The 60,948-nt window shown below is 47.5% G+C and overlaps 1 protein-coding gene across 5 annotated transcripts; it reads right to left on the bottom strand.

The window, feature by feature from the left end:
- Nucleotides 1-585: 585 nt before the first annotated feature.
- PPP2R2D (protein phosphatase 2 regulatory subunit Bdelta) lies at nt 586-27,587 on the bottom strand. Of its 5 annotated transcripts, none has more exons than XM_030487197.2 (10): nt 27,401-27,587; nt 26,991-27,083; nt 15,352-15,449; nt 11,591-11,756; nt 10,310-10,422; nt 6,668-6,845; nt 5,680-5,844; nt 4,085-4,254; nt 3,906-3,997; nt 586-2,610 (listed from the first exon to the last, which is right to left on the bottom strand). In XM_030487197.2, the coding sequence occupies exons 1-10, from the start codon at nt 27,405-27,407 to the stop codon at nt 2,331-2,333; spliced, it is 1,362 nt and encodes a 453-aa protein (XP_030343057.1). In that variant the 5' UTR covers nt 27,408-27,587; the 3' UTR covers nt 586-2,330. The 5 variants fall into 5 exon arrangements, with proteins under 5 accessions (XP_030343057.1, XP_030343054.1, XP_030343058.1 ...); XM_030487195.2 differs by having other exon boundaries at nt 2,596-2,678; XM_030487194.1 differs by lacking the exon at nt 15,352-15,449 and having other exon boundaries at nt 27,401-27,544.
- Nucleotides 27,588-60,948: the final 33,361 nt, after the last annotated feature.

Raw genomic sequence — 60,948 nt, 5'->3', positions numbered from 1 at the left:
AATAATGTTATCAATTAGCACTAAAATCTGGGTTTAGATCAAATGGAATGAGATGAAAGTGTCATGAATTGACAAAAACTGTTTAATTGGAAGTGGCACAAGGAAATCATTTTATATAATAGAAGATGTCATCATTTCCTTTTTCTTCATACTCATATTCCACTTAATTTGCTGAACAAATAAAATGAAAATAGACAGCACTAATAGAACTGCTGCATACGGACACGCAGGTCTCCACGACAGAGACCACTCAAAGCCCCTTTGCATCAGCACAACAACCAACCCTCTGGTGGCTCTTCCCACCAATCCACTCACAAACAGCAGGAAAAGTTGTCCAAATAGACTCACAGCCTGGTTTGGGTTGGAAGGGACCTTAAGATCATCCAGTTCCAACCCCCTGCCACGGGCAGGGACACCTTCCACTGGAGCAGGTTGCTCCAAGCCCCTGTGTCCAACCTGGCCTTGAACACTGCCAGGGATGGGGCAGCCACAGCTTCTCTGGGCACCCCGTGCCAGCGCCTCAGCTCCCCCACAGGGAAGAGCCTGTGCCTCAGCTCTCAACCCCGTCTGAACACACAGAGCGAGTCCAGGTAAACATTTAAAATTTATTAAACTTTTTGGTCAAAAGAACTGAACAGTTTGTACAGCCCCAGCGCGGCTCCGGCAGCACGGCAGGAACAGGGTCAGTTCGAACGCGCTCGTCACCCCCAGGAGCCTCCAGCAGTGTCACAACCCATGTACAGAGCAAGGTGTATTTGATTGAGGCTATTTGAGACCCTCGGCTCCCCGCCTCAGCTCGCAGCGGGGGGATCAGCCCTCCATGGCAGCAGTGGGAGGACAGACACGGTGGTGTGTGTGTATCCCACCAGCACCACAACAGCCCTGTTTTAAGGAAGCGGAGCACAAACCACGCTGGAGCTGTTGCCTCCAGGGAGCTGGGGTCCCACATCCATTCCCAATGTGCAGGCACATTCCCAGTGTAATCTCTACCTACTCGATGCTACTAACGCGTGCTGCAAGGGCGTCAGGAGCCCTCACCCAGCCTGCCCGAGGGCGAGGAGAAGGTTGATGCATTTTAGGCCTCTTTGGAGAAAACAAAAGTACCTAAGGCTTAAAAACAGGAGGGGAGAGCAGGATCCCTGCAGCCACAGCAACACCCGCCCGTGGCCTCGGTGCCTCCTGCCATGGGGGTGTCACAGCCCCAGTGTGCCCCAGAGCTGGGCACAGCCACCAGAGGGGTCGGGCTCTGGGCCTGGAACTGCAACAGGAATACAATAGGTTATGCCAAATATTGAAAATAAACTCTAATCTTCCTGACAAAGACTAAAAAGGTTAAAAACCGTAATGCACATGAGGTTTGGCTCTAGCTAACATTGAGATGCATCCAATGAACTCAATTTATCTTCAAAGAAGAAATAGTGTTCCACATTTGGCTTTCCCTCCTGGTCACTTTCTGTTAAGGCTGTGGACATCTTCATACCGACCTCTGAGTCTCCTACTCGGTACAGAGAGCACTTGACAAGGAAACCAGTGCAACTTGAACTGAACAACAGCTTCGTGGGAACTCTGACCTTGGAATCTGAGATACTACACAAAAAAGTCTGTATTAGTCTGCCAAAAATCACTGGTTTGGGGGCAAACCCTGTCAAATCTGCCCCTCAGAGTTATTCTGCACAATCTCAGGACATGCAATAAAATAAAAATAAGAGGACTGGATACATACCTTCAGATTTAAAAACACTTTTTATAGCTTGTTATTTTATTAAGTGGTTGACACCAGAAGGTGTGGTTAGAGATACAGGTGCTGAGTAAATAGTCATGGAAACCTGTCTACGAACCCAACTCAAGACCTACCTAAGTGCTCCAAGGTAAAACCACCTAAGCCTCGACAAGGCCAGAGGAGGAATGTTCACAGGCGTTAAGCACAATATATGTTCTGAAAGGCCCAAATATTACAGCAGAGAGAGCGCGAGAGAGAGAAATTACATTGTCATGACAAGTTTTCTTCTTGGGTGTTAGATTTTTGGTCTATCAACTGGAAAGGAAGGCTCAGACTTCAATAAATACACTGGGTTTGAGCGCTGGCCTTCATGAGCACTGTCCATCCGTTCTGCCTCTGAGGGTTCCTCGCGGAAAGCTGCGGCTGACGCTGCCTACCCCGACAGCAGAACATCCACGACTCCAAACCCGGCCAGATCCTCTCCTGGAGCTAAAGGGAAGTAAGTGCATCAATGTTCTTCACTGGTAGGACAACAAGGCCTTCTCTTTTACAGATAAACAACTGAGCGTAACTATGCGAGACGACGGCTCCGTCCTCGGGGAAGTCATCTCTAGTTAATTTTGTCCTGGAATATATACAAGTTATTGGTGGCAGCTACAGCGATGATGTTCTCCATGGGATGCCACGCTGTGTGAAGGATCTTCTTGTTGAAGTCCAGACTGTCAACGCTTATCTCATCCTTCTTCCTCTTGCCCCCCGTGCAGACCTTGCGCGGCTTCAGCACGGCGCGGGGCTTGCTGCTCTCGCGGGAGGCCTCCAGCGTGACGTCCCGGCGCGTGCTGCGGTCGAACATCCTGAAGAAGTTGTTGTAGGAGCCAGTCATGATGGCGCTGTTCGGAGGCAGAGGGAAGGCACATCTTAGTGGTTTCCAGGCACAGCATCAACCCCTGTCTTCTCCCTCACACACAAGGTGTCTGTCAGCCCCGGTTCACAGCCAGGATGGGGCACCACACTCTTCCCCTCCCTGATGTACGCCACTGCTCTGTTCCACCTGGATTTCAGCACTGCTCCCACTCCACTGCTTTCTCTTCTGGGTGTTCCCCTGGTCATCCCCCCCTCCCCATCCAACCTGGCCTTGAACACTGCCAGGGATGGGGCAGCCACAGCTTCTCTGGGCACCCTGTGCCAGCGCCTCAGCACCCTCACAGGGAAGAGCTTCTGCCTCAGAGCTCATCTCAATCCCCCCTCTGGCAGGTTAAAGCCATTCCCCTTGGCCTGTCCCTACAGGCCCTTGTCCAAAGCTCCTCTCCAGGTTTCTCTTTCATGCTCCTCACTTAGGGCATCAGCACCTAAGCAGCACACAGCAGCACATGCAATCCCAGCTACCTCTGCAGTAGCAATGTAGGAGGAAGGTGTCACTTTCTTTGCTCACCCCTGTGCACAGCTTTGAGATTTGATTTCCTCAATCCCTGTCCCCATCTAACCTATGTGGTGGATCTTCTGTTCTCCAATAGTGGACAGACTTAGGACAAAGCTTGTTTCACAGCCTGATCCTGTTACCACGAGATCAAACCTGATACCTTTCTGCTGAAGAGCCTGCAAGCTTTGGCTGCAGACAGGTCCCTGCTTTAGGTGTTTCAGATTTACTCAATGTTCAACAACAAAGTAAGAATGGCCAACGGGAGCCAACACAAAGCATCCAGATACAAGATCCAGACCTGCCATGCTCTCATCTATGTCTTCTGACAGCATTTTAACAGGCAGCTCATATTGCCATAGCTGCTGACAGGAGGTGTACACCGCTGGTGCCAATGTGGTGGCTTTACTACCTGATCATAGTGCTTCCACAGCTTGCAGGCAAGACAAACACTTGCACTGTTTGCAGCAGATGTGAGAAACTAGCTAAAGTAGTTTTATCTTCTTTAGCCTACAGAAAACATGGAAAGAAGGTTCAGTGTGCAAGCCACTGAATGCATGTTCTTGTACACGCTCTAGGAATGAAACCAAGTCACACTCTCATGGCTTGAAACGGCCACTCTTGACTAACAAAACTCAACCACAAACCTCAAATGATTGGAATGTAACTTATTACAACCTGAAAGTCCTGCTTGGGCTTTCCAGACTGGAAACCAAATCCCTAATGCCAAGGGAAAACAAAGCCCCAAAACCAAAGCCCTGAACTTACCTATCAGAACCGTTCCAGCAGCACTCAAACTTGTCAAAGATGCAGTCATTTTCATAGAGGGAACACAGCTTGCTCCGAAGGTACTCATGAACCTTTGGGAACATTGAAGTTGGTGTTAGCTATAGAGAAAGAGCAGGAAAGGGGAAAGAGGGCTATTGAAGAAAAGGTGACCACCATACTTGGTACGTCTCTACAGGCCTGTTCTCCATGTTGAGGTCCCACACTTTGACTGACAGGTAGTCTCTTGTCATCATGTATCGGCCGCTGTGACTGAATTTTACATCAGAGATCGAGGATATTATTTCTGAAAAAAATGATCTGCTGCTAGGATCCTCGGGCTCTTCAAAAACTGCAGACAGAAGACACAGCGACAATGAAACCAACACCAAGCTCCACAGCTGCCGGCGCTTGCGCTGCTTGGCAAACTTCAAATCAACATTCTGGCTGCTTGTTAAAGAAAGCTGCTGTTCAACACTGCTTAGGAAGGACCTTGTCTTGAATAATGTTATGCTTTTGGTCATCAGGTGCTAGATGCCCATCTCAACATCCCCAGCTGGAGCACAGCATCAGCAAACTACAACTCCTGGGATCCACCGGAGGAAGGAGTTAAGCACCCACACATGGGTGCAGTGAGCATGACACCTGAGCTACAAACCATGGTGAACACGAGCTGGTGAAAGCCTCAGCACCCCAAACACAGCACCTTAATGCATGACCCATGCACCAAGACTCCTGCTCAACCCACTTCAGATCTGAACGACAGTTGTACAACACAACCTACTCAGGTATTAGTATCTACACTTGAAATGCAGTTTGTATGCTTTTAAAAGCAGATAAAGAATGCATTATTTAAACTGAGGAGTCAGCCTCTGAGGGCAGTGCTTCAGGACACAAGAACTATTTAATTTTGGAATGGATCCCTTTTAGCAGGATGTTATTCAGTCACAGGCAGTTCAAAAATAAAGTGCTTCTAAGTAATTTAATGTAACAGTAACCCAAACAGATGGAGTGGCCTCGCACTCTGCATTTCCCAATGCACAAACATGTCCTTCCACCAGCAGGAAAACCTCATCTGCACTGGAGAGCGCTTACCTGCAAGCGTCAGTGGGGGAGGTCACCCCACGGGACTAGTGATACTGCTAAACCACAACTACTACAGTTGTGAGCAAGCAGCTGTGTGCAAGGCATAGGCAGTTATCCTTACGCTGCAGTACAAAAGCTTTCCTTCCCTCTGGAAGTTTAAGTGGCTCAGCAGGCTAAAGAGCATTCATCTTTCACCCCTGGAAAGTTGCTTCAAGCGCAGCATGTGGTTCTAAGAACTAAACTCTATGCTAGGAGCTGCAAATGTCACAAAGTAAATGGATTCTGGCAGCATCAGCCCAGTTTCTAATGCACAAAGGTGAATAAACTGCCCTGAACTGGCATTTGATAAGCAGATACCTTTGAGAAGCACCAAGACTGAGTCTGGACAGAAGACAGGTCTCACTGGTGCCAAAAGCACTTGTTCCCATCACTTTATGATGCATAAATGGGTAAACAGGAGCAGAGTCAGATGGTCAATTGTCTCATGCTACACTTCTGCTTGGTGATGGCCTAGAACAAGACAATTAAAATGTTCCATTCTACAAAACTACCACCCCTTACCTCTTTGGTAAGTATGCTCTTTCCCAAAAGCAGAACTTGGCGTGGTCATTTACAAGCAGAACACCTACACGCTCTATCTTACATGAAACCAAAGCAGGAAGCCCGGGAGCTAAGGCTCATCCCAACTTACACTTGGAGTGCCTGTCGCAGAGCGCTGAGGAGCGCATGTCACAGAGGCGGATGGTTCCTTTGCTGCTGCTGTACACGAACACGTTACAGTGGTGAGGGTGGAACTCTGCAGCAGTGATCACCTCTGTCAGCTCCTCCATGTTAGCAGGCTTAATATCTACAATATCTGGAGGGCGCTTGTAAAGGCAAGTTCACATTCAAACAGCTTCTGGCAGGTGACCACTGAAAAACGTTCAAGTACCATGGAGAAAACCAAGGCAAGATCCTAGTTTCCACCATGTGCAATCTACACACACATGGTGACTTGGGTAGATAAAGTCTAGATTTTACAGATCAACTTCTAGAGATGCTGGAGATAATTGCAGACTCCTCCCAAGCCTCCTTCTTAATGCTCCCTCCTGAACACACTCCATCTCTTTACCTGAAGCTTTGGAAAACTTGCATATGACCCATTGAACACTCAGTATTTCTGCAACTTCTGCCTCACCGCAGCCTTGTCAGAGGAGAACATCCTGAGTTGTGCATGCACAGCCTTGCTAAGAGGTCTGAAGTTACTTCTGCAGGTAGTGGTACCACCCGCATGGAAACCCCCTGAAATTTGTTTTTAGAGAAGTGCCAGTTAAAGAGACATTAAACTTTGGAAAGGAATATCTAAAGTAACAAAGGAGCTGCTTTTCAAACCATTCCACTCTTAAATCACCTGAATTCCACAGATGAGGGATGCTCCCCAAATTCCTCTACTTCTCTTTAGAAATCACTCTATCAATGCCAATTGTACTGGCGGTTTTCCACTGTGAGGATGCTTGCACTCAGAACGAATGAGATCATCCTAAGGGCTGCTTTTACTGTATTAAACTCCAGACTCCTAAATCCTCTATTTTAATTCCTACATTCAAACACCTACTCTAATGAGTAAAATTAAAGCGATTCTCTTAAACATACACAATTTAGAATTGCCCCAGTGTTCATAGAGAACAAAAAAAGGATACTAAAACTTCTATCTGTGATTTCTAAATGCCATAGGTTAATTCTTAGGTCATCTGCAGAAAGGTACGTTTCATGATCACTATTTACTGAAATAGAGTTTATGTGATAAGTATGTGCATTTGCAAATATCCTTCTGGGACTTGCTTCTACCATTAGGTCCATGGGTTTCAAGATTGGCACCTGAAACATGAAAAAGAACAGTCAGTTTTGGCAGAAACCTGATTTCTGAGTCAGAAGATCTTAATTACAATCATAAATTGTTTGGGTTTGAAAAGACCATCAAGATCATCAGGTCCAACCGTTCCCAGCACTGCCAAGGCCACCACTAACCCATGTCCGTAAGTGTCACATCTACATGGCTTTAAAATACCTCCAAGGTTTGGTGCCTCCAGCCCTGCCCTGGGCAGCCTGTTCCAATGCCTGAGCACCCTTTGGGGAAGGAATTGTTCCTCAGCTCCATCTAAACCTCCACTGGGGCAGCTTGAGGCCATTTCCTCTTGTCCCATCCCTTGTTCCTTGGGAGCAGAGACCAGCCCCCTCCTGGCTCCATCCTCCTGTCAGGCAGTTGCAGAGAGCAAGAAGGTCCCCCCTGAGCCTTCTCTTCTCCAGACTAAACCCCCCCAGGTCCCTCAGCCGTTCCTCATCACACTTGTGCTCCAGGCCCTGCACCAGCTCCGGTGCCCTTCTCTGGCCCCGCTCCAGCCCCTCAATGTCTCTCTTGCAGTGAGGGGCCCAGAACTGACACAGGATTCGAGGTGCTGCCTCACCAGTGCCCAGCACAGGGGGACAGTCACTGCCCTGGCCCTGCTGCCACACTGGTGCTGAGCCAGGCCAGGATGCTGGTGGCTTCTTAGCTGCCTGGGCACAAGCTGCTCATGTTCAGCTCCGTCAAATCAGCACCTCCAGGTCCTTTCCCATAAGCCACTCTTCCCCAGGCCCGTAGGGTTGTTGTGGGCCTGGGTAGAGAACCCAGCAGTGAACCCTGCTCAACTTCATACAACTGGCCTTGCCCCATGGATCCAGCCTGTCCCTATCCCTCTGCAGAGCCTCAACACCCACAAGCAGACCAACACTCCCACCCAACCTGGCTGTCCCCTGCAAGCTGACTGAGGGTGCACTCAATCCCCACATCCAGATAGCTGACAAAGGTACTAACAGAGCCAGGCTCGAGACTGAGCACTGGGAACACCACAGGCGTGTTGATTAATTAAATATTGATGGCAATTAATTAATTGCATACCACTGATTTCTATTTTGATTTAGTGACTATAAACACTTCTGAAACCCACTGAGCAAGAAAGCAATAAACCAGCCCACCAATGATGACTTTGCTGCTGCCAACACACCACCTCAGACACTGACTGCAGTAGGAGTTATCTGTCAAATACAGCAGCTTCGTACCTCGTCCCACAGGGCAGTGGTGGATGTTTATTATGACATTTGAGATCATGTTCATTTGAAACAAGCACTTAAAACGCCCCCCACATCTCAGAGGGGTGTGAAATTGGGAAGAAGAGTTTGCAAACAAAACCCCACTGTGCTCACTGAACAGCTTTAGGAACACCCGGATGCCCTGTCGCAAGCACCTGAGCTGGCAGGGTCAAGTGGACTAAGCTTCCCTCTAGCTCCTTCTCACCGACCAGCACGTGAAGAGTTGAAGGTTGCCCAAGGACATCCTAAGCTGTTCCAGGACATGCAATTCCACAGGACACCAAATGACATCATCCAACCAAGAGAAACCAGTTACGACAGTGTCCAAGGCTATCTGTATTCCCAGAACAAGAAACAAACGAACCCAAGAGCTCTCCAATCGCTTTCACCATGTTTGTATCTCAGTCTGTTTACATCAAACTGGAACAGTTAAAATTAATCCATTACTTTTATGAGGCAATTTTCCTGCCTCGTCACATGAGTGTTCCTGGCCTGGTTATGAAACTGAGAATGGCTTCATGTGAATTACCAGGAACGGTGCTTAGAAATGCCATGGTCTCTATGCAAGGGATGCACGATGGAGGTGCTGCTTCTCCTCCATGTCTACTCTTCTTTCTAAAAAGAAGCGAGGATCTATTTCTGGAACAAAATATGCCAAAGCAGCCCATAGAAGCCCATATACTCTAGCTCTCTAAACGCTATCATTTTAACATGAGGTTAACTCCAGGCAAGGGTTTTTCCCTTCTGCCAGCTGTTGCTCAGACCTGGTTCATTCCATCACCTCTTCTTGTGGGATGCAGTGCCTGGAGGGGTCTGCAGCTCAGCCCAACCCTCCCTTCCCTGAAAAGCAGCAATTTAGAGGACTGACTTGTGAATACTCAATCAGATCTTGGCTCCCACACTCAGAGCAGGAAGACTCTTCCCAGAGGAAGCTGATATTTTTCCCCAACGCAACTATGCATTAGGGTCATGTATACCTAAAGCTTCAGTTCAATATCCAACTGAAGCAAAAGCAAGGCCAAGAAAACCCACCAAAACCTCTACAACTGCACTGTCCCTACGAGCATCAGCAATGGCATTGGCTTGGGGAATAGTGAGAGCCTCAGTTCAATTCCTATTTATAACAACAACATAAAACCTCCAGAAAAACCCTGAACCCCACACAACTTCACTTCTTGAGCTCCTGCTTTGAATGATCCTAAGTCTGGAGCACAAACCCTACCTCTACATCACTGTGCAAGTGGAAAAACATCAAGACTTTTCAAGTACGCATTAGCTTTTCCAAATGCCCAGAACTTGCCCCTAACACAACCACCTTCTACCTCACCACAGGATACCCAGCACCCTGTGTACGTTTCTGAGTCTTGTTCTTAGAGGAAAAAAAGACCAAACAAGTTAAATCTCAGCAATATTGAGAGGGAAGAGAAAAAACTATCAATACAACCAGAGCCAAATTCTTGCCCAGTTCACGATCCAAGAGAAGGGCCCTACCTGCCAGCTTCAGAGAAGCCCTTGGGAAAGATGTACAGATTAACCTGGGCACTGGCTTCTCCTTACCAGTGACCAGCACAGGCAGTGCAGCACTCTCCTCTGCTGACTAGTCATGGCCAGGAGGACAAGTCAGAGTCTGAAATCACTGTGCTCCCTGCACTTTCCTTTGTGTTGCACTGAGACATCAGCCTATTTTAAGAGCACAGCAGTATGAGCCCATGCTGGCTATGAACTGAGCACACAGTAGTGCAGCCCCAGTCAGAGACACCCCAAAATGCTGTGTTCTCAGGCTTAAATACCAACATTTCGTTATATTTCATTGCTGTCAACAAATCAGCATGGCTTTTTCTACAATTCTAACATACTGAGGTGGACAAAGGCTTCTCTAACAAAATATTTTTCATTTTAAAAACAGCTTAAATTTCAAATCCATTTTCAATAAGGCTAAAATGTTCCAAGAAAAGAAAAGAAACAAAACCCAACAAACAAACTACTGGGAAGCCAATAATACAGTGTTATAATGATGAAAGTTTGCCTCAAGTTTTCCAGAGGAACCTTATTTAATCATTACATATATAGTGAAGTGTCTTCATTTTTAATGTCTTTCCAATGACCCCAACCAATCTATCACCTTTAATCTCCACATTCCAGCTGAGCACTTTGGTAGTACAAAGTGGAGAAGTACATGCAAAGACATGCAAAGGCAGTGAGCAGACACGTACCCGCAGTGCTGTGATTCTGAAGGGATCCCGCAGTCTTCCATCTTCATCTTTTAAGTTATACCCTTCGGCTCGTTTATCCCTTTCACTTATTTTCCATAATTTAATAGTTTTATCTAAAATCAGAAATTCACGTGCTTGAGAACGAATTCAAGTCAAAGTAACATCACTAAACAGCAGAGGCAGCAGAGTGGCTGTCAGTTGTCTGTCTTAGTTTCCCCTGCTTGCAACAGGAAGGACCCTGATGGGCTCCTTTAAACAAGAAGGTAACACGGAGTAGAGCCCTCCCCAGGCACATTTGGGACTGTGCCTTCAGCTGTATTGTTCAGCAAAGCCGACACATGGAAATCAATATCAAAGTTAAGGCTATTTTAATTTCAAAGTGCAGTAGGCAGCAGCCATTCCTGCTTTTATAGTTTCATATAGCGGGTAGGACATCAGCACTTACTCATTTAAGTACAAGGCAAAAAGTGATCCAAACTTAGGAACAAGTGTATTCCTCTGACAGTAACAGCAATTTTTTCCATAGAATCATTTAGGTTGGAAGAGATCCTTTAAGATCATCAAGTGCAACCATTAACCTGGCATTGCCAAGGCCACCACTAAACCATGTCCCTAGTTCTCCATTTACATTTACAGCTTGCTCCATGGTGCATCAAAATGAAACCAAGCCAATGCCTAATAACCACTGCTAAAATACCTGGGAAAAACCAGAAACAGCCCATAAGTGCATAAAAGCTTGCCATTTCCAATTTAGAATACATAGAAGCTGTGCGGAAACTCCAAGTACACAGTGAACACAGTATAAACCTCCTCCTTGAGTGCCCCTTGTCTTTCAAACAGTCACTCTCCAAAGCACCCGTGATGTTTTGGTATTGGAAAAGCAAAAAGATTGTAACCACGGTGCTTCCAGTTCAAATGTAACTGTTACAAATTCACCAAATCACATTTCAAAATGAGGATGATCAAGTCCAATCCAGACTTCTGCTACAGCTCAGCACACTGGGAACCCATTTATATAAGACCTATAAAGCAGGGTAACAGGGTATGTAAAGTGACAGCATGGTCTGTCTGGCCCCAGAAGGCAGCTCTGGAACTCTGTCTGTTGCTGCTTCCTCATTTCTACATTCATACATCAGTACTTAGACTATTACAAACAAAACATACTTTGCATACAGAGAAGACATTAAACCAGCCCCAAACCCTGCAGAACCCCACAATGGGTCACAGGTGACAGAATATCCAAATGACCAAGTCCTGTGTGCAGAACTGAAGTGTCCTTACCATTTGTAGACAGCAGGAAGTGAGCAGCATTCTGTTGTGGTAACCACCTAATTTTATTGATTTTTTCCTCAATTTCTAGACTTTTCAAGTAGTCGAACTCAGGTTCATGACTCTGGAAGGTGCTGTAAACATTGTACTCCCCCCTGGAATGAGGACGGCTTTTACTCTGCAAGGAAACATGACACTGCTTGAGGCTGGTGTTAGGAATTGTACATACAAACTAATGACTACAAATTATCAAGTAGAAACTTTTACAACAGATCTTGAACAATTGACATTTTTACTCTGCGATCTTGTACCCAGTTTCGCACCAATATAGGTGTACACAGACTTAAAAGCATCTCTTTATATATTAATACATTTGCAGTCATACAACACGGCCCATCAGAGCACTTCCAAGGCATGCTGGCCGCAAAGGAGTCCCTGTGCCTGCCGGGAAGGCTTTGAGGCTATTCCACCTCTCCCAAGCAGTTTCCGCAGAGCTGGAGCAGACAAGCAGCGCCCTAAGTCCCACACCACCAATTCCATGTCATTAGTTTCTGCTCGTCACTTAATGTCTATTCCCATCCTCTTCTCTTTACTCATTCCTGTAATCACCACAATACGGACATAAAGCGGGTTGCCAGAACAGGAAATCAATGTAAAAGGACACAAGACATGGAGTAATTGAATGTGGTTTTTACAAAAGTCATTGTGCTGAAGGCACAGCAAGATCAATGAGAGCACTGCATCTACCTCCTCTCCTACTCCTTTTAGAACATGCTGTGTCCAGAAGTGGTAGCAAGGTTTATATAATTGAGCTTTAACAAACTTTTTTGTTTGTCAAAAACATGAAGGCTGGAATTAGTACACGTTCGTCTAAGCCATTCTATAGTGCTCATCATGGTGTCCCAAAGATGGTGACAAACACACTGACAACTTCTCCTCTCACAGAACTAGAAGACCACTTTGTATGATCCTAGACCTCATAGCAGCCTTCCAGTATCTGAAGGGGGTCTACAAGGATGCTGGGGAGGGACGCTTCCTTAGGGACTGTAGTGGTAGGACAAGGAGTAATGGGTTCAAACTTAAACAGGGGAAGTTTAGGTTAGATATAAGGAAGAAGTTCTTTACAGTGAGGGTGGTGAAGCACTGGAATGGGTTGCCCAGGGAGGTTGTGGATGCTCCATCCCTGACGGTGTTCAAGGCCAGGTTGGACAGAGCCTCGGGCGACATGGTTTAGGGCAAGGTGTCCCTGCCCATGGCAGGTGGGTTGGAACTCGATGATCTCAAGGTCCTTTCCAACCCTTACTATTCTATGATTCTATGATCCTCATTCGGTGGCAAGGAACAGAGATCAAAGTCACCAGTACCCACAGATGTGCAGTATCAGAGTTGGGACAGTCAGTTATCAGGCTTCCAACTGGGTTAATGGCAGCCAGCAGAAAGCACACCCTGCACCCTGCCTGGTGGTAGAAAACAGTGGGACTCACAGCCCTAGAGCCCAGCAGGCCAGCATGCGGCTGCAAAGGCAACCTGTGCTCTGACCCTGCCTCACACAGGGGCTTGGGGAAGGTCACTTCAGTGAGGGTTTTCCTGCCCTGTCTCACGAGCATGGACTTTTAGCTAATGCTGGGACTTCACGTTATTATGTATTATACTTGTCACTCTTCCAAATGTTGGACAGGATGCTCCCAGCTAACCCTGCTCAGTATCACTCTCTGCATCACTTACAGCCACCCAAGCTTTGAGCAAGCTGGGGCACTAGGCAATGGCCTCACTCTTTCCTCACACATTTGGTTGGAATCATCAGCTGCTTGGAACTGAAATGATGTCTGTGAGTTCAGGGCATGAGGTACCACAGTTCAGCCCACCTTCTCAAATCGTACTGCATGGGGAACTCAACAACCTAAGTTGTTGGTAACCCAGTTAGCCTAGTTAAAATCCACACTGTTTAAAACTGTGGATCTATTCCTTTACTCCATGACTTCTGTAGTTTTCCACATGCCAAGAGAAATAACCCTTATGCCCAACTCTTCCCTACAGTCTGCATGGGCTCCCAAGAACACTTGAATATTCCTGGGTGAACAGTCTGACTGTTGGGGGTTTTGACTTACAGAACCAGTAATGGCTCCACTCCCAACAAGCACCAAGACAGCCAGAGATCCTGAGCAGGAGGACACTTCTGAGCTTGATCTCTCTGAGCCTTGGTTAAGTCTCTAGAGCAGACTAACTGACCCATGAGCTACGAGCTGTGCAGGTGCAGCAGGGCAGTATTCCAGCAGCTTTTTCATGTCACTGCCTCTCAAATCCTCACAGCAAAACAATAAGTCACCTTCAGTAAAAGGTGGTATGAACAGTATCACGGTGAGGATGAAATGCAATATACTGGAAGCTGTTTGTTCACTCACTGAGCATCATCTGAGCCACACCACAAAAGAAGTGGGATTCTGCTGGAAAAAAATGGGAGCATCTAGAAATCAGTATAATTCATCACAAATGAGCCGAATTAAAATTCCATGATCAGTTTTGGTAGTTCTGACCCAGAAGAAGCTCAAAACAAACCAAAGGCTCAAATTCTTATCAGCTCTTCAAAGCAAAAGATAAACAAGTTCTTTGGTGGAGGGGGCAGAAGTGAGAATCGCCATGTGGAATATTAACTGTTTAAAGAACACAATTCCCCATTTCTCCCAGACATGACAAAGCATGACAAATACTTTTCAGCATTTAGTGCACTTTTCCAATACACATTATTCCTCTGGATATGAAAAGCTCAGAGATGGCTCTGCAGGGATGAACGGGGGGGCAGCAAAGGCTACAGCGTTATCACACAAGTGAGCAGCACTGCAAGGAGCCAGCCAAGAGCTGTGCCACTGCAGGAGCACAAGGCTTCCCCTCTCTGAACTGAAAATGCCTCAGTGTTTCTGGAGAAGCTGTTCCCACTGGCTTTTATTTACAGGATCCTAGAATATATCAGATTAATTCTTCAGTTTTTGAACCATCTCACCCTGCTGTCCTCGCAGCTTAACTTGCATCCTTATTTATGAACTTTTCTTACATTATCTTCAAAGGCATTATAATTTTATAGAATAGAATGGTTTGGGCTGGAAGAGACCTTAAAGCTCATCCAGCTCCAACCCCCTGCCATGGACAGGGACACCTTCCACTAGAGCAGGTTGCTCCAAGCCCCTGTGTCCAACCTGGCCTTGAACACTGCCAGGGATGGGGCAGCCACAGCTTCTCTGGGAAAAGTCTGTGCCAGCGCCTCAGCACCCTCACAGGGAAGAGCTTCTGCCTAAGAGCTCATCTCAATCTCCCCTCTAGCACGTTAAAGCCATTCCCCTTGTCCTGTCCCTCCATCCCTTGTCCAAAGCTCCTCTCCAGGTTTCCTGGAGCCGCTCTAAGGTCTCCCCTTCAGGAGCCTTCTCTTCTCCAGGCTGCCCCAGCCCAGCTCTCTCAGCCTGGCTTAGATCAGCCTGACCAAGCATAAAGTTCAGAGGAAAGTCCAGAGGCAATTCTGCAACATGATACAGAGCACAGCATGTATAGATGTAAAGAACTCCCTTGTATTTTGGGGACTTTTTTTTGGTGAAGGGTGGTTTAACCACCACCAAACCAACCTCCCAAATTCAGCACGGGGCAGGTATTTGGAGATTTGGCTAATTTGGGGTTTTCCCAGAAAGCCATCAACCACTGAAACCTCGCAGCATGAAAAGATGAAGTGAGACAGTGCAACACAAGAACAGTGGAGTAACAGCACTTTTGTTTTTCAAGTCACTGACCTCTTGTTCCCTTTGAAATATAACCACTCTGCCACCTTTGTCTCCTGTTGCAAGAAGATCACCAGAGTAATTAAATTCAACTGTTGAAATAATATCAGCTGTAAACAGAACAGAAACAAACAGCACTGTAATGTGGGAAGCAAAGCAACATGTTTCAAGACTTGAACACAAAATTACTACTTGTATTAATGCAACAACACACCTCCTTCATTTACATCATCATATCCAGACATTAAGCCATGTTTCAAAGCCTAACAATACTTTTAGATTTAGGTTTATAATCTAAAACACTTCCTCATTTCTCAGTTTAAGCTTTTGAGGGCCTTCAATCATAGAAGAGAAGGCATGTTGGTTTAGGAACCCAGACTCTGTGTTCTACCTGGTGGCAGTAAATGCTGAAGCATGTAAGGAGACAGGCCTGCACAGACTTCCCAAGTACAAATCCTGTTGGAAGCAGCTCAGCTGTGGCAGTGGTACTGCTCTGGAGCAGCAGTGCAGATGCACTGCTCCCACTGAGGCTGAGGCATAGCTGCCTCTCCCCACGCTGAGGACTCATGAAGCTCTTAGTTCAGGAACCTGGTGTGGACATCCCCCTCTGCCGAAGGGCTGGGGGCAGGAAGGAACGAAAGGAAATGCTTCCAGCTGAGCTTCCTGAACCAAGCCTGCAGAAGCACCAGCACATACACCACAAACAAGAGGCAAGGCTGGCTGCAGCCGAAGGAAGGGAGGGTGAAGGAAAACAGAGCAGCACTCCAGCTCTAACTGACTCGGGTGCCCTTGGGCCTGAACCCTGGAAACCACCAGTGTGCTGGCTCACCACTGCTCACCACGAGAAATCTTTGGAGGTGGCAGTAAAGAAATAATTGTCCTTAAACAATCTCTAACCAAGGGGCAGAGAGATAAGGGGCTGTAAATGTCTGTCACAGGCTTCAGGACTATGGCAACAAACCCAACAGGGCACTCAGCATCAGAGGGTGAGTAAACATCCACCCCTGACACAGCAGCTGGGCTGGTGCTCATGGCCGCACAAGGGCTCCACTGCATGGTGCAGGCAGAGAAACTGCAAGATGCGAACTGTATGATACCAGTTAGTTTCACAGTTTGCAACTGGAGAGTAGATGAAAACTGGGTTCCTGTATTGGTTTTGCTGTGCTACCTCTTAAATTCCTTTCAATAACCCCCCCACTCTTTTGAGGAAGGCAATTAGGAAGCCTAAGCAGTTTTCTCAATATATAATCCATATTTCATCTTTTATTAACAGATGCCCTTGAAAACAGTTTTTCCTAATGCATAAAGATAATGATTTACCTTCTTGGATTAAAAATAAATATTAAAAATAAACAACAACCTTCTGCAGCTGTATCCCAGCCTTCCCAACCACATTACTAACCTGCTTCTGGACACATCCAATTTTATAATCGTCTTTCTTTCAAAGGTTATGAAAAGATTCCATTTGGGTAAAAACCAGGATGATCACATAATCCCAGACTGGTTTGTGTTGGAAGGGACCTTAAAGCTCATCCAGTTCCAACCCCTGCCACGGGCAGGGACACCTTCCACTAGAGCAGGTTGCTCCAAGCCCCTGTGTCCAACCTGGCCTTGAACACTGCCAGGGATGGGGCAGCCACAGCTTCTCTGGGCACCCTGTGCCAGCGCCTCAGCACCCTCACAGGGAAGAGCTTCTGCCTCAGAGCTCATCTCAATCTCCCCTCTGGCAGGTTAAAGCCATTCCCCTTGGCCTGTCCCTACAGGCCCTTGTCCAAAGCCCCTCTCCAGGTTTCCTGGAGCCCCTTTAGGCACTGGAGCTGCTCTAAGGTCCCCTAGAGCCTTCTTTATTTCAGCTTTTTCTCCATATTGACACAGTAACTCACACTGACATGTATATAAGGGTGAGAGAAGACAAACTACTGCCACACTGGCTCACATACAGCACATCACTGCACTCCTCTCATATACAAGACATGTCTGTGATTCTGACTGCCCAGAAGCAGAGAGGTTTGTCCATCTTCCCCTCTGGTTTTGCTGCACTGTGGCTAGAACTCTGTTCTGCAAGTGGCCAGGGGAACTTCCCTCCTGAAAACTATGGAGAGCAGCAAGACCTATGGCTTTAGAGCAAGATAATCACCTGGCAGTATTTCCTTCCAGACATGAAAAATGTTTAGTCTCACCTTTGGAAAGGAGTTCTACTGTAGTTACAGTGTAGCTTCAGAGCAGGAAGCTCCTAGCTGTCTTTGAAGCTGGTATATTAAAGGACAACTAAATTATGGTTCTCTAGAATCTCTAGTTTAAAAGCACTGAGCACTTCCATGGGTGGTAAACATCCTCCCAACACATGAGAAAGCTACAAACATCCATCTTTAGAATAATGTAGTGGAAGCCATCCTCAATGATTCAGGAGACTGTCCTGTAAGCCTTGACAGATGCTCCAAAATAAGTGCTCTAAACATCACCATCACCTCCCGCTATCACAAAACTCCTGTCAGAATGCTACTGAAGGTCTATAACCTCCAAAGCTTCCTGAGCTAGTTACAATGGGGAGTGAAGGGGGACAGAGACCACCACTTGTTAGGATTCTGAGTCTATACCTGCAAACTAATGTAACCCCACCAAGGATTCACACTGGGTATTTCTAACTGACACCAAGGTCAGCGCCTGGGCTCTCTCTAGGTAATGGGGAATGCCAAGAGATCCACAACATCTAAATTAGATGCCTAAAAGTAGCACCTGTGAACTCTCCCTCTCTAAGGTGGCTGCACATTGCTGCTTGGGCTGAACTCCAAACCCTGGAAAGCATCACTGCTGCACAGCTCACCCAGAAGAATGAATGTGCAGCTGCAGTTCACGCTCAGGACTGGCACTAACTACACAGAAGCAGCATCAACTTCTTTCTCATTCTCCTAAGCTATTCACAGCCTTCTGCCAAAAGCCCATTCCTCAGACAACTGATGAACAGGGAAGTCAAACAGTCCCTGTGGGAGAACACCACCTAAAGGGGGTAGGTTCAACTGCCAGGGGATTTTAACTTCTTTTTCCAAACACCTAACGGAGAACACACTGCTTCACATCCAGCACACACACTGACAGAACACCACACATCAGAAAACTGGTCCCATCCCTCCCTTTGAGAAATATTTTACAGACAGCACCTTTTCCATGATGTGTCCTAGAGATGCAGCAAAGGAACAAGGGACTATGAAACTCACTGAGGAGGTTTATGCTTTGAGGAGATGACTGGATCTGGATCAGAGCCAGGCAGCTGGCATGAACTGTAGGGGAGACTGCCAGTGGAAACTAAACTTAGAATGAACATTTCTGTGCCTGTCATCAAGATCAAAGGTGACACACCTTTCCCTCTGACACACTGTTATTCTACACAGGGTTTTATTCCACAGCTGGAAAAAGCTGTGGGAGACATTGTATAGCCTCCTACAGCTGATGGGAACGAAGCTGAGAGTACAGAAGGGGGTAAAGTGGCAATTATGTGCTCTTAAATCAGCCTGGAAATCAGAAGTTGAGATCATATAATCCCAGACTGGTTTGTGTTGGAAGGGAGCTTAAAGCTCATCCAGCTCCAACCCCCTGCCACGGGCAGGGACACCTTCCACTAGAGCAGGTTGCTCCAAGCCCCTGTGTCCAACCTGGCCTTGAACACTGCCAGGGATGGGGCAGCCACAGCTTCTCTGGGAAAAGTCTGTGCCAGCGCCTCAGCACCCTCACAGGGAAGAGCTTCTGCCTCAGAGCTCATCTCAATCTCCCCTCTGGCAGGTTCAAGCCATTCCCCTTGTCCTGTCCCTACAGGCCCTTGCCCAAAGCCCCTCTCCAGGTTTCCTGGAGCCCCTTTAGGCCCTGGAGCTGCTCTAAGGTCTCCCCTTCAGGAGCCTTCTCTTCTCCAGGCTGCTCCAGCCCAGCTCTCAGCCTGGCTCCAGAGCAGAGCTGCTCCAGCCCTCGCAGCAGCTCCATGGCCTCCTCTGGCCTCATTCCAACAGTTCCACTTCCCTCTTGTGCTGCAGGCCAAAGAACTACCTTTAAGTACCCGGCAGAGTTTAACAGAGTCCAGAATAACCCTGCTTCTTGAGCTAGTTTGAATTATTGAGCAGATCTAAGGCCAGCCAAGGGCAGGCGCAGGGCACTGAGCTGCCTGCCCGCACGGCAGCAGCAGGAGCCGGCCGCAGCCCGCGCAGGCGCTGAAGGCCCCGGCACACTGCACGCAGGAGCCCTCCTGTGGCCGGGCTGCCAGCCCCGGTGCTGGGGGCTGCCCCAGCAAAGCCACTTGGCACCTCGGCGGGGGGAGCACTCAGGCTGCTGCACCCGGGCAGGGAAGCAGCAACAGAGGGTGTCAACCCACCCCCAAGCCCTGTCCCTAAGGCTGCCCGCTGCCCTCCCCAGCAATCACCCCAAACCAAGTCCTTGTTCAGCCGACTCAACAACAGGAGCTTGCCTCTCTCAAAGGACAACTAGTTCAATTTGCATTTCCTTTTCGATGGAACCAGATCATAATTTGATGCTGGAAGTGTCCTTTGAATTATATTTTAAAAGCCCCATCCTCACGGAGTTTAACGTGCATAGTTTGATGCTAGTACAAAGAAAGGGCAAAGCAGCAGCAAGAAAAGAAAGTAGTAATGAACATTACCTTCACGCTTGCCAAAGCTTTCTGTGCCTTTTCTTGCAAGCAGTAAGTAACTGTGGAGGCTATTTTTAATATTCATGACACAGTCCCAGCATTCTGGGTGCAAATCCATTGCCTCGGTATTTTTTCCCCTCTGCAGAATAGTAATTCCAACAAGCTTTCTGCTACTGGAAGTATATTTAATGAATTCATGCGATTCTGTTTGGTTTGCTTCTAAGTGGCTCCTTGTCATGCTTTTCACTGTACTTTATTAGGAGTTACTAAGTGTCTTCACATGATGGGTAAATATCTTTTCTTCCCCTTGCAGCACTCACACCTTCCTGTGCCTTTTCTTTACTTAAGATGTTTTTGTCAGTTTTAAGCTTTTGCCCCAGATGTTAAAATACTCCACGAATGCACAGTAGTGACAGCATGTATGGGAACTGTATCAACAGGTACCACAACCTGCCAGCACTGCAGAGGCAGACAGCAGCAGCTTTCACTGCACACAGTAACACATGGCTGTAAAGACTTGCACTAACTCCTGCACTCCCAGCACTCAGTGTTGTTCTGCATTCCCACCCCACAGTTCTGCACCGCTCACTGCTGACCCAAACTGTTTATCACTCACCCAGAAGCTCCACACTCCTGCAGCTCCACATGTAAACTCTCACCCAGCTACCCTAGCAACTTGCCTTCTCCTGCAGCCCGTGCTGGCTTAGTCTTTTAAAGGATTTCCTCTCTCCTTTAATATTCCACTTGCCACCTTTCCCTGGTACTGAGAATGTTTTCCCCTTAATGCCCACAGCCCTATACCCCTGTGCTTTTCTGACCAGACTGTCCTAACTTTGTTATTCATCTAAGTCAGGAAAAAGATGCTAGATGCAAAAGCTACGGGTGAGCTTCGACTGTGCAATAAGGCATTTATGAACCACTCCTGACTGCCGGTAAGGTCTCCTCCCTCTCTGCTGTAAACTTCCTGGTTCCCTTTACAAAAGTATAGATACTCTAAACGTTTTTCTACTTGTATTCATGCTCCTCCTCCTGCCCATGCAGGTCCAGTAACTCATGGTGTGCACATGGCAGAGAAAACAGGAATCAAAACCTGATACCATGGTAAAGATTCCAGATTCAAATTCCCAGTGTGATGGCTGCAGGGCAGAGGCTCTTCTCCACAGAAACCCCAGATGACAGCACATGACCACTTTTATGAAGCCTGAAGATCACCTGGAGCTTCGTCTTTTAAAGCATAACTACTCACTTGTACATCTGGGCTTCTTCACTATGAGGAGTCTAAAGATTATGAGAGAGACAGAAGCTTCTAAAAGTCCACTAATGTTGTATTCCTCACACACAACACGTTGTCTTAGTCTCCAGAGTTACTTATGTAGAGTAAATCTATATATTATACATTAACATATTATTAACAGAATCACAAAATCATTCAGGTTGGAAAAGACCTTTAAGATCAAGCCCAGCCGTTAACCCAGCACTGCCAACTGCACCACTAACCCATGTCCCTAAGTGCCACATCTACAGAGCTTTTAGATGCCTCCAGGGATGGTGACACCATGACAGTAAACCAGTGCAATTTACTTTCAGGTGGCTAACACCCTGGTTTTCATGTTGTCTGACAGAACTGGAATTCAAAACACCACTTATTAGTAAATACTACTGGCCAAGAAGAACATTTTTAGGTAATAGCATGTTATGGAATAAAGGGTAAAGACAAATTCTTGGTCCATGGCTTGTACAAAGACTTGAGATTAAAGTGGTCTACCTGAAACATTAAGACAACTTTCTCCAACAGGAAACCAACACACAACACGTGCTCAGGTCAAACCTTTTTGCATAATATTATGACCCAGTTTCAGTGTGCGCTTGAGCCCAGAACCCCTCCATGTGCTGGGCTGCATCCCCAGAGCGTGAGCAGCAGGTCAAGTGAAGGGATCCTGCCCCTCTGCTGCGCTCTGGGGAGACCCCCCCTGCAGTCCTGATCCAGCTCTGGGGCAGCAGCACAAGAGGGACGTGGAGCTGCTGGAGCGAGGCCAGAGGAGGCCCCGGAGCTGCTGCGAGGGCTGGAGCAGCTCTGCTCTGGAGCCAGGCTGAGAGAGCTGGGCTGGGGCAGCCTGGAGAAGAGAAGGCTCCTGAAGGGGAGACCTTAGAGCAGCTCCAGTGCCTAAAGGGGCTCCAGGAAACCTGGAGAGGGGCTTTGGACAAGGGTCTGTAGGGACAGGCCAAGGGGAATGGCTTTAACCTGCCAGAGGGGAGATTGAGATGAGCTCTGAGGCAGAAGCTCTTCCCTGTGAGGGTGCTGAGGCGCTGGCACAGGGTGCCCAGAGAAGCTGTGGCTGCCCCATCCCTGGCAGTGTTCAAGGCCAGGTTGGACACAGGGGCTTGGAGCAACCTGCTCTAGTGGAAGGTGTCCCTGCCCATGGCAGGGGGTTGGAACTGGATGAGCTTTAAGCTCCCTTCCAACCTGTGATCCTATCAATAAAACACCACAAAAACCTTCCCCGGAGCCAGTATTATCCCATCAGATGAATCCTGCAGATCACCATATACAACACACACATAAAGCATGGAAGATGAAGGAAACTTTCAAAATCTTTGGTCCCTGCTAGAAACGGAGGCTCTTCAGAATGCTCACAACAGTGCTCTGGGCAGTGGGGATGTGGTGAACCGCCAGAGGACCAAGGCAAAGCGCAGTGCTACTGGGGAGCAGTGCATAACGCTTTAGGGAGGGTCAGAGCAGGTATCTCAGGTCTTGTTTGTGGCAGAACACTGCTTTTTGGGGAAAAAATCAAAACACAGCTTAAACCCCCACTTTCTGTGCAGTTCCATCTTCAACTATAGCCCATTACTTAGAACGAAAGGAGACCATACACATGGCTTAATGATGGAGCCATTATTACCATACTTTCCAGTTCTTACAGAAAACAAATCTTAAAAGCCATCACCTAGTTCTGTCATTCCTTCCACGCAGTTTTAAGCACGTGTCAGATAGCTGTGCCTCTTCTGGAATAAGTTTAAGTCTGAAATTATGCCAGAATTTGCTTTAAAAACAGCAAGAACAGGCCAGTGAAATTCCTCAACCCCACAGGAGAACAGTTTTGAACCACTGACTTGTAAAGATGATTTAATACTAAGTGTTTTTAAATCCCTTGTATCCAGACTTGAGAGCAGTTACAGGATTAGAGACCAATATTTTCTTATTAATTGTGGGTTTCTTCCCTACTTGTGCTCTGACAAACTCCTGAGCTGGACTTCCTTAGCACTGCAACAAGCTTTAAAAGAAGTAAGGAATTGTTCAGCTGATGATAACAACGTATCTTTTAGTTTATCAGTGTTGTCTACACCTATTACTGTTTGGACCTTTTAAACCCCCCTAACAGTACTTATCTTTGATATTTCAATGGAGATATGAAGTTTCTGAACATGTAGAAAATCCAAGGCAGGTTTTCTGAAAGCCAATGACAACTTACTTTGAAGAACAGAAGTTTTGCCAATGTGAAATACTTTACAAAGGTTCATGCTCAAGTTAATGGATTGGAGCTTCCAAGGAGCTCTTGCCTACTACCAAAGGGCACCATGCACAGCATCCATGGGCAGGACCAGGCTTTACACTCACCTGCTTAAAAAAAAAGGTTTCAAAACCCACACTTAAGGCAGATGAAGCTTAAGCTGATGCAGCTCCAAGAGGAAAGCAAGTACCTGTTTAGTGGAGTAACCAAACCCTTAAAGCTGCTTGTGTCTGGAACAGGAAGATACACCTAACCAGCACTTACAGACAGGAATGGTTCATCTCAGTCCCAAACCCCACACTGACTGCTCTGAAACCCCAAAGAAACCCCGCTGTCCACAATGGGAAACCCATGATCTCCACAGCGCACGGGCTCCCAGTCTGACAAAGAGCAGCCGCCCTGCCCAGCACTTCCAGCCTGTCACTGCCACAGGCCACTCAGGAAGGCTTAGAGGGCCACTCTCTCTGTATATAAATAATACATTCTGTTAATTACATCCAGAAGTGCTCCTGGATTATATGCACATCTGGCCCAAGGAAATTTGGGAATATCTGTATACTCTTTAATAAATCATTCTAGATTTTGCTTGCCCTCCCCCCCAAAAAAAAAAGCCAAACAGAACAGTTTTGAACATGCAAAACAGAACACTGAAATCTCAAATCTGATGAGGTCTCAGGCAGCATTATCAGTAAAATAAATTAATACTTTAAAAATATTCCTGCATTTAGAAAGGTACTTTCTACTAAAAACAGTAATCCAGGAAGAACAAGTTTCACAGGCAGGCAGTGGGGGTTTGTGGCACATGGTTTTACACTAACAACAAAATTACTACATAGTTTTAAATTAAATGGTCTTAATGTCGACTCTTTCATTCAGTATCTGTTTTATCCCCCATTCCTCCTCCTTGAATCCAACTTTTCTGCTTTAGATAGCTATGTATTTCAGTAACTGCTGTATTATCCCTGCTCCGTTTGAGGTGGCCGGACTGGCCACACAAACACTGCTCTATTTCTCTCCACAGAGCACTGTACAGATACAAAGATTATTCACTGCAGAAAGTGAATACACAGAAGACAAAGAGGAGACAAAGTGATTTATAGATTAACAACCTAGTTAAAAAAACCCCGGGTATGGAGATGGCAGCAGCAAACCCAACTGCAGGGATCTGGCATAGCCATGTTGGCACTTGTGTCACAGCAATACATGTGTGAAACAACTACTGAATATAGAAATACCCTAAAATTGCACTTCCAACAGAAGAGACTTTGGGTTAAGGTGCCTGACTACCAAGCTTTGTCATTTCACCTACTGACTGAATTGTCTGCAATAACAGTCTGCCAAAAGCCTGCATTTAATACATCTGACAGGTGCTTTATGATGTCTCTTTTCAGACTGCATCTACAGAGCTGCTTTTTCACAGAACAGAAAAAAGTTATTTCTAGAAATAGTAAGCATTCACCATCACAAAAACCCTACAGGAAACTCCCAGGGGTTTTATGTACTATTTGCAGCAAGGCAACAGTCACCCATCACATAGATTTAGACATGCAGTTTGGTAAAAGATGGTTTAGGGATGTTTAAAAAGATGGTAATGAGTAAATAGTTCCTTAACAGGGGACAAAACACTAGCAATGTACCTGCACTCACTGCACACTGCTCAAATTCAGGCAATTATTAGCAAATACATTGTAACTTTATTTAATTCCAACTTCAAGGCAAAAAACTAATGGGGGAAAAGCCCACAAACCAAACCAATGAGTGCAAAAGCTGCAAGTAGTTCTTGTTTGCCAGTAGGAAAACCAAACTCTATACCAATAGTGCAAAGCCAGGTGCTGAATAATTACTTAATATTAATTGCCCTGTGGAGAAAATGGTAATTCCTGATACACAGCAGCATCACGCACAATCTGAAGCCCTCACTCCAGGAAAAGTCACATTAATAATGTTTTATTAACATTGTTTTATTATTAATATTGGTTTTTATTAACAAAGTTGTATTAACCCTGGGAAAATCCAGGGTTAAAGCACTGAGTGTTGCCATCACTATTCTCCCTACCACTCCTGGTTACTCAAAGCAGAGAGCTTTCCCCTCTCTAACCAAGAGCTCTGCCCTGCTGTGCCTCATCACTACTAAAAGTTCCTCCTTGCACAGTCCTGTTACACACTTAGACAATTAACTGGGTTTAGGACATGCTGGTGTTTCAAAACTGAGCAGCTTTCTAGCTCTACACAAATCCATGGCACTGGGAAGCAAATGCCCACAGGAGTAAGGTGCTCACAGGAGTATACTTTTTGCAAAGGGAGAACTGACTTTCAGTCACATAGATGCTCAATCCTAAGAACAAAGCACCACTTGGGAAACTCATAAAAGCCACTTCAATACATTCTCATAAGAATTCTGGGAACTTCAGAACCATAGTACAAGCTACAAAATATATTTAGAGAGGAAAAAGGGAAGAGAGCAACAACACAGCCTGAGCACTTGTTTCTCAAGTAGTTTTCAAGTCCATTCCTCCCATAGCTACTATTTTGAATGGAATGCCAAACAAGTGGCATGAAAACGAAAACACTGTCAGCATAATTCCCCTGTAGTAGACAAATACAAAAAATATTTGCTGCATCCAGTAAAGCACAAACCCAAACCACACACTGGCACTGCGAGTTGCTTCACTTAATACACGCAGCTATTTCAGTCAATGCAGTAAAACCAAATAAACAGCAGAGAATTGTTCCACACACATACTTCACACCCGCTTTTCTAAATAAAGCCCAAACAGTGCTGCCAACATTAACAGTCTGAACACTGAAAATTTAGGGGGGAAAAAAAAAAAATGAACTTTCTCATCAACACTGAGCAAAACTTCACATTGTTTCTACACGCTACAGAGAAAGGCTTTTTCCCATTGAAATGTTCCTTAGTTTCTATGACTGCAAAGCATGCTGTGCTTAGAAAGTTTCAGAGACATGCAAAGGTGTGCCCATTTTCCCTACTGAAATATGACTATTTATAGCTCCCAAATGTTAACGAGTGGGACTGAAATCTCTTCACAGCTGCAGGAAACCTTTAAACTCTGCTTTTTAAATGAAGCCCAAATGACAGACCTGCACACTCTCTGCTGCTCTCTTTGCGTCAGAGGGAAACTTGACAAGCCTGACAGACTCCATTCTGTGTTCCCCCCCCCCCCCGCTGTGTTTTATCACTGTCATTACCTTTTTCTCTCTAGTGATTAGAACTAAAGAACCGGAGGAAGCCACCGTGTCTTCTCTATTATGCTCTCCTGCAAAAGCAGCGCGCTGCACAGGCACTAGCTTAGTCATTGCAACACACCCGTCCTCCGAGCCTGGGGCACGGACCGGGGAGATGCTGCCGCCGCTCAGCCCTTCCCAGCCCCGGCTCCCTCAGCGCGGGCGTGACACCGATGCTGGGAGAGGAAAACAGGGTGTTGGTGGCTGCGGCGGGCGGGAGCCACCGGCGCCCCCGGGAGCCCGCGGCCCGGCCCTCCCCTTACCTTCCGCCACGTCCTCATCGATCGCCCCCTTCACCTGGGAGAAGCACCACTGGAAGTCGTTGCTGCCGCCGCCGCCTCCACCTCCTGCCACCCCTGAAGCGGGAAGAGAGGCCGGTGAGGGACGGGTCGCCCCGCGGAGCGCCGGGCCCAGCCCCTTCCCCGGCGCGGCCCGCTCCGCCGCCGCACGGCCCGGCCCGGCCCAGCGCAGGCCACAGCGCCCCGGCCCCGCGCCGCGGCCCGCCCCGCCGCCCCGCGGGGCAGCCCCGCTCCCCGCCGTGCCTCCCCCCGCCCGCCTCCCGGGGCCGCGCGGTGCGGTGCGGCCTGCCGCGCCGGTCCCGCAGCGCCCTCCGCTCGCCGGGCGAGCCGCAGCCCGAGCCGCAGCGGGGCCGGGCGGAGCCGCGGGGCCTCACCTGCCATGTCGCGCGGTGCCGGTGCGGCGGAGGCGGGGGGGCCGCGGGGGCAGGCGCCGGCCGGGAGCGGGTCGCAGCCGCCGCACGGAGCTGCCGCCGCGGGAGGCTTCGGGGTTTCAAAATGGCGCCCATTGCCGGCCGGCCTGATCCGGTGACGTCATCGCCCCGGCTCCCCTCAGCGGCGGAGGCGGCGGGGCCCGGCCCGCTCGGCACCGGGGGGAAGCGCTGCCGGTGGGGCGGGCCGGCGCTCGCAGGGCGGGCGGAGGAGCGAGAGGAGGGCGAGCAGGAGAGGGAGGAGGTCCGCGCTCCCCGGGCGGCGGCGGGGAGGCAGGAAGGAAGCGAGCGCGGCGCTCCGAACTCACCGTTACGAACGCACCTTGACGTGAGGGAGCGCGGCGGGCCGGGGCTGCCATGGCCGCGGGGGCTGCCCCGTTCGTGCGCCTGCTGGTTTAGTTTTACTTCCCCCGCTCTCCCCTCCGGAGGTTTAATTGCGGCGCTGCCTAAAAAGATGGACGTGGTTCTTATTTGCGCTCCCACCGCGCGCCGGAGCCCGCAAGGCACGGCCTGGGCTCCCTGGGGGCTGCGGAGGGTCAGGGGGAGCAGAGGCTGCGAGGCCCGGCCCCGTTAAAACAGGCAGCGCCGGGGGCTGGCCCCTGACGGGTTTTTGAAGCCCCTGTGCTCAGGGGGCTGTGATGGTGTCAGAGGAGCAGCTGGTGTCTCCTAATGGTGTAACTGTGAGCACCTGAGCCCCGTGCTCAGGTAACATCCACCCCTGTGCCTGTCTGTGGAGATCACAGGCTCACAGCCTGGTTTGGGTTGGAAGGAACCTTCAAGTTCCAACCCCCTGCCACGGGCAGGGACACCTTCCACTAGAGCAGGTTGCTCCAAGCCCCTGTGTCCAACCTGGCCTTGAACACTGCCAGGGATGGGGCAGCCACAGCTTCTCTGGGCACCCTGTGCCAGCGCCTCAGCACCCTCACAGGGAAGAACACACTCCTGTGAAGTTGTGTGCTTCTGATCCTCTGTTCAGTTTTGGTCTCTTATAATTTTTTTCTTAGTTTTTTTCAAAGTAGGTGTAGATACTGAAGGCTGTAAAGATGCAGCTTTTGCCCCTAAGTCCCAAAGAGCAAAAAGAAAGTAAGATTAGTTTTGTTTAGTTTGGTTTTTCCCCCAAACCCTCTGTGTTGTTTTATTTTTGACCTCTAAGTCCCTTAGAAGATGGTATAATGGGAACTTTTAACTTCTAGGGAAGTGCTATGTGCTTAGGAATGTAACAGGTCTATATTGTTGTGTCTTAAACTGTAGGTATGTTTCCTAAATCAAGTTGGTTGTAGGAGCTACAAGCCAAGTGGTTGATGAACAGACTTGGTTAGTTGTGATATTGAGGGCAATTGAGAAAAGCATATCTTATTCCTTGTGGAGTAAGAGTCTTGTTAGTGATAAATAGCACTCAATAACGTGTTCTTCAGTGAGTCTTCCTCTCTTACCGAGCTGAAGTTCACCTGTAGGTGCTTCAGGATCTCTGCAGGAGGGGTCAGGTCTGGCATAGCCCCAGTTCAGTAGGGTTCCTCTCAGAGCATTTCTGCTCTGGCTGGCAGCCTCTTCCCATCACCTTTGATACAGAAATGCATTGCTCGGTATGGTGTCTGTGCCCATTTATGAATTCACTACTTGATTGGTGGTGCTTATTCCTTACACAGTGTAATATGTATTTAAGAATCTAAACGAGAGTATTTTCAGCTTAGTCTTTTGGCTGTGTCTTCTCTGTAGGTATAGGACAGTACTCTTTTAAGGCAAGTGGGTATTAGTTTCATTTTATTCAGTATCTAGTCTCTGTTCTTCAAAGAGAACTTACAGAGCAAGTTCTGTGCTTAGAAAAACTTCCAATTCTCTGTTGAAAGCTGTTCATTTTCTTTTTTGATGCACTTGCACATTCATCCCATAGTGCGTAGCCAGCTATATCCACATCTAACATTAATGTTATACATGTGTCCTGATTGTAGGGATACCCGTGACTTTTGTATTAAATAATGAAGAGTATTTTACTAATGGAAATCCAACCAGTATTAATACGATTTTTAAAGGAATTCAGTCTGGAAGTTTTTATTTTTGAAGGTGTTTTTATTGCTTTGTATTAGAAACATTGAAATAAAACCATTAAATTTAGGCGTGCTGTGAGCAGAATAGCTGTAGCTCAGCTGCAGACCAGGACTTGTGCCTTGAAATCTTACGATGAACCAAACCCTGGCTTCATTCCGCTGCGGAACCCAGGGGAAGGTTTATGTCACCCTCTTGGCCAGAGCCTGCCCAAGTCTTGATGACAGCTCCTGGTCATGAATCAGGTCTATGACCTGGGCTTCTAGGAACATTTAAACAAGAAACATCAACTTAAAAGTTAAATAAAAACTCAGTGGAAACTTGGTATTCTTACCAGCTTTTCTGCATGTGTCATGTTGCCGTGATAGTGAGCTGTGTAATGGTAAAGTTTTAATCATAAATAAAGCTGAAATGGCTGGAGTCTATGATATATGTTCAGTCTTCATTCCTATCTTAGTGGGGTTTTTCTTGGGGAGGTGTTGTTATTATTTTCACTTTTTCTGTGCGCTATTGTATGCGTTTGCAGTGAACTGGATGCCTTTCTATGCCATAAACTCATGTGAATTAACGAGTTTGTGTAACCTGAGAGAGAACTCTAGTGTTGACACAGGTAAGTTGTTTTGAGGATGTCTCGTTAATTTGAAAGCTGAAGTTAAAATGGCTAATAGCTAAGTGAGCCTCTTGAATGGGTCAAGCATTTGTTCACTTTCTGATGTATGTGGTTTTATGAGCAGGATCTGTTTTAAAGTGCTGTTATGTTCTTGTGAAATGCTTGTGTTTTTAAAAAGGTGAATTTATATGCAGAATGCACCGTTCTCAATGATTATATCCAAAGGATAGGTTAAGTAAATTCAATCACAACAGTTAGAGTTGGAAGGGGCCTTAAAGCTCATCCAGTTCCCAACCCCTGCCACGGGCAGGGACACCTTCCACTAGAGCAGGTTGCTCCAAGCCCCTGTGTCCAACCTGGCCTTGAACACTGCCAGGGATGGGGCAGCCACAGCTTCTCTGGGCACCCTGTGCCAGTGCCTCAGCACCCTCACAGGGAAGAGCTTCTGCCTCAGAGCTCATCTCAGTTGGTTTTTACAAGCTCTCTAAAGTTTGGAACTCAAATTCAATAGAATGTGTTAATAGAAGAAGATGGAGCCCTGTGTGATCTGTTGGGTGTTGTGCAGTTTATAGACCTGTTGACAGTTATCTGACCCTTGTGTGGGACTTTCTTAAAATATTACTCCACGCACTTGTTTCTACCTGGAATTTTGTTTTGGTTTGGATCGGATTGCTGGAAAGTGTTCCAGGCCTGGCTGTCCATGCCCAGAGGGAGGCTCTGGCACAAGCAGTTCCACGGGGGTGTAATACTATTGTCCAATTCTCAGAATTCAAGCACAGCGTGTCTGTGGGGCTGTTCCCAGTTGTGTGGTTCAGTGTCATGGATTCAGGAGTTGCACTTGGCAGTAAGTGACGCTTTGCTCTTGCTGAGCAAGAAAAGTGACTGAGAGCCATGTTTCCAAGTGAGCTCCCAAAATAGCATCCTGCCCAGGCAGCTGCTTCGTGCCCCCTGACATATGCTGTGTGAAGTGTTGCTGCCAACTCAGCAGCAGTTGCTTCTCGTCCTGTTTCCCATTATCTGGTTGTGATTAAACAAAGCCCTGCATGCTGCTGGGGGTTTGGTGGGGGTCTTCTGCTGCTCTTGCTTTGGAAACAAGGCGTGCTTGAAGTATGTGTTCAGAAACATAGGGCAAACCCTGGGAATAGCGTTTATTGGCAGAGGGAACCAGACTTCACTCGTAGATACATATCGTGTGCTAACTGCCATAAAACATGATTATTCTTAGGTGAGATGAGCAACAGATTTATATTTTTTCCCCATGGAATTTTTGTCACTCTTCCAAACTTCACAGAAAACCTGTGGTTTACAAGTTCGTGCATCACTTTGTTCATAGAATCACGGGTTGGTTTGTGTTGAAAGGGAGCTTAAAGCTCACCCAGTTCCAACCGCCTGCCACGGGCAGGGACACCTTCCCCTAGAGCACTTGTTAGCCCTGTATTTGGTCATCCCATTGTGTTTATCAGTATGGTATCTAAACACGTTCTGGTGGTCAGTCCTTAACCTTGAGTTTTTCTGTTTAGCAATGGTGCTTGGCTGCCCTGTTGTCTTTGCCCCCACCCCTCGTATATGGATGCCTGTCGCAAAGCCTGAGCTACAGACCCCCTGGCTCTGCAATATTGCTATTTAGACTCTCTCTTTCTGTGCACCACAGCGTCCTGGCATCGAGGTCCCTCCATAAAGTAAGTCTCTTTCTTTATGTCCAGCCTTGTGTCCTAACCCCGTGGTTCTCTGGCTCCCAGCTCCCCCAAGCACCACTCCTCAGCAGCACCGTCCCTTCCCCGCTGCCACCACAGTGCATGTCCTGTGCTGAAATCGCTGTGACACCTCACAGCCACCAGCCTGGCACTGCTGATCACTGCTTCAGCAAGGGCAGCTCTTCCTGGAAGCAGCAGCACAACCTCTCTGTGTGGCACCAGTTTGGCTGCTGCTGCACGTTGCATTGGTGTGTTACATAGAATCACAGACTGGTTTGGGTTGGAAAGGACCTTAAGATCATCGAGTTCCAACCCCCTGCCATGGGCAGGGACACCTCGCACTAAACCATGTCACCCAAGGCTCTGTCCAACCTGGCCTTGAACACGGCCAGGGATGGAGCATCCACAACCTCCCTGGGCAACCTATTCCAGTGCTTCACCACCCTCATTGTAAAGAACTTCTTCCTTATATCTAATCTAAACTTCCCCTGTTTAAGTTTGAACCCATCACCCCTTGTCCTACCACTACAGTCCCTAAGGAAGAGTCCCTCCCCACCTTTATAGGCCCCCATCAGACACTGGAAGGCTGCTCTGAGGTCTCCACGCAGCTTCTCTTCTCCAGGCTGAACAGCCCCAACTCTCTCAGCCTGTCTTCATATGGGAGGTGCTCCAGCCCTCTTATCATCCTCGTGGCCCTTCTCTGGACTCGCTCCAACAGCTCCATGTCCTTTTTATGTTGAGGACACCAGAACTGTACACAGTACTCCAAGTGGGGTCTCACAAGAGCAGAGTAGAGGGGCAGGATCACCTCCTTCGACCTGCTGGTCACGCTTCTTTTGATGCAGCCCAGGATGCGGTTGGCTTTCTGGGCTGCAAGCACACACTGAAGCCGGCTCATGTTAAGCTTCTCGTCAACCAACACCCCCAAGTCCTTCTCTGCAGGGCTGCTCTGAATCTCTTCTCCGCCCAACCTGTAGCAGTGCCTGGGGTTGCCCCTACCCAGGTGTAGGACCTTGCACTTGGCTTGGTTAAACTTCATAAGGTTGGCATCGGCCCACCTCACAAGCGTGTCAAGGTCCCTCTGGATGGCATCCCTTCCCTCCAGCGTATCAACCGAACCACACAGCTTGGTGTCATCGGCAGACTTGCTGAGGGTGCACTCAATCCCACTGTCCATGTCACCGACAAAGATGTTGAACAGGACCGGTCCCAACACCGATCCCTGAGGGACACCACTCGTTACAGGTTTCCAACTGGACATCGAGCCATTTACCACAACTCTTTGTGTGCGGCCATCGAGCCAGTTCTTTATCCACCAAGTGGTCCATCTATCAAATTGATGTCTCTCCAATTTAGAGACAAGGATAGCTACAGATAGCTTCCATGTGAGGGAATGGAAGGGATGATGGCACATGCCTTGGTCTGTGTTTACAGCTCAGCCTGTGCCCTGGTTAGTGTCCTGCTCACCTTCCACTGGCACTGTCAGGCGTTTCACACGGGTGTTCAGAGAGGAAAGAATGTGAGGAGAAGGGAAGAGCAGCAGAGACCTTCGCTGCAGCTGACAGTCATGATGAACGTACCTTGGGAATGTCAGCTTTAGAGAGCTGAAAGCAGTGATTTTTTATTCCCCAAAATAGAAACAAAAGAAACTCTATGATAGCTGAATCACCATCTGACTGAAGAAAATGTCTGTTCTATTGTGTTTTTCATGCTGTGAGCCAGTAATTGCTCTCTGGCATAAGGAAAGATCTTGAGCTAAACAAAAACTTCTCAGCACTCTGTGAACACTTCTATATAAAACACTTCTTTAGTAGCGTCAGAAATGTTTCTACTTGGAGAGGGTCTTGGGAACAGTCACTTCATATGCCTGGTTCCTCTTGCAGTGAGGGGCCCAGAACTGACACAGGATTCAAGGTGCGGCCTCACCAGTGCCCAGCACAGGGGGACAATCCCTGCCCTGGCCCTGCTGCCACACTGGTGCTGATAGAGGCCAGGATGCTGTTGGAATTCTTGGCTGCCTGGGCACAAGCTCATGTTCAGCCAACCCACACCCCCAGATCCTTTTCCACCAGATGGGTTCAGATAGTGTGTTCTATGCAGGTGTAAATCTGTTTCTGCATTTCAGTTTTCTTCTGTCAGAGCAGACAAGTGGAGCAGCCCCAAACTGCTGTTTTCTGTCTGTGCTTTCCCTGCTGGCAGGCAAAGTTCTCAAAAAGACCTTCCGTGTGCACCCTTCCCATGCACAGTCCTTGTTACTGAGCAGAATGGGGGGTTGTGTGGTTGATTTCCATGAAAGCTAGGAATCCTGTTTTATTTCACATTGGGTTCATCTCAGTTAACTGGATGGTCGTTATTTCCTTTGGCATAAGTGGTTCTTTGTTTTGTCCTGCCCACAGCCAGTCTCTGCCGTTTTGCTTCAGGGCTTGTTCATTGCGTTTCCCAATGCTCAACATCACAGAGGTGCTGTCCATTCCTTTCCCAAGGGGAACAGCCATTCCCCCTTGTCCTGTCCCTACAGGCCCTTGTCCAAAGCCCCTCTCCAGGTTTCCTGCAGCCCCTTTAGGCCCTGGAGCTGCTCTAAGGTGTCCCCTTCAGGAGCCTTCTCTTCTCCAGGCTGCCCCAGCCCAGCTCTGTCAGCCTGGCTCCAGAGCAGAGCTGCTCCAGCCCTCGCAGCAGCTCCGGGGCCTCCTCTGGCCTCGCTCCAGCAGCTCCACGTCCCTCTTGTGCTGCTGCCCCAGAGCTGGATCAGGACTGCAGGGGGGGGGGTCTCACAGAGCGCAGCAGAGGGGCAGGATCCCCTCCCTCAACCTGTCAATGAAGTGAAGACCAGATAATCTCTGCGCTGCCACTTGCTGCGTTCTCTGATGTGGTGTTCTGCTGGCAGTGGAGCAGATGGCTTCCCCAGCACATGGGGGCTCTGATCCAAACAGGCTTTGTTCTGGGATTGTTGGTGTCACTCCTCTGTGATGTGCCACCCATATGGAGATGGCCCTTGATGCTCTTTTAAGACCTACACAACTGGTAGACTATGAACATCTTGCTAAAATAGTCATTTTCAAGTTACCTTTGAAAGGAACTTGTATTATTTGGTTTGAATAGGATTGCTCAACCCTCTGCTTCTCCTGGATTAAAGTAGAAGCTGTGTTGTATTCACAAGCTGGAGAAGAGGATGTCAGACACAGCAGTGGATTAGTCACATCTGGGGTAGCAGGATTTGCATTCTGTGGCACTGCTAAATGCCAACGTCTGATTCCCACCCAGCTCACTGCTCCGCTCCCTGCAGCTTCAACTGAAACTTCAGCATCATTCCAACCAGTTTGGGTTTGTCCAGCCTCACCCAGCTTTTAATTGCAACTTGTGCAGTTTCCACCAGAGAAGAGAAGTTATAAACCTGTCAGGACCCAGTCATGAGTCAGGTCTGTAGCGAGGTGTGGCGTGGAGGCTCCACTCCTTGGCTTGAAGGAGTCAGTCATCACCCCACACCGCCAGTGCAGCGCATCAGGCCGGGTGTAGGACTTACTCAGCTCTGAGGTATTTCTTCCTGCATAGAACTGATGTGGATGTGAAAACAAAGAGAAACATTTCTCTTTGAAATGGAATGCTTGAATTCGACTGTAAGCACTTAAGGTAGGGAAACACCTATTTATGAATTTGGGCACTGGAGCAGGCTGCAAAGAGAAGCACTTAAAAGACCTGCGTGTGGCACGTGGTGAGACACATGAATGAAGCAAATGGCATTTTTTCCTTGATGCTGCTTTTCTATTCTGAGATATCAAAGGCTTGAATGAGGACTATTTTTACCCCTCTTACCATGCTGATTGCAGTGAATGATTGCAGGAGGGTGGAAAGATTGAAGGGCCATAGGGACCAAGTTCATGGCTTAAAAATAAACAAGATTAAGAAGTTCTTCTATGTCCATTGTGAGCTCCTGCAGGAAGTGCACATTCCAGTAGCAGTGCTGCAATAAACCCTTGGGCTGCTCTGCTCATGTGCTTTGGTTTGGGAACAGGGTTAATCATAGAATCCCAGACTGGTTTGGGTTGAAGCGACCTTAAAGCTCCTCCAGTTCCAACCCCCTGCCACGGGCAGGGACACCTTCCACTAGAGCAGGTTGCTCCAAGCCCCTGTGTCCAACCTGGCCTTGAACACTGCCAGGGATGGGGCAAATCACAAGCAAGTTACTGTTCCTGCCCGAGAGGCAAACTGATGGGGTTGAAAAAGCTGCCTTCTCCCACCTTGGCTTTGAAAGCTTGTTGCTTCTGAGGAGCTGGGTGATTTTGGTGTCCCTTTCTGAAGCTGCCTGCCTGGAAATGGCTTAGCAGCATCTGTGGAGGTGGTTCTATCTCCTGTCTCTATCTGTGTACCACTCCAGCCCATGGCCTTTTAGTTATGTGTCAGCAGAAGCATGCTGAGATGTGGCGATGGCAGAGGTGGGAGCAAAATTCCTGTCTGTTCATCAGCAGAAGCAGCCAGAGAGATTCCCGGGGCACAACAGGTATGGATGAGGCAGCAGGGAAAGGCTGAGCACACCAGGACGCTCAGAACTGGGTGAGACCTGAACTGGCTGCGGCGGGACCTCAGGGCCAGGCTGTTGGACAGGGAAGAGGTTCCTGGATTGTGGATTTGCTCGTTGTTGCTGTTGAGGGCTGAGAGGATCTGGAGCTCCGGCTGAGTGTTGCGACCTTGCCACGCTGCTGCGGGCACTTTGCTCTCCCCTGGCTCTTCCCATTACCGGGTTATGGAGATTTACACTTTTCCTGAGGATTCAGGCTCTGGTGACTATATTCCAACTGCCGTGTGAGCTGACAGTAGCGGGGATGGATGCTGCATCCCGGCACTTCTGTGCAATCAGACAGAAAATGAAGCTGGCTGTTGGGAGTGAGGATGTAGTGCTAATGGATTCCTCCTCATCGGGCATTGTTTGGGTAGTTCATATCCATTTAACGCTGTTAAGGCTAAAGACATGATGGACAGCCTGTTTCCAAATCTTATCTTGCATTACCTGGGGACAGGAATGCTGTCAGTGGGAACGATGTGTCATTCACAGGTTGGATGTTTACACTGATAAGAGGGATTTGGCTAACCCTGTGGCTTGGGAAGCTTGCAGGAGGTGTTATCTGCAGCTGGGACCAGGGAGTTGTGAATACTGATTGCAGGTATAAGGACTGTAGTTTGATTTCTTTTGAACTACTTAGTCTGCAATTAAAACCTTATAACAATATGCTGTTATCCACCCAGCAGCTTTAAAGGCCCTGCAGTGGTTAAAACCCTTTTTTTCCCTTTGAAGCGCTGTACTTTATTGTAATACACATGTTAGTGCCCATTTGACTGGCATCTCTTGGGTTCCCCTAGCAGAGTTAGGACATTTGATGAAGCAAAGCTTCCTGTGCCCAAGCAGCTCCTCATGTCTGCTCTGGAACCAACCATCAGGGTAACTCTCAACACTAAAGTTTCTGCGGGAAGTTCAGCCCTTAAGCTATGGAGTATTCAAATATACCTGGTTTTCCTAAAGTAGCACCTTTTAATGTGTTGCAAATCTATATATATATATTTTATGTGGCGTAATTGACACAGGTGCTGAACCACTGCATGTTATTAGCTCTTGTAAAAGATGAGAATGGTTTGTCATGTTTGCTGCTGCGCTTAGCTGCTCAGGGTGGTGGTTTCTGTGTGCAGTAGTGCTCTCTGCTGTCCTGGAGTCACCACTGCAGCAGGGGAATGTCCTCGGCTGTAGCTGGTGCTTTGGGGGCCCTGAAGGCAGGACTGCAGGGAGGTCTCACTGGGCAGTTTGTGGCTGATACAGAAACATGTCACTTTAGTTGCTGAAGCATTTTCTGCACTTAAATCATTCCGCTTTCATAACAACCTCTGCTTGCAGGTAAAGATGTTGTCCTTAGGAAGTGGAAGGTTTTCAGGCGCTAAAGTTTACTCCTGAAGCTATTCCTGTTGTTGAGGGGCAGGGAGTGTGGAGTTTAATGAGGTATAAGAGGGAATAGCGGGGTTTTCCCTGCCTGGGAACAGCAGCAGCTGTGCTAGGGGCTGGGGACTGTGCATGTGGGAATGGCTCCTTCCCTGCATCCCATCCCCTGATGCCTGGGGCATACACGGGCATTCACGACAGAGTGGTCTCTATGCTGGCACAGAATCCTCTTGGATTACAATAAGCTTTTCTTTCTGGACACTAATGTTTGATCCTGTCTCATCACAGGATTAAGCAGGGACAAAGGAACTTAATCAGCTCTGAAACAGCACTTGAAATCCGGAGTAAGAACCTGTCTCTTGTTTTCACAGAGGCAGAGAACTGAGGATCAACAAAACAAATCATGAAATAACCAAAGCAGAGGTCAAGAGTATTAAACAAGGAAGCTGCAGAGGGGCACAGAATAATGTGTCCCTTGGAGTCCATGCTTGTCCCCAAACCAACCCTCACTGCAGTTGTGTGTTCAGCACCCATCCCACAGCCCCTTGCTCTGCACAAATGGGAATGTCCTCATGGAAAGCAAGACCCACTGAGGCAGTTCACCCCTTGCATTTATGGAGAAGGAAGCTGATCTCGGGGGGTTGGTGCTGGAGGACGGTACAGAAGGCTGCTGTTGGGTACTAAACGGTGGGATGAAAAGGCAATCTGTGGTGAGCTGCCTGAAGTGGGAAGTCCATGGATTTCACTTTCTGCGTCACCCTGAGAATAGGTTTGGTGTTTCTACTTGTGTTCTTCTGTTGGCGGTACATTGTTATGAACAGCCCAAGCTCAGGTGAGAATTTGGGGTTTCTGTCTGAGCTTGCTTTTCTGAGAGGCGCTGCCCGTGCTGCTGGCAGCAAAGCACAGCAGGGCGTTGTGAGGAACCTGCAGTTAAAATCTGCTTTTTGCTTTCTTTACACTTAAATGCTGGCCAGGACATTGTCCCTGCAGGGAGACATTGTGCCCTGCCCAAAGCAACATACTGCTTCACACGGATGAATCCGTTTGTTTCTGGTGTTTCCATAGAAGGAATGACTGCCAGTGTGTTTGTTGGCTAAAGATCCAGAGGGGAACAAGCAGGAGTTTGGGTTTCACTCTACTCTAGAATTAGTTTCAGCTACTTCCACACCATGTCTCTGAGCTTGGCAGTGTCTGTAAATTCAAACAGAGTTGTGAAGGCTCAAGATCTTCCGCACCCAAAAGCAGGGAAGCAGCAGTGGGACACATGTATTCTGCAGTGTGTGAAGGCCTGACGTGCAGTGCCTTCTGTTTGTGGGGGGAGACAATGTGTGAGATGGGAAAGGCTTCTCAAGCACTTTTAATTTCTACAATTTTTTCAACCTCATGGTGATTAAAAATGTAAGTAACATATACAACCTTCTAGAAACTGGAGGAAAGTAAATATATATGTGTATATATATCTCTTCATTGAAATGGCTATATGTGGTTTTCTATGGCTTTCCATCAAAACTACGTGTAACATGTATCACTACAAGGGCCTGGAGGGACAGGCCAAGGGGAATGGCTTTAACCTGCCAGAGGGGAGATTGAGATGAGCTCTGAGGCAGAAGCTCTTCCCTGTGAGGGTGCTGAGGCGCTGGCACAGACTTTTCCCAGAGAAGCTGTGGCTGCCCCATCCCTGGCAGTGTTCAAGGCCAGGTTGGACACAGGGGCTTGGAGCAACCTGCTCTAGTGGAAGGTGTCCCTGCCCGTGGCAGGGGGTTGGAACTGGATGAGCTTTAAGCTCCCTTCGACCCAAACCAGGCTGGGATTATATGAAAACTATGAATTAACTCCTTGTTCCCCTGCGATGCGAAGCCACTTGGTGGCACTATTGTTCCTATGATCCCACACTTGTATCACTGCATTTTCTAATAAAAACTGTTTAAACTTTCGGGATCTCTCAGAAGCAGCTTCGACACATGAATGAAAACAGGCACAAGCAGGATTTTTGCATTTAATGATTACAATATTATGGAGATTTATCATAATGGACTGGCTTCTCCAGGTCATGCTTCCTCGCCTTTCTTTAAAGTGGAGAATGTGTAAAACACAGGGAAATGTCTCTGAACCCATTTTCAAGTGCTCACACACTCCGAGGCAGTGGGTAGAATGCTAATAGAGGAAAAGGGGTTTGTATGGAAATGCTTCATCACAAGTTAAAGGTTAAGGATTCATTTTCACACTCGGTAAGGAGGAATGTGTGATCGCTATCTGCTAGTTCAGGGAAAGAAGTGATGGATTAATGATTGCAGGACCGAAAGGCACCACAGAGAGGACAGATGACAGATCCCTGGGACATCTTCCATTCATATGCCTTTTTCCTTCTTGACACTTGCCATGTTTCCTTTTTCCTTGTGTGACCTGAACGAGGATGGCTCATCCCACAGGATAATGGTATGTTCTGCATGCAGGAATCAGCTATAGCTGCAGCTCTGCACCAGCTTCCAGGTGGTGGTGTCTGGATTAACTCAGCTTATGCTGGGAGGTGACTCCAACCTATGATTTGCCATATTCTTGAGTAATGATACTCAGCCAGTTGTGAGGACATTTTCTCTCACGGAGACATTAGAATGAAGATTACCATAACACACTCAAACGCTGTCTTGAGAAGCTGCATTCCAAAGCACAACCCTTCCCAATGTGGATACAAAATTAAAGCAATAATAAAAGTACAGAGAGTCATTACACTGGTAATATAATGTCTTGCCAAGTGCTCACAGTGTCAGGATAAAGCCATTCCCCCTTGCCCTGTCCCTACAGGCCCTTGTGCAAAGCTCCTCTCCAGGAGGTCTTGAGAAGACTAAGACCACAAAGGGTGTTTTAGGGCACACTGGAGAGCTTTATCTTAGTCTGGATAGCGGCTGATGATTGCCCATGCGAGGAGTATTCCCAGCATTGGGAGGCTTCCCTGCATGCTCGGCTTCCCACATTTTTCCATGGAGCTGGGGACAGGCTGGAGCACATGGACACTGGGATTGCCCAGGCTGATCTTGCTAATGCACCATTAACAGAGGCTTTCTGCCTCTGAGCAAGACTGGGAACATTTATTTTACTCCTTGTCACAAAGCGGGTGCTGGTGGTTCTGAGGTGATGGATCCAGTGCTCTGCACCAGCATGGGGATCAGCAGCATCGCTTGAACTGTGAGGAATAATCACAAGAACCCCAGCAAGCTTGGGTCCTCCTTTAGCATTGCAATTCAATGTGTTGTATGAGCTCTTCCTAATTCCCATTCCCACTGGTGGGATGAGTTGGGGTGCGCAGACCCAGTTTCCCAAGGAAGGACAGGCAGCAGAGGACATTCAGATGCAGAGCAGAGGGCAGTCATTGATTTAATAGAATCATAGAATAGTTTGGGTTGGAAGGGACCTTCGAAGGTCATCTCCAGTTCTTCTCTTGGAGCCCATTATGGAGAACATCTTTCTTCTGTATGTCTGCACAGGTAGCTGTAGGTAGCCCCATGTTAGTCTTAAACTGCATCAGTTCACTGTTTTTCTTCCAAGCTGGCTGGAATAAATTGGGTACTCACTCCCATAATTAACTATTGAATGGGAAGTGTCTGGTCTGCAAAGATATGGAGGACTTGTTGCTCCTGGAGAAACTGAACTGAATGATGAGGTTAGCATTGGGCTTATTCTTAATAGCGACAGGCCATGCAGTGGTGATTGACCCTTCAACGCTAAGTATTGACTGCATGAATCAATTTGCTGTGAACATCTCATCCCAAAGTATTTGTCTCGCCAACTCTGAGGTGCTGTGGAGCCTTCCTGGCACGGCGTGTAGACAGCTCTTCCTGGGAAATCTATTGGTGTTACAAATGTAAGTAATAGATCTAATGGCAGGAACAGCTCAGCAGCTGCGTGCTGATGGCCACCAGGTCGGGGGGGGATCCTGCCCCTCTGCTGCGCTCTGTGAGACCCCCCCCGCAGTCCTGATCCAGCTCTGGGCCAACAGCACAGGAGGGACGTGGAGCTGCTGGAGCGAGGCCAGAGGAGGCCCCGGAGCTGCTGTGAGGGCTGGAGCAGCTCTGCTCTGGAGCCAGGCTGAGAGAGCTGGGCTGGGGCAGCCTGGAGAAGAGAAGGCTCCTGAAGGGGAGACCTTAGAGCAGCTCCAGTGCCTAAAGGGGCTCCAGGAAACCTGGAGAGGGGCTTCCCATCTGGAGAACCTGGAGAAGCTGTGGCTGCCCCATCCCTGGCAGTGTTCAAGGCCAGGTTGGACACAGGGGCTTGGAGCAACCTGCTCTAGTGGAAGGTGTCCCTGCCCGTGGCAGGGGTTGGAACTGGATGAGCTTTAAGGTCCCTTCCAACCCAAACCAGGCTGCGGTTCTATGATATTCCGTCTCCCGGTTTGCCATCTCCCCCTTTCAATGACTCCTTTGTTTCACTAGCACCTCAGTGCACCGCCTGGGAGCCAGAGCAGTTCCTGGGCAGGACGTTTGCTCAAGAGGGACTCTGCTTCTTGCTGAGAAAAACCTGAGTTGGTGTAAGCGGAGCCCGTGCTCACCAAGCATTCCTAGGGAATCACCTTGGATGAAGCCGTTCCCCGTCCTTCCTGCAGTCCTATAAGAACACTCAGACAGACACAGCACCTCCAGGTTTCGGCACATATGCTGTAAACCTGTAGTTGCAGTTTATTACCTCTGGGGAGAGGAACTTACTTGTAAACTGAATGTAGCCAGGCAATAACTGGATGTTTCCATGATGTGTGAGCCCAGGTTTGCTGCCCACTCAGGTGCAGTGCTGAGTGCCGGGGTGGCTGTGGGCATCTCTGGCTCCAGGCGGTGGTACCCGCTGCTCCAGAGTGATGGAAATCCCTGTGCTGCTCCCCTCCTCCAGCTTCATTATCAAACCCATATCTGTCGGGTTTTTAATGAAAGAACAAAGCCTGTTTGCAGTTTGTTAGCTTGGTGACCATGGGCAGATTGCCTTTTCCAAAGCTCTGCTCAGGCAGAGCAAGTGCCAGGGAGCCGGAATGGTTTTAATATTTGTTCCTCACGTTGCAAAAAGCAATAAGAACAATCCAATCGAGGGAAAAACATTGCCTGAAATTATTTTTCTAATTAGTAACTTGCAAAGACTTCTTATTAAAAACTGAGAATTGGAACTGAAGGAGCTGGCTTTAGCTGTTTAGAGTGAAAGGACCCAGGAGTGACTCGGCTCTCCCATGCGTCTGTAATGAAATATTAATGGGATAAAAGCTTTAATATAGATTTTTAAAGCAACTTTTTTCCTTTCAGTGTCACACATTGAAACTGGAAACTGAGGCAGACGAGGACATGACTTTCTGCCACTGTGAATGTTTCCATAGGAGGAATTAAGAAAGAATTGGGAGTGAAACAGGAGAGTAAATGCAAGAGAGACATGAGAGAGCGAGAGGTTGGGGGTGCTGAAGCAGAGGCATTAGGCAAGGAAAATGAACTTGGGAAGACTTTGTACTCAGAAAAATGGCTCTTTTTTAGCACAGAAACACATGAGAAACAGCCCTTTGGTTCATGCAGATGGAGAGTTTTAACCCTGCTTTACCAGTTAAGCTGCTCTTTATCACTTAAGGTCGTACAGCATTAAGCAGTGCTGGCGCTGAGTTAGCACATCCCAGAGAGACATATTATGTTAGTATTTTCTTAACGGTGTAGAGGCTAATTGGGGATAAACACTGAAGAGCTTTCTTCAAGGGCTCTGTGTGTGAGGGATAGCAGCAGCAGAGGCTGCAGGTAGGGTTGCGTCAGTAGCCAAACCAGGGGCTTGATGCAGAGCCTGCATTGGTGCTGTACTATAATTGTTCATTGACATGTCACTGAGAGGCATATGGAAAAGAAACAGAGAAATGAGACTGTCCCAGCCATCAAAAAAACCCCAAAAGATGAGGCCCTCAGCTCTGGGGTGTGTTATCTGTTGCATATAATCCTATGCAGCTTGTCAGATACTGATGCCCTGAACACCGACTGCAGGGGTCAGGGGTGCTCTGTGTGCTTCGGTGCTGTCAGACTGCAGAGCAAAGGAATCTCTCAAAGGGTTGTCTGGGGTTTTTCCCTTGCTTGTTTACTGTCTCTCTGATGCTCTTTCCCGTGTTTGTGTTTAAAGTGCAGCTGCAGCAGTGCACAGGCAGGGAACTGAAGGAAAGGTGTTGCAGCAGGGAAACCATCTTCCAACTAATGAGGCTTTTGCTGGCTCCAGAGCAGCTCACCCAGAGCAGGCAGCAGAGAACTGCTTTGTTGTGACGCTGGCTGTGAAGAGGAGAGGTTCCAGCTGAAAGAGCTGCCAAAGTCCCAGCATGCAGCACCCAAACAGGGCAAATAGGGCTGGTAGCAGCTCCTGTAACAGACTGCTTGTTCAAAGTTCTGCTTTATATCTAACCAGGTATTGTGTTTGCTATAGTAAGTGTCAGCTGCACTGTTAATTACTGTTGTGGTAATTGCTTAATGCCTGTACAGGTGTACGTGTTAGAGAGTTGTTATTGATGTTCATCACCAATGTGAGTTTTAACCTGGGCAGTAGTTCTGCTTTATGTTCATCACGGACAAGTGTCATTTAAAAAAGCATCAGTAGGTACCTCAAGGGAATAAAGGCTCTTAAAAGTGATGAATTCCTCAAATAATATAGGTAGAAGCTCAGGGAACCATTTGTGGATTTGACATATAGTGTTAGTTAAAATCTGGGTTTCTGCTACTCTCATTCCTGATTCTTCCCAAGTATCCAGTTCTCCTCACAACAGCATTTGGAATAAGGGAATTGCTTTATGGACAAGGCAGTGATGACTACAGCATTTAAATGACTATGAACTTTGGCCAAGGAGCTAAACAAGATGGAAATCTGGTTCTCCTCCACCTTCAGGAACATATTTTCTCAGTAGTGAAATGAAGAGCCAAGCGTGGCTGGTGGCAGCGGTGGCTCCCCTGTGGGGGTTTGGGGCTCCCAGAGGGTCCTTCCTTGTGTGGATTTACTGCAGCTGCAATGAACATGTAAATATGGGGGTCTGCTGAGGCTGTGCCACAGGAAGCAGCCAGAGGCAATTAAATTATATTTCTATTTTTTATCATTGAAGAATGTCATTAAGTTTCTTAATGGCTTGTGTTCAGAGAAATGTTGGAGAAGAGAAAGCTCCTGAAGGGGAGACCTTAGAGCAGCTCCAGTGCCTAAAGGGGCTCCAGGAAACCTGGAGAGGGGCTTTGGGCAAGGGCCTGTAGGGACAGGCCAAGGGGAATGGCTTTAACCTGCCAGAGGGGAGATTGAGATGAGCTCTGAGGCAGAAGCTCTTCCCTGTGAGGGTGCTGAGGCGCTGGCACAGGGTGCCCAGAGAAGCTGTGGCTGCCCCATCCCTGGCAGTGTTCAAGGCCAGGTTGGACACAGGGGCTTGGAGCAACCTGCTCTAGTGGAAGGTGTCCCTGCCCGTGGCAGGGGGTTGGAGCTGGATGAGCTTTAAGGTTCCTTCCAACACAAACCAGTCTGGGATTCTATGATTCTATACTACAGTAAGCTAGTAACAACTGAATTTGAATGTTACAATGAGATTCTCAACATGAAACAAATGCACATTAATAGAAGGTTAAACAAGGAATTCAGCAGAAGTCACGCAAAAGACAAAAGTTACTCTGAGCAAACAGAGCATTTGAAAGCTGATCGCTGTCTGACACAGCAGCTCCTGAGTCAGTGAAGGTCGCTGGGAGGGAGCCAGACAGCGGTGGAGGCATATCACATTCCTGAGCACATCCTCTTCCCAGAAAAGCCTGGGACTGCTGCTGATGAGAACACTGAGGGACGCAGACGGCTGCAGCCCCATCAGCCGGGGACTGCTGAGCTGGAGAGGCCTCAGCACAGGCACGGCTCCGGCTGCACACAGCCCCATGGGTGTCTGCTCCTGCAGGGCTGGGAGGCAGCAAACGCTTTATTGTCTGTATTCTAGTACCTATGCCTCCAAAACGCGCAGAGGAAGGGCTGAATAATGGGACATTGAGTACCCAAGTAAAAGAAATACAGATATTTGTCCATTAAAAAAGCACCCTTTTAACCCAACCTGATACCTGCTTTTCAGTCGGAGTGCTGAGCCTGACAGCCAGTTTGGGGGAAGTCACCCCATCACCTCCACTGTTCTGGTTACCTCAATCACTTGAGAAGTGGGTTTTGTGAAACAAAGAATAAAAAGTTGTAAGCTTTCCAGGATTAATTAATCTATTTTAACAACAGATTTTGTGGTTAGGAAGAAAGTGAACATAAACACAGAGTGATATTGGACCCTGTGCATCTGACACTGGAAAACCACCATGTGTCGGTGCAACACTGAGCTGCCCAGCAGTGCCCAAACTCAGCGTGTCGTCAGAGCGGAGCTGCTCCAGCGCTCTGATACAAAGATGCTGAGGCAAATACCAACCTAAAGGTGCAAGTTTCGAGCCTAAGGAAGAACGGGAGGGCAGCAGTGCTGTCACAGTGGAGCGGTGGCTGTGAATATCCCCTGGGATGCTGAATGCCCTCCAGGATGCTTCTTTGCTGGGACAAGATGCTCTTTCTGGGAGCGGCGCTGCTGTATTGGGCAGCCCGGGCAGTGCCCGGCACCAGCCTCACAGCAGATGCAGCCCAGCAATGCATTTAATCAGCCTTAATAGTTTTCTGAGGCTAAACTTCAGTTATTTCCTCCCATTTAGGGAGCACTGAGAAAATGCTTGCACACAATTATGTTTGAGACTGAATGGGCTGAAGCTTCCACTTGTACCGACAGCATTTTCTTGGCACGGAGCTTGGTTGCCCAATTCAGCCCAATCCCTTTTCGAGCCAGTGTAAATTGGTGCTGCTCTTTGGCAGCTATATGCTCTGTCACAAGAAGATGTGGGCTTCATCCTCCTCGCTCCATTTCAATGTGCTTTCCACCAGTGTTTTTGCCTTCTGCAAAAGCACTTTAATATTTCTGTTTACTCTTTTGGAGACAAAATCAATATTTGTTAGATGCAATTATGAAGAATGATGGATGCACTGTCGGTGGCAGGAGAGTAGGAAAAATAATATTATGGCACAGGCTTACTCTTAATAAAAGCAGAGAGAAGATACAAACAAGCTGGCCTGAAAATCCCATCCCAAATCAGGAGCTCTGTAATAAACAGGAAGCTTGTCAAGTGTGGGTTTAAATTGGAGTTGATTGCCTGCTTTGGGCACTGATGGAAAATTTGCTTAAATAGGAGCTGAGGTTGCTGGGCTGTGATTGTGCCCCTCTGGTTTGCTTTAGTCACTGCCCTGTGTGTGTCACATGTGGCTCTGCAGATCTCCAGCCACATCCGACCTCCACAGGACAAGATGTTGGGGCTTGTTGGAGAGATGCTGCTGCTGCCAGCAGAGACAGTGTGTTCAAACGCCTTCATTTTCCTTCCGGTTTAGTCTTGGCTTAATTCTGGATGAGTTGGAGGCTCATGGTGTTGTCTCACCAAGACAGGCAATGGAGCCAGGCTGAGAGAGCTGGGCTGGGACAGCCTGGAGAAGAGAAGGCTCCTGAAGGGGAGACCTTAGAGCAGCTCCAGTGCCTAAAGGGGCTCCAGGAAAGCTGGAGAGGGGCTTTGGACAAGGGCCTGTAGGGGCAGGCCAAGGGGAATGGCTTTAACCCGCCAGAGGGGAGATTGAGATGAGCTCTGAGGCAGAAGCTCTTCCCTGTGAGGGTGCTGAGGCGCTGGCACAGGGTGCCCAGAGAAGCTGTGGCTGCCCCATCCCTGGCAGTGTTCAAGGCCAGGTTGGACACAGGGGCTTGGAGCAACCTGCTCTAGTGGAAGGTGTCCCTGCCCGTGGCAGGGGGTTGGAGCTGGATGAGCTTTAAGGTCCCTTCCAACACAAACCAGGCTGGGATTCTGTGGTTCTATTACTTCGGGAAGCCTGTGGGGCCAGGGTCCCACACCAGTGGGGACAGGGGATTCTCGCTCCAGCTGCGTCTTTGCAGTGCCTGCATACTCCATAGTGGCAGTTTTGTTGCTGTTCATGTAGGGGTTTGTTTGTCGTTGGGTTTTTTCCCTTCTTTGTGTTCAAGGTTAAACTTCCCACTACAGAGAATCACCTGGTAAAAGACAAAGGGCGCTGCTCTATAGGGTAAGTGAAGATACATTTTGCAAGAGATTTTCAGCTGCAGTACCTGAAGATAGATCAATACTTTCTATTTGCCTTAGCGCTAAGCTTATTTTCCTTCCTTCTGAAGAGATACTTACCTGTGCCTTCTACCGAAACATTAAACTGTTCTCTTCTGATAAATGGTAAGAAAGACAAACAGTAGCACTTCCCAGGAGCTGCTTTATTGTGCAGGAATACATCAGTGCTTTGGGTAAACAGAAGAACTCACATCCCTCCCTTAACTTCCAGGCTCCATGCTGGGTCCACACGTTGCTGGCATCCTGCTGGTGGAAACTCCCAATCACAGAATCACAGAATACCGGGATCACACTCCTGTGATTGTATGAAAATTCATGTAGCCAGAAGCTAGTTGACTATGTGTCTTTGTCTTGCATAGCACAGGGTGACAGAGCATAAATAACATAAACAGTAAAACACTCAAGAAAGAAACACTCAAGTGTTGCTTTGGCTGTGCAGTATGCTGGTATCAGTACCCGAGCACACACCTTTACCTTGCATAAATCCTCTGGCTGGGGACACAGCGCACTGATTTGTAGACTGCTGGTAGTAAATAGTGGTCTTGGGCTGGTTTAGGGTTTTAGGGAGGTGGTCTGAGGTTTAGCAAGGCATAACTTCTGCTGTTTCTAAGCTGATGCTTGTTCCTCTAACTGGGGAGAAGAAGGTGGGTCTGGTTTTAAGCACGGGAGGATTGAGCAACATGAAGGTAAAATATTGTAAAATGTTGGTTCCCAAGTTGTTCCCTGCAAGGTAGTTAAAGTGAGAACACAGTGGAAAAGTAGTAAAGAGATCACTGTCAGTTGTGAAGGATACGTATCTTCTGGCTGAATTTCAGGACTTAGCTCAGTAAAGTCACACAAAGCAGTGCAGAGAGGCCCGAGGCAGTGCCCATGGTGGGGCCCTGGCAGTGCTTCAACCCTCTGGGTCACCAGCGAGGGACATGGAGCCACAGAGCACAACAAATCTGTGTGAGGGAGGAATATCACATCATGCTGGTCCGTGTTTATCTGCTTGCCTCACACCAGGGCTGATTAAACACCTGCATTAGTATTGTCTGACAGTATCCAGAATGTATTTGCATGTAAACTGTGTTTCCAGATCCCATATCAGCAAACATTGCAATGTCTTCCTCAGTTGTGTACACATTTAGTAAGTCAGAAACAAATCTATCCACGTTTGTACTTGTGTTCAGCTCTGCAGCCTCAGCATGAAGATCTTGCAGAATAAGATGTAAAAGTTTTGCTAAATACTTTACTTTTTCCCTGGTGAATGGTTTCTACCAAACAAGAGAAAGGGTTTAAATACTTCTGAATAATGTTTGGCTCTAAACCAAATTTCAGTGCGGAATTCTGGATGCTCTTGAGGTGCAAAAGCATTTGCATTGGACAAAACATTATCAAGAGGCAGAGGTGCATTAAGGACCCGTTTCTGAAGCTGCAGGTGATTTCAACAAGTACAGGAGTGCTCCTTCAGCTGTCTATAAGCAGAGACACATTTGTTGTCTCCCATAAAACTTAATATATTCATAATTACAGCCTCAATTCATCAGTTATCATTGCCATCTATCTTTGCCAGCAACAACCAGTGCAGACAATTCCTTGCAAGGGTTTTCGTGTGGTTTCAGTCTGGAGCTTGCACACACTGAAGTGCAGTTCCACCAGGATTATTTCTTATTCACTGTTCTTCAGGCTTTGGTGGCTTGCCATGCCTGTGTGCTCCGGGCTAATTCATGGATAAGTCATCTTGTGTCTGGTCACTGTGCTTCATCACAGGTAGCAGAGGGAACCCAGCCTAGTCTTTTCTGGGCTGGGGTGCAGAGGAGGTCTGGTGGTGAATGAGATACTGCTGGGGTGGCTCTGGTCAGTAATTCTAACGAGCATCCAGAGCAGGCGCTTGCATTTGATGCCCCATTGACAGCATGTCTCAGCCTAACACAGTGAGAGTGCTGACATCTCATTTACTATATTGTTTTGCACGAAAGTGTGTTATTTCACTTGAAAACTCAGCTTTCATTTAATGATGAAACTTTTGGTATTTTGAGAAGAACAAATCGTTATATTTTGTTGTGTGCATTAGAGCCAAAGTATAATAATGTGTCTTTGCAACAAGCATTATACTGTAAACCCACTATTTCAGCATGTTTTAGTAGTCTAAAGTGAATAAAGAGCTGAAATATGCTGGTTAGAGGAGTTTGCAGCACCCCTCCGCATGATGTGGTAGGTTTGTTCAGTGAATCCCCAAGTACTGTCACCATTCTTAGCTGTGATGACCTCAATGTTATGTACTCTTCCATGGTGACGTATAAACATTACTGTGCACAGAAATAGTGTTGGATGGGATGATGTAAACATGATGTAAAGGAATTTGCTTCCCACGAACTCACTCACATCTGGGGTAACTTATTTCCTTCCCTCTGTGTCTCAGTGTGAATATCTTCAAACTGTGGGCAGCAATATTTAATTTGTCTGTATATGAAGCCTGTTTGGAAAGAGGCATGTGCTGTAGTCTCATATTAACAACAGTAAAGAAGAGACACTACAAGAGAACTGAGGGTACCTACATGTGCACTCATTGTCTTTACCCACAAGAAAGAGTTGTTATTATTATTATTATATCCTTGCTTGACCTTTGAAAGACCAGTGTTGGAATGAGAATGTCCAAAATGTTCAGAATTGCCTAGGTAGCAAAGTAATTCTTACATCTTGTCACTGCAAATGAGACAAATTGCGGTTACAGTTCCTGTTATGTCTCGAGTTTAATTTTTCTTTGAAATAGTATTTCAAATTTATAAGAGCCATCCTTCTCAAATCACAATCTAGGCAAGATCTCACTTGTAACAGTCATCTGAGTCAGTGAACTAGGGCCTTATTCACTGACTTGATTACTATGGAACTTTCTCTTCTTATTCTTTTCATCAATAATGAAGAATCTAATTGGTTCCTGAGGGCTGTTATGCTTTGTGCAACCACAGCTCCTTGGGTTAGTTTTTCCTTTCAGATAAGGGTAGGTCATCACCAAGGACTGTAGAACGGTTTGTGCTGGAAGGGACCTTAAATCTCACCCAGCTCCAGCCCCTGCCACGGGCAGGGACACCTTCCACTAGAGCAGGTTGCTCCAAGCCCCTGTGTCCAACCTGGCCTTGAACACTGCCAGGGATGGGGCAGCCACAGCTTCTCTGGGCACCCTGTGCCAGCGCCTCAGCACCCTCACAGGGAAGAGCTTCTGCCTCAGAGCTCATCTCAATCTCCCCTGTTTAAATTTGAACCCAAACTATGTATTTCCTGGAGCTAATGCCTTGGTCTGCTGCTGCTGAGAGGATTGGGTGGCCCTGGGAGTGCATGGTCAGGGTGTGATTATCCTGTGGGATCTCTACAGCAGGTAGGGAAGTGCTGGCAAGAATGCACGATCTTCACATCCAGAGATGTATCCTAAGAATAAAGTAGTGCCCTGGTGTGGCAAAGTCCTGTCTCACCCGGCCACTGCTTTCATTGCCCTAAAAGCGTCATTCCGCTTAGCCGTGCTGCTGGTCCCCGCTGTGGAAACACGTCACTGTTTGCCAATGGCAATGAAAAGTGCCATAGAAGACATGAGCATCCTGGGCTCATTTTATCTCCTGCATGAATTGGGAGGTAGCACTCACATGAAATACAAATTTCAAGAGCTCAATATTGTGCTGCCTCCCACGAGCAGGATCCTGTGCTTCAGAGTTAGAGGAGAGGTGGTCATCGTGTATGATGTTTTCTTTTCCATTAAAAAGTGCTTGATGCTGGTGGTGCCATTGGAACAGAGGCTTCTGTGAGACCACTGAGCGCTGCACCAAAGAACACTGTGCTTTGTAAAAGTGATGAAGTTGAGCACAAACCACAGCAGAGAGAGCAAAGTGAGGAATGAAACCAGAAAGATGGCATTTCCCCACAGGGACCGGGGACAGATGGAGCTTACATGGCTCAGGAAAACAGAAACATGCACACTTTGAGCCTGATCCAGCCTCGCTGAAGTCAGGGAGAGTTTTCTGTTCACTTCAAAGAGTGGTGGATCAGGTCTGTTCAAGGCTCCTTCTGTTTGTTTGGATTGAGGGGAAAATACCATCTCTGTTGACTACTCTGTATTATTCTCAGAGACACTGAACACTCACCAGTATCTCTGTATATGATGTATAAGCTATGTCCAGGGAGATTTTGTTCTTCTATGTGTTTGTTCATTTGTGGGTTTTTATTTGAGTATTTTCTTTTAACAGGAGTGATCACAATTTAAGGACTGAAAATACCTTTGGATTCTGAACCAATCTTCATCGTAGTTATGCAAAGTGTTGTGTAGAGGCCGTCACTCTTCCAAAAGGAGAATAAAGTGAATCTCATCCTGTAGTGTAAAATTGAGATTCAGGGACATGGAAAATTAGGTACGGATGCAGTAGTTTTGGATAAAAATGTGCACTCTTATAATCTGTTATAGAATCATGGACCATAGAATGGGTTGTGTTGGGATGGACCTTAAATCTAACCCAGTCCCAACCTCCTGCCACGGGCAGGGACACCTTCCACTAGAGCAGGTTGCTCCAAGCCCCTGTGTGCAACCTGGCCTTGAACACTGCCAGGGATGGGGCAGCCACAGCTTCTCTGGGCACCCTGTGCCAGCGCCTCAGCACCCTCACAGGGAAGAGCTTCTGCCTCAGAGCTCATCTCAATCTCCTCTCTGGCAGGTTAAAGCCATTCCTCTTTGCATCCCAGCTCTGTGGATGCTGTGAGCAGCAGGACCTGCCTCGGGATCCTTCCAGTAAGTGTGTTCTTTGTCTGGTTTTGCTGCTCCAGAGCAGGCAGGACCTCACCGGGGAGCTGCAGCAAACCTGAGCTTTTCTCCATGGGGGCAGATGGACTCGGGGTCTGGGCAAAGCGGCATTTCAGTGCCTGGTTTTTCTCAGGTGCTGGCAGGACGTTGCCTTGCAGACACTCCAGGGCTGCCAGGGCCTGCTCTGAACCACCGTGGGAAATAAACAGGAGCACATGAAACTGAGCAGACCTTCACTCAACCACCACCTCCAGCCTCCGAATGACCTTGGGGTAGCTTGGCTGAGCTCTGGGCTCCAGGCAGAGCTTTCACTGGCATCTGATCCCTCCCTTGCTCTACAACCAAGTGAAAGCACATAGCACTGGGATCACACTGTCCTGTGTAACAAAGGTTCAGATTTGGAAGAAATGTGGGTTCCCTTCTCTGAGGAGCTTTGCGTCATTAGCCTCAGAATTTGTCATTATTTGTCATTAAAATAATGAATAAAGCAGTGAGTGTGAACCAGAGGTGTGCTGTGACACCAGAGTGTGACAGCTCCAGGAGTTGTTGTGCAGATGTAGGGGTGAGAATGGCCAGCTCAGGTACACCCCTGCCAGCGACATCCTGCAGCACCCAGGGAAAACCTGGCTGGAATATTCCTATCCCCAGAGAGGGGACCACAAACCAAAGGCTCAGACCTGTTGTCGAGCCTGCCTGTTTGTTATCTGTGTGTTGGGGATGCTGAGCAGTACTTTGGTTATATACCTTGGTTGAAGGACGTGGCTGTAGGTCACACATTTACTTCCAGAGATGTCCACCTGCCTGTTCTTAGACCAAAGGAGAGCATGTATCTGTTGATGTACAGTTGTTATAATTCTATATACAGAATTATACATATTCGGTACACAGAATGAGATATATACATACAGAATATATAAATACAGAATTATGTTAATTATATATACATCCAAAATATATATATACGGTTATATGAATTATGTATACATACAGAATATATATACATAATTATATATAGAAAGTTCTGTGTATATATATACACATATATGTGTATATATATACATATATATGTACATATATTTATAGGCATATAAATATATTCTTGTATATACATATAGATATTGTATCTATATGTATAGAAACACATATCTGTATGTATATGTATATATGTATATTAAATATGTATATATATACACATATAGGTGTGTATATATACACAGAAGTGTGTATATATACATATAAATACATATGTATATCACTGCGCCTTTCCAGAGCTCATCATCCAGCCAGGCTGTAGGACACAGTTTCAAAGGGAGCAGGACTTGCTATTTGTCCTTTCTAAGGTAATTCCTCAAACATGCTGGTGCACTGAGGCTCCTGACCCTGCTCAGCGTAATCACATTAATATCGATTGGACTTAACCTCAGGGATCTCTAAGATGGATTATTTCAATGGTTAATTAACAGCTCTTAATTGTTTTACTTGGGGAAGGTTGGTTTTATTCTTTTACAGGTACTGCAGCCACCCAGGAGCACCCAGCACCCGGGAGCACCCAGCACCGGCAGCCAGGCACCGCTGGTTCTCTAACCCGTGTTCTGGGAAACCCATGGAGTCGGTGGCTCCAGAGCTGTTCTCACAGCGGATAACAGGATCTCCCACCTCCCCAGGGCACATCTGTACCTATTCCCTTTTTTCCGCATCCTGTTAATGATAGCACTCTGTTTTTCACATTCACCCCATTTCATCTGCTTCTTTACTTCACGAGTTGTTGTTTTCAGCCTTTGCTGTGACCTTCCCCAAAGCAGCATCTGAAGCCCGAGGCTCATGTTCTCCTCAGGAACCAGAGTCAGGCTTCATTGATTTGGTAACAGCTTTCTGTTCTTGAAGGTGGGGCTGCAATTTCCATAGCTGATGCCTAATGGTAGGGGAAGGACAAGTCTTGCAGGGAGAAAAAAGCAGTTCTGCTCAGTTTCAGGCTGCTATTAACTGTGTGTGATACAGAGCAAGTCATATAACCTCTCCCCGCCTGGCTTTATGAGATCCAAAGTAAAATCATACCTTTTCCACATTGGGAAGTGATACAAATAAAGAAAGAAATATATAAATGCTACATTCGTGTTATTGTATTCAGGCTATTTGCTTCAAAGGCATTGCTCTGTATAGGGAGGTTATTTTTAAACACTATTTATTTCAGTCATCATTGCAAATGTTCTCTTGCCCATCCAATTAAACCCATGTTTTGTGTAATTTATAACTTAAAAAAAAATCAATTTCGGCTACGAGGGGTTCGTGTTTAGTATTTTAGGTCTGAGACTCTGAAAGTGAGTCACAGGTAAAGCATAAAACTGGTGGTTCTGGTTTCTGAGAGACTGTGGAGGTTAATGTGACCCACAGAGAAAGCTTCAGCAGACTGGGAGAGGAGTAGCTGTGCAAGGGGCATGAAACGGGGCAGAATGTATTGAAAATAGGCAGTGGTGATAACGCTGTACCTGCAGAGAATATATTTGGGTTCCTAATCTCAGCTATTAATTGAAATGCTGGTGCAGTTTGAACGAAGAGAAGAGGGTAAGTAAAGTTGGAAGGAGTCCAGAGGTGATGGGCTTAGGCTGGGCTCAGTCACCTCCCAGGGCTGGGGAAGGGAGTCAGGGACAGGTTTCATTGCTGAAATAAGGGATTTATGTGGCTGCAGAGGTGGTGCAGGCTCATGATCAGCATGATCATGGTCGTCAATGCTGTTCAAGCCTGCACAGCACTGCTGGGGCTTGTGCTGTGCCAGGGAAAATTCACCCATCTCCTACTGACTGTTCCTTAAAACCAGAAGTCTCCCAGCAGTTAGAGGACTGCTTCCCTGGAATACAGGCTTCCTGTTGCTTCTGTGGACCTGCATCAGGCAGATTAAAGGCTGGTTCATGTCAGTGTATCACCTGCAAGATGTCCCTGTTTGTCATCTCTATTCATGACACTTGTCAAAAATGGGAAGTGTGGCTCAGTCAGAGAGTGCCTCAGAGGGGATAACTCTGCCTGAGAGATGGATAAAAACATCCAGAGAATCACAGAATCCCAGACTGGTTTGGGTTGGAAAGGACCTTAAAGCTCAAACAGTTCCAACCCCCTGCCAAGGGCAGGGACACCTTCCACTAGAGCAGGTTGCTCCAAGCCCCTGTGTCCAACCTCGCCTTGGAGTGTCTCAATGTTTGATCCTGAGCTCTGAGGATGACTTCTGAGCTTTGGCTCTGTCAGGACATCAAGGCTAAAGACTTCCAGTGCCTAAAGGGGCTACAAGAAACCTGGAGAGGGGCTTTGGACAAGAACCTGTAGGGACAGGCCAAGGGGAATGGCTTTAACCTGCCAGAGGGGAGATTGAGATGAGCTCTGAGGCAGAAGCTCTTCCCTGTGAGGGTGCTGAGGCGCTGGCACAGGGTGCCCAGAGAAGCTGTGGCTGCCCCATCCCTGGCAGTGTTCAAGGTCAGGTTGGACACAGGGGCTTGGAGCAACCTGCTCTAGTGGAAGGTGTCCCTGCCCGTGGCAGGGGGTTGGAGCTGGATGAGCTTTAAGGTCCTTTCCAACCCAAACCATTCCATGATTCTATGAACCGTGGCTCTGCAGTGCTGCTGCTGCTGAGCCTCTCCTCTCCATTCCTGTGCCTGTGCTGGCATGAGCCTCAGCACACGGTGCTCTGAGGCGATCTCTGAGTGATGGAAGTGACACCACACAGCAATAAGTTGATCTTATACTGCTTCTGACATGTCTGAGGAGCTGAAACAACATTTTCTTGTGTCTCCAGCACAACCCAACGCACCATTAGCCCTGGGCTCTGGAGAGGTCCCACATTGCTGAGGAGATGGGCAAACAGCTCCCAGCACAGAACCCAAACGTCGCAGGTGGAAAGAACAATGTAATTCAGCCCATTGTGGAGCAGTGATGTCCTCATGTATCATCATTCTGGATAGCTCAGGATCTGCTGTCAGTCAGGAGCAGCTTGCCAGGGCTCCTCTTTTTAACATCACACAAATATTTTTGTCACCTCTTCCATCAACTTCACAAAAAAAATATCATAAGACTTTCAGTTCCTCCGTTCCTGCTGATCTCTTTTCCAGGCTGAGCAAAGGGAATGGCACATTGAGATGCCAGGCTGTGCTTCATTCTGACTTTATCTCTCTCCATGCAGAGCCCTCTCCCCCCCCCTGCAATCCCAGTTCTGCAGTGCACTGAAATGACAGCTCCATCTTTCTCCTTCCCCATTTTCTATTTATTACAGAAGATGCAGGACCTCTGTTACACACGGGGAGGGGGAGGGGGATGAAAAAGGTGACTGTGAGAGGAACACAGCCTGGTTTTCTCCTTGCTTTGAGCACTCCCTTTTTATCTTCCTTGTTGTTGTATAAATTATACATCCCTGCCCATCCACTTTGCACCTCCAGTGTTGCTTGTACATCCTGATGATAAAAATAGGTGACTAACTCTGGTTGATAAAAGATGTGAAAAAAGCATGTCAGTGGGAGTGTGACTGCCCCATTTTTGGGTTAATTAAAGCGGGAATGTTTCCTCCATCTCGAGCCCTCTGTGGCTTTGTTTCTCATTCAGAATGCTGCACTTGCAGGGTTACCTGCGTTTGCCTTGGAAGGGGATCCCACTGTGTAAGATCAATGTCAGTGCTCACATTGCTGCAGACCCCAGGGCTGGGGGGTCCCTGCAGGTCCAGGGGGGTTGGGCATCTCCAAGGCTGGCACCCCACAGCCTCCATGGGCAGCCTGCCCCAGTGCCCACCGGCCTCACTGTGAACTGGTGTTTTGTGCTCACACAGGCTCTCCTGTATTTAATACATGCCATGCAGAGGGGTGACTCACTCACTGTGTACCCCCTTTATTTTATGGGCAGTAGGATGTTTCTCAGCTGTTCAAACCTTCTCCTTTGCTAAAGTAGTGACATTAGAAATGAAATGTGGGGTCTGATCCCAAAGCAGCTCCCTGCCCTGGGCAGCCCAGCGGCTGCAAACCCACACTTAAACTGATCCTGAGGTAACCCAGCGCTTGGTGGTCTGTTGTGATAACATAAATAGGGGAGATGCAGCTCAGATCTAAGGCAGAAGCTCTTGCCTGTGAGGGTGCTGAGGCGCTGGCACAGACTTTTCCCAGAGAAGCTGTGGCTGCCCCATCCCTGGCAGTGTTCAAGGCCAGGTTGGACACAGGGGCTTGGAGCAACCTGCTCTAGTGGAAGGTGTCCCTGCCCGTGGCAGGGGCTGGAACTGGATGAGCTTTAAGGTCCCTTCAACTCAAATCAGTCTGGGATTCTGTAATTTTTTGGGTCTTTTTTCCTGGATGGAAACAACCCCTCCAAAACAACAAAAACATCTGGAAGGAAGGTCTTGCCTAATAAGCAATAGTCCTGTTGGTAAAATGAAAAGCAAATGGTCAAAAGCAGCACTGGGCACTTGGACAAAGCTGTGTGAAGCTGAAAGTACTTGTTCATTTAAGCTCCAGACCCAGCACATTGCAGATCAGACTTCAGCCTGTCACAGTGATGTGATGGCTGTTTAAATGGACAGTAAAAATGCTCAGTCTCAGACAAATTAGTACTAGAGAAATGAAAAGAAATAAAGGCCAAGACTTTCAACAGAGATTGGAAAACCTGTGTTTCAAGCGAGAAGCACATTTCTGGATAACAGGGTTGTAAAGAAGAGGTTTTAAGGCTTTCTTCTTATATTATTCTCCATCTGTACCTGCACCAAACCACCAGGTATGAGTCTTGCTGGAGGCAGGTTAGGTCAGAAAAGACTCCCAGCCTCATCTGAAATGCAGTTTCTGGAATCTTCAGCCTTGGATGTGCAGAGGCACAAGTGTTCTATGGATCATTTGGACAGAGGCACAAGCCTGCCCTTGGTTTCCTCTTGGTTTGCACATCCCAATCTTGGTCCTTGGCTCCCGGCACCAGTGTCATCCTGGTTTAGCAGAAGGAGACACATCCTTTCCGCTCACCAGAGTAGGAGACCTTTTCTCTTCTGCATGTGTTCAGGCAGCAGCTTCTGATGAGTCATTTGCTTACAGCAAACTGCAATGCTATTAACAACACTTTTTACGGTACAACAGGAACCACTGATCCTCGCATTTCCTGGGGAGGAGGATGCATTTTCACTTATGGGACAACATAAGGAGGACGCATCTTATGAGACTGAATATTAGAGGACTGTGAATATTGGTGTTAGGGCAATATTACAGTGCAGATTTTCACAGTCAGCTTTAATCATAGAATCACAGAATCCCAGACTGGTTTGTGCTGGAAGGGACCTTAAAGCTCATCCAGCTCCAACCCCCTGCCACGGGCAGGGACACCTTCCACTAGAGCAGGTTGCTCCAAGCCCCCGTGTCCAACCTGGCCTTGAACACTGCCAGGGATGGGGCAGCCACAGCTTCTCTGGGCACCCTGTGCCAGCGCCTCAGCACCCTCACAGGGAAGAGCTTCTGCCTCAGAGCTCATCTCAGTCTCCCCTCTGGCAGGTTAAAGCCATTCCCCTTGTCCTGTCCTTACAGGGGGTGTAGGATGGTGTCAATTCAAGCATTGCTGTTAAACAGTACAACCAGGTCCCTTCAGGGCTTGTCCATTGGACACCCAGCGTAATGCTGGAGTTGGGGTCAAGTGGCTGTAGCCCAGGTGACCCACGGGAGCAGTTCTGGGTGTTCAGGACACAGATGTCTGTTCAAAACTTCTCTTTTACTGGTAATTCCTCCCTATTCCAGGTATGTCTTCTGAAAAAGAGAAAGGAATTGCAATGCTGAGACGGATCAGAGAGGCCAAGGTTTATGAATGTGCTCACTGCTGTCCAGGTTTCAGCTGGGAGAGAGTTAACTTTCTTCCTAGTAGCTGGTACAGAAAATTAACTCTATCCCAGCAGAAACCAGCACATCTACTCCCATTAAGATCTGTCTGAGATGGTAAAAAGGAAGGTCCTGGGCAGGCGTTTGCAGTGGAGATTCAAAGCACCCGGAAGATGGCCAGAGCTGTGGTGTGCGTGTAAAGGTGACCCAGGATAACGTGCCAGCTATTTCATGTTGGACGCAGTCAGAACACTCATTTGATGTGTTGATTCTCTCCTTTGCCTGCTGTAGAGTGCAGGTGCCAGGTCCCTGGCTTGTGCCTCCAAAGGAAACAATAAAGGATTTCAAAGTGTGCTTGAAAAACTTGAAGAAATGGGGAATTTTAACTAATTAGGAAAAACCCACCTCTCCAGTGGAACTGGGCTCAGTTCCTCTTCCTTGGTGAGGTTTGTAGAGGTGGTTTTGCTCTTTATTTAGAGGAGCTCCGTTGATTAGTCATTTCACTACATGGTGTAATAATTATGCAAATAAATGCATGGAACTGATGTTTAACTGAGTGTCATTTTCTTTTGCATATGTTCAATTTTTCATTTCTTTCATGTTCCAGGACTAAATATTTTGAAAGCAGATGAAGGCTCTATAGAAAGGAGATAACACTGAGTACCCGTCTACCAGTATGTGCTAAATCAAAAGTTAAGAAATTGGCTTTATTCTCCAACTTATTATATGACAAAACCTTATCTTTGCTGCTGTCCCTGGGGAACAGACATTCATTCAAGTAAGGATTTATTCCTAGTGGCTCCAGATCAATATATTACAAGAATTCTTAGAGTAATGAGGAAAGACTCTTATATCCTCAGAAAAAGACAATACAGCAGTGAAAAAACAGCCATAGAAAATGGGTCAGAGGGGTGATTTCCAGCTAAGGAGAACATAGATTAATCTCTGCTCTAAAAGTCAAGTGTTCTTGTTGCTGCTTGCCTCCTGTTCACTATTGCATGTCCTTAGGTCGCTGTCAATTTAAGCCCCATGCACTTGAGAAACTAGAAAGAAACCAAGTAAGTTTATAAATGTCAGGACTTTAGGGTCATGAAGCAGATAACTTCAGTTATTCCTGTTCTTGGACCTCCTCATCTGCACATGGGCATTTTTCAGAATAAGGACATGGCTTTAAAAGAAACCCAACTAGTTTACAACAGACAGAGCTCAGGTCCCCAGAAAGCTTTGCGGGTGGTTGGGCTCCCTCGTCGTGACCCCAGTATAAAAGCCAGTTTTTAACAATTCATGGTTCCCTTTTGGAACCTTGACTGTTTTGTTAATCTATGTATTTACCCATATGGGGTTTCTATTTAATGAAAGAAAGAAAGTAAGCACTAGCTTGAACAGTGGCTGCAGAGGAAGAAGCTCCTCCTTCACCTTCCTCCTTTACTTAAAGAATTTATCCAGACCATCTGCACCCCCAAATCGCTGTTTCATAAGATTCAGTCTCTCAGGTATGTAAC

This window comes from Strigops habroptila, chromosome 5 (assembly GCF_004027225.2).
Source record: "Strigops habroptila isolate Jane chromosome 5, bStrHab1.2.pri, whole genome shotgun sequence".
In the NCBI taxonomy this organism is placed as follows: domain Eukaryota; kingdom Metazoa; phylum Chordata; class Aves; order Psittaciformes; family Psittacidae; genus Strigops; species Strigops habroptila.
Note: the sequence above shows the minus strand (reverse complement) of the source record. Positions and strands in the feature narration are given on the sequence as shown.

Excerpts from the sequence above, each read along its gene's own strand:
- PPP2R2D (XM_030487197.2), bottom strand. Across the intron at positions 5,845-6,667 it reads AATCACAGATAGAAGTTTTA|ATATTGTAGATATTAAGCCT; the intron begins GTATCCTTTTTT and ends AGCGCCCTCCAG. Across the intron at positions 3,998-4,084 it reads GGCCTGTAGAGACGTACCAA|GTTCATGAGTACCTTCGGAG; the intron begins GTATGGTGGTCA and ends ATGTTCCCAAAG.